At 37.7% G+C, this 72,089-nt stretch overlaps 3 protein-coding genes, 3 non-coding genes and 1 pseudogene across 6 annotated transcripts; 3 read left to right on the forward strand and 4 right to left on the reverse strand.

Annotated features, from left to right (window-relative positions):
• Positions 1 to 2,127: 2,127 nt before the first annotated feature.
• LOC127545642 (E3 ubiquitin-protein ligase TRIM39-like) lies at positions 2,128 to 3,542 on the reverse strand. Its single transcript, XM_051973055.1, has 2 exons — positions 3,245 to 3,542; positions 2,128 to 2,675 (listed from the first exon to the last, which is right to left on the reverse strand). Exons 1-2 carry the CDS (start codon positions 3,540 to 3,542, stop codon positions 2,128 to 2,130), a joined length of 846 nt encoding a protein of 281 aa, XP_051829015.1.
• An 11,644-nt stretch (positions 3,543 to 15,186) lies between these two features.
• On the reverse strand, positions 15,187 to 18,161 carry LOC127559688 (E3 ubiquitin-protein ligase TRIM39-like). The gene is given in 3 exon segments (XM_051993682.1): positions 15,187 to 15,219; positions 15,222 to 15,775; positions 17,861 to 18,161. Coding segments are annotated over 3 exon segments (888 nt in total).
• Positions 18,162 to 20,358: 2,197 nt separating this feature from the next.
• TRNAA-AGC (transfer RNA alanine (anticodon AGC)) lies at positions 20,359 to 20,431 on the forward strand. The gene has a single exon. It is a non-coding gene; the product is annotated as a tRNA-Ala (tRNA).
• A 6,672-nt stretch (positions 20,432 to 27,103) lies between these two features.
• TRNAF-GAA (transfer RNA phenylalanine (anticodon GAA)) lies at positions 27,104 to 27,176 on the forward strand. The gene has a single exon. It is a non-coding gene; the product is annotated as a tRNA-Phe (tRNA).
• A 13,619-nt stretch (positions 27,177 to 40,795) lies between these two features.
• LOC127545647 (E3 ubiquitin-protein ligase TRIM39-like) lies at positions 40,796 to 44,679 on the reverse strand. The gene is made up of 2 exons (XM_051973068.1): positions 44,379 to 44,679; positions 40,796 to 41,397 (listed from the first exon to the last, which is right to left on the reverse strand). Exons 1-2 carry the CDS (start codon positions 44,677 to 44,679, stop codon positions 40,796 to 40,798), a joined length of 903 nt encoding a protein of 300 aa, XP_051829028.1.
• An 18,938-nt stretch (positions 44,680 to 63,617) lies between these two features.
• On the forward strand, positions 63,618 to 63,690 carry TRNAF-GAA (transfer RNA phenylalanine (anticodon GAA)). Its single transcript has one exon. It is a non-coding gene; the product is annotated as a tRNA-Phe (tRNA).
• Positions 63,691 to 64,132: 442 nt separating this feature from the next.
• The window catches only part of LOC127545654 (40S ribosomal protein S14-like), a 13,892-nt pseudogene continuing 5,935 nt past the window's right edge, over positions 64,133 to 72,089 (reverse strand).

Consider the following 72,089-nt stretch of genomic DNA (forward strand, 5'->3'; position numbering starts at 1 on the left):
ATGGCTTCCAGGCTGATTGGTCATGTCTGGGCACTGGATTTCTAGGCACTCTCTGGGTGCACCATTGGCTGCCATCATGTCCCAAGTGTTTTTTGCCTGGGGCCCTGGAGCTGGGCCCCTCATCCCATTTCCCTGAATTAGTCTACATTCTGAGGCCCAATGGAAGCCTCTGTTGCATTTTGGACATGGGTATTGGGTTTTGTTCTCCCACCCCGTTTTCTCATTCTGTCTCTATGCCAACATTGACCTTTCAGATGCCCTACTTTACCACACTGAAAACATTGACGAGTCTCAAGGGACCTTGTCTTCCTATGTTGGGATCTTGGGAAGTCTGAATCATAGCCTGGCTATAAAAGGCACCTGTGCCCACTGTGGCACAGCGCTTTATGAGCTCCTCTAAAGGAGCATCCTTGCATAGGCCTAGTATAGTTCTTCTACAAACTTCATTAGCATTTTCTTTAGCAAGTTGCCTTATCAAAATGTCTGTTACTGTATTTTCACCATTAGTTCATATGATAGCTGTCTGCAAATGTCCCACAAAATCAGAAAAGGGTTCATTTGGCCCTTGTGTTATTTTTGTGAAGGCTTCACCCTTGTCATTTTTATTGTGGAGGGAAGCCCAAGCTTTGATAGCAGCAGCAGCAACAATTGCTCATATGCTGCTAAAGGGTAATTAATCTGTATTGAGATGTCTGCATAAGAACCTGCACTTGTTAGTTGGTCACAGGTGATTGAAGTATTAACTCCACTATGACTATTTTATTGGGCTTGTATCCTACAGAGCTCACTATATTCAAAAAGCCACAAGTTTTGTCCAGGATCTAAGCATACCCTTGCTATAGCTTTCCAGTCACTAGGGGTTAAAATTTCATAAGCCAAATTCTGTAATAACATTTTAACTTAAGCTGATGTAAGGAGCGTATCTTCTACTTTCTTGACCTGAAGAGTTAAACTGTTGAATCACCAGATACATACCCAGTTTCAGATCACCTATCCCTCCCTTCCTCAGTGGCCTTAAGTACTGCCTTTTGCAATCGACTGCAAAAGGAGAGGGTGGTTGCTGGGGGGGAAGTGCTGGTGGCATCACTGCCCCTCCCACTACTCCTCCTCCCTCCATCCTGGAAGATGGAATTGATGGGGGAGAGTCAATTATCTGCTTTCATCTGCAGTGTCTCTACTGGGTCTCAATACCAAAGCGATTATAAAAAGGGGAAAAGAAGCCCACCTGTTTAAAAATGTTTGTAGTAGCCCTTTTTGTGGTGGCAAGGAACTGGAAATGTAGTAGATGCCCATCAGTTGGGGAATGGCTGGATAAATTATGGTATATGAATGGTATGGAATATTATTGAGTATTTAGGAAATTCAGGATTATTGGAAATTCAGCAGGATGATTTCAGGAAGGTTTGGACAGACTTATATGAACTAATGTTATGTGAAGGGAGTAGAACCAGGAGAAAATTGTACACAGCAATAAGATTATGTAATGAGCAACTCTGATGAACTTGGCTCTTTTCACCAATGAGGTGATTCAGTCCAGTTGCAATAGACTTCTGAGGGAGGGTCATCTGCATCTAGAGAGAGGACTATGGTGCCTGAATGTGTATTACAACATAGTATTTGCACCTTTCTTATTGTTATTGTTATTTGGTTGCTTGTTTTTTTCTCTTATTTTTTTCCCTTTTTCATCTGATTTTTTCTTGTATAGTATGATAAATGTGGAAATATGTTTGAAAGAACTGCACATGTTTAACCTATATTGGATTAATGCAGTCTAGAGGAGGGTGAAGGTGGGGAGAGAGGGAAAGAGGGTTTTGCAAGGATGAATGATGAAAACTAGCTGTGCATGTATTTTGAAAAATAAAAAGCCATTATTAAAAAATCAATATCCTCATTTTGTTCACCAAAATACAATTTGATCATATAATTTATTAAATCAACATTGGACCATTAACATTTCTTTTGCTGACTTCCTCCTCATGTGCAGTACATTGGCTGAATATCTCAAAATAAGTCAAATTTCTCCCTGCTCCCAAAGTGAGATAAAAGTACCAAAAAATGATCTTACATTTGAATCAGGGAGTGAGTTTCTTTCTAAAAGAAATCTCCAAACAAGTGTTATGGTCATAGTTATGTATGTTCTGGGGTTTCTGCAGCTTCATCTGGTACTGGGTCTATGGTCAGAACATTTTCATTCTTGAAGTTGAGGCCGATGGAAAATATAGGGAAGAGAGGCTCTGAAAATGAGCTGGTGAATGTATAGATGAGGCATTTACTGTCTACATCATAAAACATTATGTCTCCTGCCTCATAATCCAAAAAGATCCCCACTTTATAGAGCTTCCTTGGTATGGGAATGCTCATCCTAGGCATGGTACAGACAAGATATGTTTCTTGTCTTAGGCTCAAAAGCCAATGTCCAGTAGAAGGAGATGGTGAAACTTTTCCCTTTCTTTTTGTAGACTGCTTACAAAGACCAACATCCCAAGCAGAACTGTTTCCCACTGTCACCTCCCAATAATGTCTCCCAGACATGAAGCTCTGAGTTGCTAGAATAGCACCACATAGATTAGATTTCTTCCAAAACAACTTCTTCCATTTATCTTTTCTTATTGTTTTCATATCTCTGGACACAACGATTCCAGGATAGGCAGTTTCAGGATCCAGAAAGATTTCCTCTAGAGAAACAGAGAAGTATCAGCAGTTATAAGGAGTTGGTGTATCAAATCCCAAACTAGAACAACCCAGTTCAATAAAAAAAGGAGTGATTGAGAATTTTATAGATATTGAATAAAGCATTGAATAAAGTAAAAGAAACCCAACACTTCATATCAATTTAAGAACTCAGGGAGCCATCGTCTATGCACAGCATTGTTTAGGAAGGTCACTGTAAAGCTGAGATATTCTGAAGGTTCAGAAGTCCATCAAATAGATGGAAATAGTCCACATTCTACCAAAAGATTTTAGATTCCATGGAGTTTGGAATTTTATCTAATGTTTTAGTGCATTCAGGCTTCCTTTCTATAAAGGGCTCTTTCTGTTGGCTGAAGATGGCTTCCTTGATATTACGCACCATAATAATGCTTTAAGGTGCAAATTTCATTTACTTTTGATAGCACTGTGTAGATTCTAGAAACCAAGAAATTTGAGCTGCGGAGGGGAGGAAGTACCAAGTGATTGTATTTCTAGATGACCAGATATAAACTTATTCTCCAAGTATCAGTGTCACACAGGTCACTACACTTACCAAAGAATTTTCTCCTGATCACATCTCTCAGCTTCCACTTCCTATTCATATGAAATGTGAGCAATTTGAAGGATTGTGCTATTGTCCCCAGTTGTCGATTAGGCCGGGCATTCTTCATACACTTCTTGTGACATTTAGGACATCGAAATCTGGACTTCAAAGTCTTGATCATGAGTGCATGGATACATGCTGCACAAAAATTGTGACCGCATTCTATAGATGTGGCACATGTGAAGAAATCTAGGCAGATGGGGCACTTCAGCTCTTCCCAAAGGTTTGAAATAAGATATGAGGCCATGACTTTACAAAAAGAAAAAAAAAAAAAAGGAAAATAATCAGTCATTTCATAATATTAATACAATAATCATACTGTCTAGGGAAATCCATTCTATGAGTATAAGTGAGGATTACAAGTCCAAGATTTTTCTCAGCAAACCTGAGTATAATCTTTTAGAAGGAAAATAGAAATTTAATGAAATAGAGGACTTCCAAGCATTCTTGGTGAAAAGGCCAGAGCTGAATAGCATAGCTTCTAAATTACTGAAGGAAAAGGAAGAAAGGAAAAGTAATTATAAGTTTAACTCCTAAACTGGGGAAACTGATGACAAATAGAAAATAGAAAGCTTAGGGCTGAAGGAAAGAGTGAGCATGGGAAAAGATTGGCCCTAAAGTAGTTTCTCTCTCTCTCTCTCTCTTTCTCTCTCCCTTTCTGTCTCTCTAACTTTGTTTCTGTTTCTCTCTTCCCTTCTTTCCCATAAAAAAAGATCTCATTCACTCTGTTATGTTGTCTCATACATTCTCACATCTGTTGCTCTCTTATTTCTATTTCCTTTTGCTGTAAACAAATGAGTTTATGCAGTGCTTCCTATACTTGTTTATTATGTCTCTGGTATTTGGTGGGAAAGGCAATAATCCTTAGATATACTGTTTGGGGCATTCTTTCCTTAAGGGATAGTAATTAGAAACTTAGTTTGAATCTAGAAATTATTTCCACCAGACTAACGATATATGATGGTACAGAAGCATAATTCTATTTTGGTAACTTTTCTTCATAAAGAGCAGAATGTCCAGTCTTTGGCATTAACCTTCTACCTCTTCTACTAGTAAGAATCATATATCTCTAGGAAAAGATTGAGCAAAGAGAGTTTGCAATATTTATTTACATCTTCTTCAAAGCCACATTTAGAGAGATCCCTGTTGGCACATATCTTTGTGGGTAACACACAGACAGTCCATACGACCTCTTCTTGTTATGTAGAGGAGGGTCAAGGATGCCTTTTAGGGCCCTATTTATATTTTCTTATAGAAGACACCTACAGGCAAACTCACTAATAAGAAAATCTATTCAGACATACTCATGAAGACCTCATTGAGCCTTTTCTAGAGAAGAAAAATATGAGCAACACTCACCATTTGGAAGAACAAAAAACCTGGACTTTGTCCTCTGGACTTCACCCTCAATAGGGTCAATAGGAAGGTTACTTTTGTTTTAGATTTCCTTGTGAATTGTTTTTTTTTTCCTCAATAGTATTTTGTCACTCCAAATATATGTAAAGACAGCCTTCTATTCACCTTTGTGAAACTCCGTGTTCCAATTTTTTCTCCCTGACTTCCTTACCCTACACCCAAGACATCAATGAGGACATATTCACAGAATATGAACTGATTGGACATTGAGGTTCGAGATATTGATGAGATTAGAGGTTATGGAGGTTGTACTGATTCTTAGACCTTAGTACAATGTCTGATATTTATAGTATTTGATAAATACTTATTGGTTAATTGGTTCACTTTGAATCCTAAATTTACTTACACAGTAAGTTCCAGGGGTTTCCCAATATCCCTTTGTGGGTTATTTCCCACCCAGAACCACATGGTTCTAAAGAAAAAGATCTTCTTTTTTCAATTTCCCTATCCTGTAATCCATTTCTTTCTCACTTCTTAAAATGACATTTTTAGTCAGCTACTCCAGAGAATAATTTGAAACTACATTCAAAGGGCTATAAAACTGTATATACCCTTGAACCAGCAATACCACTACTAGGTCTGTATCTCAAAGGGAGCAAAGAGAAGAGAAAAAGACCTATATGTACAAAAATATTTATAGCAGTTTTTTTTTTTTTTTGGTGTGGTGGCAAAAAACTGGAAATTGAGGGGATGCCCATCAATTGGGGAATGGCTAAACAAGTTGTGGTATATGATTATGATAGAATACTATCATGCTTTAAGAAATGACAAAGGGGATGGTTTCACAAAAAGCTGGGAAGCCTTACATGAGCTGATGCAAAATGAAGGGAGAAGAACCAGAAAAACATTGTACAACATACTGTAATAATGATCAACTATGACAGTTAGCTAATGTGATGAAGAAAATGATCCAAAAACATTCCAAAGCACCCATGATAAAAATGCTATTCATCTCCAGAGAGATATCTGATGAACTTTGAGTAGAGATTAAAGCATATTTTTCCTTCTTTTTTTCAAGAATAATATATTTTGGAAAACTTCAAGAGTATAATGGGTACATACTGCTTGCCTTCTTAAGGAGGAACAAGTGGGAAAGAATTTGAAGCTTAGTTTTAAAAAAAAAATGAATGTTAAAAATAAAGTTGTATTATTTGTTTATCATTATATTATGATATATATCTTTGTTTTCAAAACTCTTCTAAAAGACCAATCTCTTCATGATGGTTTTGCTGATTTTCACCAACTGTCACTTCCTATTCACCTCTAGTGAATCACCTTTAGTAGCTCCTTAATCCTTTCAAGATAAACTAGGAAATTCTTTATTAACCATACTAAGCCCTTCAAAATCCCCCTCCCCATCCCCCCCCCCACATGCTCTTTGATTCAATGGCACCCTCTTCCTCACACTAGACACTACATCTTCTGATTCCAAAAGACTGTCCTCTAAACCTGTAAGGATCTCCCACCCTGTCATCTCGTAGGTTTCCTAACTTCCTTCCTGTACCAGCTAAATATCTTCTGTAGGAAGCCTTTTCCTATCTCATTTAATGCTAATGCCTTGCGTCAAGACTTCCATTATATGTAATTGTTAAATTGGGAGGACCTTGAGAGCAGGAACCCTTTTTCCTTTCTTTGTAATGCTAGTTCTTCCCATGGTACTTAGTCGTAGCTACTTAGTAAACACTAGGTAACTGACCACCTGTTCAGACAAAATTATCTTGTATTTGTTTTTCTTCTTTTTGATTTAGACCTAAATACTATAATATTCTTAATAATAACCATTAAATGGGTTAATTTTTTTTTGTTTTCTTTTTATCTCCTAAGGTATATTTTTAACAAGAATATGATTCAAAGTTTTCCAACTGTTACTTTTCTAATGTGTGTCAGCTTGCAGTAGTAGACCTTGTGTTTATTTTTTATCGATATTTTATATACTTAAATGTGAAAGCATTGATTCCCCTAAAAAAGAGTAAGTTTCTTGAGAACAGGGACTGTTTTATTTGTCTTTGTATTATCATTGCCTAGCCTAATTTATCATATATTTGCCACTTATTGTTTTTGAAAGATTGATGATTGTTGGACTCACCTGCTGGAGGAGAGGAGGGAAAGATAGAGGAAAGGGTCAAGCAAAGGTGTTGTGCTTGGTGAGCAGATCCCCAACTTCAGAGACTTGAGTGAAAGATAATGAGGGATGTCAAGAAGCTTTAAGATGTAAAATAAGAGAGAAGATGAAGCTCATATAAGGGCCTATGTTTCATGAGTAAAATATGAATTAAGGTTCTCTGAAGAGAGAGAGTGAACGAAAGCTTGTATAGACAAGAGATGTTTAGGAACAGTCTAGGTGGAAAATGAAAAGAAAGATTGCCTTGTTGCTCCCAGGGGATAGTAGTTTTAATCAAACTTGTGATTTCATCAAAATAGGGAGATCTTGGTAAAGGACTTCTACAAATGAATCTTTTCAATAATTTAATCTGATTGCTGATTAAAGGAAAGGGAGGTTAAGGGTTTTGCCCTGGATCAAACAGTCAGTACAAGGAAGAGTTAGGATTTTATCAGAGAGTTCTATAGTCAAAGGAGAACCCCTCTATCCTCTCATTCACACTAGTTCCATATTTTCTCATATTATCCCAATTGTTTTCTTTGGGTTATAATCTCAGATTATAAATTCTTTGAAGACAAGGTTAAAATGGTAAGCCAGTTCTGTCTGCTATCTCATGGATCTTTTCATGAGAAGGTAACAGATTTGTAGTGGGCTCAGGCAACAGGGTTGCACAGCTTCCTCCAGAAGCAAATATATGGGTTGGAACAGAGGGAAGTAGGTAGGAGAAGTAGTCTGGGATTGGAGTCTGTCAGGGCACTTTTTTAGAGGGAAAGTCCCTTTCAGGATTTAGCCTGCTAACTAAATGCATGCCCCAAACTAGGAGGGGTGCTCCCTTTCTTCTGGGTAATCCTGAGTTCCACTGGGGAACTTGTCTTTCAGATGCTCTCTTAACTCTATTCCATGTTTACTATTTCTGGTGTCTTATGTATCCTTTCATTTTGTCTGTAACCTATTCCCCTAAATACCTTTCAAAGAGAATGACCATTGGGAATTTTTTCACCTGACTGAACCCTACATTTTGGTGCCTCATCTGGTGTCTACATCACTCATATCACAGTGATCCAAGACAATTGGATGGACTTGGGATAGAAAATACCATCCCCACCCAGAGAGAAAACTATGCAAGGTGAATACAGATGGAAGCACAGTATTTTCATCTTTTGTTCTTTGTTTTGTTTTTTTTTTTCCTGTGGTTTTACCCTTTTGGTTTTAATTTTCCTGCACAACATGTACATATTGGGAAAGGGAATGGCAAGGGAGGGAGAGAGAAAAAACTTGGAACTCAAAAGCTTACAAAAATAAATGTTGAAAACTATCTTTACATATATTTGCAAAAATAAAATACCATCATATGAATGTTATGGAATATTATTGTTCTGTAAGAAATGACCAGCAGGATGAATACAGAGAGGACTGGTGAGACTTACATGAACTGATGCTAAGTGAAATGAGCAGAACCAGGAGATCATTATACACTTCGACAACGATATTGTATGAGGATGTATTCTGATGGAAGTGGATTTCTTTGACAAAGAGACCTAACTGAGTTTCAACTGATAAATGATGGACAGAAGCAGCTACACCCAAAGAAAGAACACTGGGAAACGAATGTGAACTATCTGCATTTTTGTTTTTCTTCCCGGGTTATTTTTACCTTCTGAATCCAATTCTCCCTGTGCAACAAGAGAACTGTTCGGTTCTGCAAACATATATTGTATCTAGGACATACTGCAACATATCTAACATATATAGGACTGCTTGTCATCTAGGGGAGGGGGTGGAGGGAGGGAGGGGAAAAATTGGAACAGAAACGAGTGCAAGGGATAATGTTGTAAAAAAAATTACCCTGGCATGGATTCTGTCAATATAAAGTTATTATAAAATAAAATAAAATAAAATACCATTGAGAAAGAAAAGAAATGGCACTGATAACTTGCTCCACCCAGGATTGCCGTAAACCTTTAGTTTTTAAAAAAAACCAAACAAAGAAAAAACAATGCACAATATCTATGAAGCACAATAAAGAGAGGTAATAAAATGAGGTTTGCCTGCATAGTATAGTGGAGACAGTGCTAGACTTAGAGTCAGGAAGGCTACTTATCCATTTTAAGTCTGTCTCCTTACTTATGAAATGAGGGTGTTGGATTTGGTGACTTTTACTATCCTTTCCAGCTATAAATCTAGGATCCATGAACTAGCCTGGTGACTGACTGGGCTGGAAGTCCCCAGCAGGGAAAGACTGGGGCTTGAGCAAACATTTTTTTGTTCTTAATTAAAAGGAATCTTTTCTCATTATTGAAGATGCCCTCATAATCTTTTTTTACCCCCATATTGTCACAAAATATCTCCTTGGATTCCCAAGGCCCTACCTGACAGAAGTGACATGACAATAATAATGCTTCCATGTAGCACCTTCAGAATCACAAAATAATCTAGGTATTTTGATCCACTAAGAAGCCAACATTTCTAGAAGTAACACTTACCTTCTGCTCTCTCTGGCCTTCTTCCTCTGGAGTTGCAGCTCAGTTTCTAAGAAGACAGATTCTGCCCTGGTTTTTATCCAAGGTCTTGAGTAGCTCCACCCTGCTCAGTTAACCCTGTCTTAACTAGGAGTTAACACTCAAAAGAATAGATTGCCCCTTTTCTTCCTTCTTGATTACATCCCTAACACTGTAGGTAGTGGCCCTTGACTCTGGCAAACTGGGGAAGTCCCATTAGGCAGTTTCCTTTGAGACTTTGAGACAATAAAACCTATTTCATACAAGAATGGTACTTGGCACTGAGAATACTGGAGAGAAAAACTATAGTGTCTGTCCTCGGGGAGCTTATATTCCCCTGGAGCTCTATAACATGAACACCTTTGTTGTTGTTGTTGACACTTCTAGCCTAAAAATTCCAAGACTTTAAAATCCTTTCCTGTCCCCCTCTATACTAGGTCATTCCTCTATGAGTATGGATCTCAACTTTAATGTCCCTGAAAACACAGACTAGTTCACATTGTTCCCCCTTGCACTTAGCGAAGTGCTTACCAGTCAGTAAGCACTTCATAAATGTTTGTCAGTCATTCAATAAAAAGGTGTCAGGAATTCACACCTGAAGTGGAAGTTGAAGAAAGTTGTTGTTCCTCCTTCATTTTTGAAGACCAATGCCATGCTGGTCTGAGATCTTGACATCCATGGGAACTGGATTTAAGTGAGGCAAAGTTGCATAAAATCATCAGTCTTATTCTTTTTTCCAGAATCATTGAAGTCCAGGAGAAAGTCAAAAATCAGGACTACTGATGGTCCTTATGTAGTGGACAATCTCAGTGTTTTCAGTGTTTGACCAAGCTGTTAGCACCAGCTTCCACTGCCTTTACAATCATTGAAACAAATTGTTTTTATCTTCCCATTCTGCCAGGATGTTTGGGGTAGACATCCCCCTAATTCACCCACAGCTTTGAGATGTTCTGATTGTCCTCATCCTAGTTTAATCTGTGTGATGAGATCGTTTTACCAGAGTGTAGCTACCGCATTGCTACAGCTTCTTGGGGCCACGTGTGAGCTGAAGGAAGCTAGACATTTAACAAATGGGCATTTGTTATGGACAATTTAAATGAATGGACAAATAAGGTCAAGGAAGGATTCAGTGTATGTGAGGATTAGTTGAAAGGGAGGGGGGAGATACCACTGTAACCTCCCTTAATCAGAAATGACTGAGGAAAGATCAATTCTGAATATATTAAGAAATGCATGCCAATTGTCTCAAAAATAAGGACCAAAACTTCTTAAATATGTCTCAAAACCTTATATGGGATCATGTAACTGAAAATGGGGGTTAAGAAAAATTTGACAACAATAAAAGTTATTAAATAGTCTGCCAAGATTTAATTCTTTGTGTAAAAACAAACATATACATCTTATTAATATGCAAATTTGCTTTCGTCTTTAACAAATGGTAAAAGCATATGTATACCAAAGAATTGTCCTAAAACAAATTTCTTTATGATTTATTATCACAAGTGAACAAAAATTACATATACAAAGGGTGAGGGATTGTACCCCAGGAACTAGTTGGAACCAGGGTGGTGAATTCTTGGTATAGGAAGGGGCATCTGAGAAGACCCAAGAAAGTCTGAGGAAACAGGTCCACTGGGAGTCATGAGTGGCAGAGACATGCCATCTGGAGGTGATAATGGCAAGGGAGAGGTAATTGAGGAGCCAAATCAGTTATCAGTTATCTATGGGGCCAGCAAGAAGGACTGGAGATGCAAAGCTCAAAATGGAACCAGAGAAAAAAACTGCCTAATCCCTCTGTTGCAGTGGGTCCAAAACTTCCCCTCTGCCTAGTCAATCAGTCTACTTGGCAGCTTGATGGTGAAGGTTTTATACTGTCTTTAACAGATACAACCCTTCATCTGCCTAGGGATTCAATCCTCTGCTCATTTGCAGACATAAACTGGGGATGTGAAGTGATTAGGGGATAGTAAATCTGGAAGAGGAGGCTGAAGAAGCCATCACAAAGTTCTTCATTTCCCTTTTGACTTTGTCTGGGGCCTGCTAGGCTGGAACCTCCTTAGCTTCTTTAAGGGCTACTCTCTGAGACAAATTTGTCTTGAAGCCCTTTGACTTGAGCTTGTGCTCCATAGCTTCCCTCTTATTGGGAAGTGTCAATCAGAGTTTCCATTCTTAAGAACCCAAATGATTCTTTTTAAGAATGGATCCTTGTGACAGCAATAGTTTGAAGAGACATTCTCTTCTATGGCCATGGCTCTTTTGAGGATGAAGCCACCCTACCACCCCCAGGCTTGCTCCAAGATCTATGTTGACAATCCATGCTAATGGTCTTTGTACTTCAGTCACTGAGGAAAGAAATCGCCATTCTCCCAGAAGCCCCCAAACGGTTAGAGCTACTCTAAGAGCCAGGAGTTCCTCCACTGACATCTGAGTCAATTTCTAAGAAGAAAGATTCTTGCCTGGTTTTCATTTAAGATCTTATGTAACTCCACCTACTCAATTAATCTCATCTTAACTACCTGCTAACACACTGGCAAAAAGAAGTTCTTGAAGTTCTCTCTCAAGAAGGGAGATGTTGGGGAGCTTATAAGATGCCTGATATTGTTAGGCAAGCATTTTGTCTGAGCATAAAAAAACACTTCCCTTAATTTAGTTTAAGCAACATTTTCCTATAAGCCTGAGGCCCCTTGACCCAGGGATGAGCGAGCCAGTCTTTTGTCCATTTCAGAAGGAAGAAAGGATGGAACAAAGAAAGGAAGAAAGGAAGAAAGAAAAAAAGAAAGAAAGAAAAAGAAAAAAGAGAAAGGAAGGAAGGAAGTATAAGAGCAAGGGGAAAAGGGAAGAAAAGAGGGGAGGGAGAGAGAGAGAAAAAGAGAGTGCTACCAACTCATGAGAAACTTCCACTTCACCTATCCATTTTCGACCCCTGGCCCAACTGTCAGTTCATCCCTCTAACCCTGAGTCTGCTACCACTCCACCTTCCAATCCAAAATTTCAGATACCATAGCCAGGAGTATATAAGCCATTTATCTGAGCTGAGCATTCCTTGGGATCAAGTACCCTCTTCTCTCCTCTCTCCCTTTTCCTCACTTTTAGCTTAGGGAAGTGTAATTTCACCAATATTGTTTTGAGAAGAAACCCTTCACATTGGACATCTCAAGTCAAGCCTTCTTTCCTGGCTTGGTCTTGTAATGCCGGAGAAACTGAGGCAGGAGAGAGATTAGAGAGTTTTTAATATTTTATTAATGGGAGAGTAAGATTGACTGGACAGGACTCTCGTCTCAAATTATTCAGTGCTGATTGGGAGAATCTCTAACCTTTATATACCTTTTGGAGACAAAGAAGAGGGAAAGAGTGGGAAAGAGCGGGAAAGCCCAGCTGGAAAAGGCTATAAATCAAAAAAAAAAAAAACAACAACAACAACAACAAAAAAAAAAAAACCAGAGACAGGATGTCTGAATACCCAGAGATAAAGATGTCAGTGAAATATCTTGGAATATTTTAGAGGGATATTCTCAAGGACAGAAGATAATCAGGAGGTCTACTCTCTTGTTTATCTTGCTTGGGCTAACAATTTATAACCTAGACTAATTGGTCCTCAGCCTTCATGGACCAGAGGGAGATTTACAGCTTAGGGGAGTAATTAGGAAGACTGAGACAAGGGAAACTTGTACAAGGAAACTGAGTCAGGACAGTTAAAGAGAACTGTGGCATAACAGTCTCTCTTCATATCAGTTCTTGTACTTTCACTTCCAAAGTTTTTTCTTTTTAGGGTTTGTTTGTTTGTTTGTTTTTCCCTTGGTGGGGTGAGGACAGAGAAGATAAGAGAGCACAGTACTGTATACTAAATTTTTACATAGGTGTTTTTTTGAACTGAGGATTTCCTTCAGAATTATTTATATAAAGCAAATTTGCATAAGCAAATTGTCCGTCCTCAATGGGGAAATTGCCAGCTGTTTGTGTGATGCTTTGAAATAAAATTTAGCAATGTACACTTTGGATAATATGTGTTTTATCACTAAAAATCTAAATTAAAGAAGAAAATAAACCCATCTCTGTTAGTCCTGATGGCTGCCATAGTTTTGTTTGTTTTACTTGAAAAGTAAGGATTTTAAAAGTTTTATTCTTATTTAATTTTCACATTACATTTAACTTATTTCTATTTATAACAAGAGTCATACAGTGAAGTAAAATTAATACAGTGATGTTATATGAAAGGGGAATCAATATTTCTCAACATTCTTATATCACTAATTTTTTTTAATCTTGTCAGACAACTTTACTCAATTTTAAGAATTAGGAAAAAAACATTACTTATTTATTTTTTTAATGCCTTTTTATTTACAAGTTATATGCATGGGTAATTTTACAGCATTGACAATTGCCAAATCTTTTGTTCCAATTTTTTCCTTCCTTCCTCCCATCCTCTCCCCTAGATGGCAGGCTGACCAATACATGTTAAATATGTTAAAGTATAAATTAAATACAAAATAATTATACATGTCCAGACCGTTATTTTGCTGTACAAAAAGAATCAGACTCTGAAATATTGTACAATTAGCCTGTGAAGGCAATCAAAAATGCAAGCAGACAAAAATAAAGGGATTGGGAATTCTATGTAATGGTTCTTAGTCATCTCTCAGAGTTCTTTTGCTGGGTATAGCAGGTTCAGTTCAATACTGTTCCATTGGAACTGATTTTGTTCATCTCATTGCTGAAGATGGCCAGGTTCATCAGAATTGATCATCATATAGTATTGTTGTTGAAGTATAATGATCTCCTGGTCCTGCTCATTTCACTCAGCATCAGTTTCTGAAGTCTCTCCAGGCCTTTCCGAAATCATCCTGTTGGTCATTTCTTACTGAACAATGATATTCCATAATATTCATATTATCACTATTTTAAAAAATTAAGACAAATCAGTTTTCTCACTCTTATCCTCACTGCATTGGAGAAAATTTTTATTGTAACAAATATGCATAATAAATTACTACTACATGCAATGGTTGAATTTTTTAAAAGTATGTCTCATTCAATATTCTGAGCTTTTCATACATGGATGACATGTTTTACCACCAGTCCTTTAGGATCCCAGATAGTCACTTTATTGATCAGAGTTCATTTGGCTTTCAAAGTTGCTATCACTGCACCTCACCCCCCACCTCCAATGTTTTATTGTATAAATTCTTTCCCTAGTTACAATAATTTCATTTTAAATCACTTTACAAGAAGCTTCAAAATTGTTTATTTATATAATGTTGATGAAAAGGAATAAACTTTTTTTTTGATTCTGCTTATTTCTCTCTACATTAATTTAAGACACACTTTCCTCTTAAACAATAACAATTTTTATTAATTCTTTGTTTCTTACATGACCATAGTCTCCCATGTATGATATCCCCACCTCCCAACTCTCCTCCAGTCATTCCATAAAACAAATAGTGGTTTGTTTGACTTTTAGAGAGGGGGGAAATCAGCATAATTGATCAATAGATTGAGAAAGTCCCAAAACATGTGCAGCATAACACATCTGTGGATCTCCCACAACTGCCCCCAAGTTGTAGATTGGAAATGTCTTCTGGAATGTCTTCACTTGAGTCTTGCTTGATCTTTATAATTTTGTTATGTTTACTTTTGATTCTTTGATGGGTCCTTTCCATCTCTCTTTTGGAAATAAACTTCCTCATTCTTGAATTTTCTAAACTCACATAGTTTATGGAGCAAATTCTGTCTCTCATGTATGGACCTTCAATCTCTCTTATGCTGATTTCCCTCTTGTATGCAGTTCATTGCAGGAATATTACAAAATAAGAAAAGTTCTCCCTGCTCCCAAAATGAAGTTCATCACAATACAGGGGGGGCAAAGTCATGCATGGTGGTCACAGGCTGGGTTCCTTTCTGAAGGAAGTTTCCAGGCATCCTCTAGAGTTTCTTTAGCCTCATCTGATACTGGGTCTATAGACAAAATATTTTCCTTCTCGGAGTTGACGCCGATAGAAAATATAGGGATGAGAGGCTCTAAAAAGGAGCTGGTGAATGTATAGATATGACATCTCCTGTCTACATCATAAAACACTATATCTCCCATCTCATAATCCAGAAAGATCCCCACTTTATAGAGTTTCCCTGTTAAGGGAATTTTGGTCCTAGGTATGGTACAGACTAGATAACAACTTTCTATCAGACTCAAAAGCCAGTATCCAGTAGAAGAACATGGTATAACTCCTCCCTTTCTTTTTACAGAGTTTTCACAAAGACCAATATACCAAGCAGAACTGTTTCCCACCGTCACCTCCCAATAATGTCTCCCAGACTTGAAGCTCTGAGTTGCTAGAACAGGACAATATCGATCATATTCTTCCCCATCACAATGCAACTTCTTCCATGCACCGTTTCCTCTCATTGTTTTCCTATCTGTGGATAAGATGATTCCAGGATGGGCAGTTTTAGGATCCAGAGTGATTTCCTCTAAAGAAATAGAAATATCAACAGTTTTAAGGAATTATGACATAAAAGTCCTCAAGCAGGGGTCATTAAAAAGAGAATGACACAGATCTTGATGGATACTAAGAAGGCAATTAAAAGAAGAAACCCAACATCTCAGATGGCTTTAGGGACTCAGGGGCTCATTGTCCATTCACAGCAATATTTAGGAGAGTCACTACAAGCCCCAAGTGTCCGTGAAAAGTTGCAGAGCTCCACCAAGTAGATGAAGGTAGGTCCATATTCTACCACAATAATTCAATTAAATGCCATAGAATTTAGAATTTATCTAATGTTATAGGGCAATCAGGCTTCATCTCCCTGAAGGTTTCTTTCTGTTGGCTAAAGATGTCCCAGTGAGATTAGACATGATAATGTTGAGATGTAAATTTCATGTGTTTCATTAGGTCAGTAAATGTTCTCAGAATCCAAACAGCCACTGCTTGCACTTTTGATAGCATTGTCTGGATTCCAAAAACCAAAGAATTGGAAGGGAGTGGGGGAAGAGTCTGGCACTATACTAAAAGAGATATCCCACTCACCCCTCACCTCACTGGAGAGAGTGATAAAGAAATCAAATTTATATCTCTAAATCACATGTCACTTTGAGCAATCTGAAAACTTCAGCCACCTTCTTCTGGCCTTTTGCCCAGATGCTTCTGTTCTTACACACTATGGAACTAAAGATTCACTGGCCTATTCCAACCAAGATACCTTTAATCATACTATATCGAGTCTTACCTTCACTTTTGTGGAATTGAAAATTAATATCCCGCTCTATTTTGTATTATATTTCATGATTAATTATAGATTGAGAATTGTTTCTAATCAAAATCAACATTTCTGAATCAAATTCAAACTAGATTGTGTAGGTTCTATTAGTCAAATCTAGAAGAGTTTAATTTTCCTTTTCTTATGGACTAAAATTCAGCCACAAAAATTCTAATCTGTGAGCCTTTGCTGACCCAGAGAGAATATGACTCAATCTGGTGGTAGGATGTTTGTCTACCATAGGACTTTTGAAAGGAGGTTAGGATTCCACCTGACATAAGCAGCACTAGTCAATCAGAAGTTAAATAGTTCTCTATAGTCACTGGGTAAATAGTATATATGAGTTGTTCTGTCAAATTCCTCCTTAATTACTGAAGAGTATTGGATCCACTTTAATGGTATTTGTTAATTGCACTAATACATTAATCATGGTAAGAATTTTGTGCCTTAGTTTCCCTTTGACATAACACTCTACCTTATGATAAGCTCCACCTGAGTGTTCCCCTCCCCACCAAGGAACTCTGATCTTTCAGTATAAACAAAACACCATTATTTTATAAGAAAAAAGATCCCACTCCATTCTATGTTCTCCAGCAGATTTCCCCCCTCTATCATTCTCATTCTCCCAATAATCTTCAATTTCTCTCAGTCTATTGACTGATTACCTACATCCTACAATCATGCCTTCCTCATCCACAAAGAATCCCTTGGTCTTCCATCCTTGGTAGATTGCAGTCTATATTTCTCTTCCCTTTTATGGCTAAACTTCTTTTGAAGTCTAATTACAATCAGTACTTTCACTTCCTTTCCTCTCATTCTCTTCTCAATTCTTTGCAGTATAGTTTCTGACTTCATTATTCAACAGGAACTGATTTCTCCAAAGTTACCAATGATTTTTTAATTGTCAAATCAAAAGATTTCTCCCCCACCCCCCACCCCATTTTCATCTTCCCTGACTTTCTTAGACACCAGTGCTTCACACAGTCAGATCCATAAAAGGTGCTTTTTGCAAACGATTTTCTACTTGATTTGACTTGCATAGGGAAGCTCAAAACTTTAAAAAGAAGATAATTCACCTGCATAAAAGAAGTCTCAAAGCAGAAGCAGAAAAAAAAAAATGCCTGAAGGGGTTTTGAGGCAGTACCTGAAAATTCCATTTCATTGGAATAATTTATATTAATTTATAATAATTTATAACTTGGGCTGCGTGGGGGGAAAGGGGCAGTTAATGGATTATATTTCCAAATAACCAGACAGAAAACCCACTCATTCACCAAGTTATCAGATCAGTACACTTACCATAGAATTTTGTCTTCCTCAGTTTTCTCTGATTCAGGCTTCTTCTCAAGGGACTTTGGAGCAATTTGAAGGACTGTACCACTTTGCACAGTTGTTGATTAGGCCAGAGATCTTTCAACACAGAAACTGTCCTACACTCAGGACATGGAAAGCTATAGCCACCAGATAATTGAATGTGCTTGAGGATACAGTCTTTGCAGAAATTGTGACCACAGGCTATTGACATGGAATTTGTGAGCAACTCTAGACAGATAGAGCACTTGAGCTCTTCTGAAATACTTGAAATAAGACATGAGGCCATAATTCTTAAAAAAGAAAGAGAAGAGAACAGTCGGTTATTTCACAACAATAAGTTAAGTCTTTACTGAGCAAGACAAATTCATTCCATTGATACAAGGGAGAGCAACAAACTCAAGACTTTTCTGAGAGCAATTGAAAATTCAAGGAAAGAAGTTACCCCTGAGTTTGTATCATAGGCAGTTGAAGAGCCGCACAAAATGATTTATTTAATAGAGTATTAGACATATAGTCAAAAATATCTGGATCAAATTCTATCTCAGATACTTATTAGTTATGTGTGCCTGGAAAAGTCACTAAAATTTTCTCATCTGTTAAATAAAAAGGGGGGGGGGGGCTATTACTATTATATGCCCATTCCACTAGGCTATTGTGAAGATAAAATTAGGTTATGTATGTAAAGACCTTTGTATACTTTTTTAAATTGAATACAGAACTTTCATTTTTGGCACAGAATTCATTAAAAACATACAATAATAGTAGTAAAATAACACATAATCAAGCAGCTACTACTCAACTGTACTGCTGTCCCTCGAAGTCTCTCTCAATTACTAGATATCCCCAAGGAATACATAAACAGCTAAGTAGTGCAAGGGATAAGGTACTGCACCTAGGTAACCTTTATTTTATTTTATGACTTTATTTGTTATTATTTATTTACATGTTATTATTTTAATTATTTTATTTTATAGTTATTCAAATCTGGCCTCAGATACTTTATTTTCCCCCATATTTTTAATCACATGTAAAGGCAAATCTTGACCTTCAATTAAAAAAAAATTTTTTTTTTGCGTTCCAAATTTCCCCTTTTCCTTACCTTCCTTTTCCGTCCCCTTCCAAAAGTCAATAATTATATATATATATACATATATATGTATATAATATGCACAATCATGTAAAACATATTTACATTAATCATATTGTGAAAGAAAATGCAAAAATGAGCCGGAAAAAGGAAATGGCAAACTTTTTCTTTGTCAAGAAAACCCCAAATGGGCTCATGAAGAGTCAGATTTGAATGAAATGATTCAAAAACAACAACCCCATGATATCATTGATTATCTCTTCGGAATCCCCAAATCATTGCTTGACAAAAGTGATACGACAATGATAATACTTTCCTATAGCACATTAAAGTTTGCAAAATACATTAAATAATCTAGTTATTTTGATTTACTAAATAGTTAACATTTTCAGAAATAGTACTAACCTTTCTGATGTCTCTGATTTCAGTCTTTCCTTATGTCTGGAGCTCCTCCTCAGTTTCCCAATTTCCAAGACTAAAGAGTTTAAGATGATTCTTATTTAAGATCTTATGTAGCTCCACCCTACTCAATTAGCCCCACCTTAATAGTTGCTAACTTATTCTTAAAGACTTTCTTGATTACATCTCTAAACTGTGGGAGGTGTCTCTTCCCTGATTCTAGCAAACTTGAAGTTCACAGGGCAGTTTTCTTTGAATTTTTAATGATACTTATTTCATACAAGATGTAGCTCCACCCTACTCAATTAGCCCCACCTTAATAGTTGCTAACTTATTCTTAAAGACTTGATTACATCTCTAAACTGTGGGAGGTGTCTCTTCCCTGATTCTAGCAAACTTGAAGTTCACAGGGCAGTTTTTTTTTTTGAATTTTTAATGATACTTATTTCAAACGTATTTATTTCATACAAGATGCTTAGCACTCAGTATGCTGAAGAGAAAAACCAAAGTCCCTGCCCTCAGAATTTATATTCTCCTGGAGACAAATAGGATATCTGTAAGCGAACACAAATTTATGCCCACACAGAGAGAGCAATCAAGCACTACCAACTCATAATGATAAGCTTCCTCTTCCACTGGTCATTTTCCACCTCCTAGCCCAGCTGTCAGTGCACTCTCTGTCCCACAGCTTACTGCCAGTCCACTTTCCAATGCAGTTCTAACCCAAATCTAAATACCATGCTAAGGAGCTGAGCTCATCTAAACTTAACGTTCCTGGGATCAGGAAGCCTTCTCTTCACTCTCTACCAAGTACTCTCTCCTCTCCTCTCAGTTTGGTAGCTTTGTTTCATTCCCTCCCTCCAGCTCTACTACTTAACGATTTCTAGTTTTTCTTTCTTGCTGCATTTTCCTTCAAATTTCAATTTCACTATAGACTCTAACGCCATTTAACCAATAATGTCATAAGAGGAATAAGAAGCAGCAGGTTTTTGGTCTTGGGGGATTAGCTCAAATGGTAGAGCGCTCGCTTAGCATGCGAGAGGTAGCGGGATCGATACCCGCATCCTCCACGCCGGTTTCGTCCTCTGGCCTGAGCCTTTGCGGGACTTAAGCAAGGAATACCTCCAAATGTCCCTGGGACAAAATAAGGCAGATCTTTATGTCGCCTAATGTACCTGAAGTTCACAGATTGACCCCTGGTTGTTAATGAGACCAAGAGTTCCTGATTTTCTTTACCAGCCAGTGTCAGATGAAGATGGGCATAATTCACCTACAAGTGTCCAAGATCGGACTTTAGGAGACCCGGAATCGCTGATACAGTCCAACAAGACAAGGCTAAAGGACACTAAGACCGTGCAGCTAATTCGTGGCTTGGAAACTTTTTCTAGGGGTCCAGCGATCCGGAAGCCAGATACAGTCAGAGAAATCCGTCTTCTCCCATCATCCTCCGCTTGGATTGTGCAGTGATCATGGAAGGGCCTCGGGCGGCCGGCTACACAGCACTCCTTCTCCACTTCTTTACTCAGAAAAACACAAGTTCTCTCCCCAGCAAAATAGCTCCCGTACGAAATAGCGGAAACGCTGACCGCGACCGAATGTGAGTCTTTCCTGCTACCCAGAGTTGTGTGCTCCTGCAAGGGAGGGAGCATTTTGCCCTTGTGCCAGTGGAAGGAGATTTCTCGTGGGAGACCCACACAAAAGCACCTTGTCTGTCCTCTGACCCAGAACAGGCCTCCCTCTCAGAAGAGGGTTCCAGAACAGGACTTCTCCTAAGTATTCCAGTGTAAGAGCCCCATGGGAGAGGAGGGTCATGGCGGGTATGGGGAGAAGGTGGAAACCTTTGCTGAGTGCAGGGAGAAAGGAAGTTCAGCTGTGGGAGCCACTGTAGTTTCGCTCATAGCTGTCCTTCTAGGGAGTAAGAAGGGAAGGCTTTCACGTAGAAAAGATAGGCTGAGATCACACTGAGACTAAAGAGTAAGATAATAGGTCTAATGTATAGGGAAAAGAGAGAGCCCAATGAGGAATACTCCTTTATTATTTTTATTATTATTGAAGGCACATATTTTAGGGGCAATTCAACAAGCATTTAACGAGAATACTCCATTGGCAAGGCTGGGGATAATATTAATAATGAAGACCTAGCCTTGGATATGATGGGGAAATCAAACAGAGAAAAGTACTCCTGGAGTACTTGGGGAGGAATAGGATAATCTCCCCTCCTCTCTTCCGGGAAGGAAAAACCGGACTACTGGAACCTGAGCTAAGCTTTTCAGAGAAAAGCTAAGCTTTTCAGGAGTCTGAAAGCAGAGGTGTATATGAACATTTGTATGAGTGCCCTTAGGAGACTCTTCCTAGATATCTGCAACAGGGAGTCATATTTGGAAAAAGGTGAGTGGGAAGGGAGAGGCTTCTCACCTAAACTATCTCTTTGTGGGGCGGGGTAGTCCAAACCTTTGCTCTTCATCTACCCTTTGCCTTCCTATACGACTGTCCACAAAAGATTGGGAAGTAGTCTGCAAAAAGTTATCAAATTCTCTGGTCTCCATGTGTAGGTTGCTTCAATTGTTGGTCCTCTTAGCAGAAGATCCTAGACTCATCATTGCAGGACAAAGTCTGCCTTTCTTGTTCCATCTCTTCTTCTACTATAGGATCCCAGGATACTAACAGCCAAACTTGAGGGCCCTCTCTATTCAGTGTACATGTACTTAATATTTACTACTTAGTATAGTTCTACAAGCTTGACACCTATTCTACAAGATTGACACCTATGATGGTGTACTTACAATAGAGTATATAAGAGCCAACAAGGACTGGAAGAGATTCATTCTATCTCCTACCACTGTGATGGTTGGCCTGTCCTCCTTCACTTCTCCACTGAGACAAGAGACATTCCATATTTGATCAGATTTGATCAGACAGAAGGAGAAGTGGTTCTCCTTCATCTCTCCACTGAAATTAAGTCCTCTCTGAAGGCCCTCCAAAAATCTAGCCAGGCCCCAACTAAAGGAGACAGACTGTGAAGGAGATAATAAAGAATTTGATCTTTATCTCTGGCTATTCTCATGGTAATTACTCAACTGAAAGAAAGGCTGGTCCAAAGACCTCAAGAAAGCTAACCAGAACACTACAAAGAATGACAGAACATCCATTAAGTAGCAGATTGGGAGCATGAGATACATTGTTCAGTTGGCTTCTTTATCCTTTTATACTCAATATAATCCCATTTCCATTTTGCTCCAATAATTCCTTGATAATAGGACATGGGTGACAAGGTAGGGAGGGACACCACATCAACGCATTCTGCAGTTACATTTTGGATTCTGCAGAAACCAGGGCCTGAAATTCTATACCTAAAGAAGTAAGCTTTTGAGAGGAAGGGCTATTTTTACTCTTTTTTGGCTTCCTATTCCTTAGCACAGTATCCAACACATCAGAAATCCTTAACTAAATAGTTGTTAACTTGGGGAGAAAAAGAAAGAAATACTGACCCTGCTACTTACCTCCTGTTTGATCTTGAACAAGATCCTTTCATTCTCTGGGTCTCAGATTCCTTATCCATGAAATGAAATAATCTCCCATCTTTAAATCTAAAATTGATATGTTACTTATAGTCCTATTGATCACATATTAACTATAAAATATTCTATATTACATAATAAATACTTGAAGGGAGGGGCAAAACAAAGTGTAGTGTGACATCTCAGCAAATTGGAGGGATCAAGGCTGTCTTCCTAGAGAAGGTGGCAACTTTAGAATTGTGTTGTAAGGGTCAGAGAGAAATCCAACTAGCCAATAGTGAAAAAGAAGATATTATAAACATAGAGAAAACCATGTGAGAAACTACCAACCCCAAATTGCCTACCGTTCCTCTCTTCCTTTCTGCTTCATTTCTCCGGCTCTTTCCTCCTGACTCTTCCTTTTCTACTCCATCTCTCCTACATAATCCTACAACAATTTTCAAAACCTTTCTCTAATTGTGGTATATGAATGTTATGGAATATTATTGTTCTGTAAGAAATGACCAGCAGGATGAATACAGAGAGGCTTGGAGAGGCTTACATGAACTGATGCTAAGTGAAATGAGCAGAACCAGGAGATCATTATATACTTCAACAATGATACTGTATGAGGATGTATTCTGACAGAAGTGGATTTCTTCGACAAAGAGAAGATCTAACTCAGTTTCAATTGATCAATGATAAACAGAAGCAGCTATACCCAAAGAAAGAACACTGGGAAATGAATGTAAACTGTTTGCATTTTTGTTTTTCTTCCCGGGTTATTTCTATCTTCTGTATCTAGGATATACTGTGACATGTTTAACATGTATAGGACTGCTTGCCATCTGGGGGAGAGGGTGGAGGGAGGAAGGGGAAAAAATCAGAACAGAAGAGAGTGCAAGGGATAATGTTGTAAAAAATTACCCTGGCATGGGTAATAAAAAGTTATTAAAAAAAAAAAAAACCTTTCTCAGGGTCATTCTTTGCGGAATTAAAATATTAGAAAAGTCCACTTTTCAAAGTGTCCATTTTCCATTTTTAGAAAATGTTTTGTTGTTGCAGTCTTTTCCCACCCCATTCCATCATTGTCACTTTTCAAAGATTTCTCACAAACACATAGAACCCTCCCTTGTAATAAAATGAATCAAGCAAAACACATCAATTCACTGGCCATGTCTGAAAACTTGTGCTTCCTTATATTCATTTTCTCTGCTGAAAGATACAGTAGATGTGCCTCACCTTCAAGTTATTCATTCATTGTTACTTTTTTTCACTGCATTGGTCAGAGTTCTGAATTGTTGCAATGTTGTTTTTTATTACATTGTCAATAGTGACAGATAAATTGAATTTCTTCCTTCTCCATTAGTTCATACGCATTTTCCTGAAGTTTGCCTCAATTCTTCATAATTGCTTCCTGTGGCTCATTAATAATCTATTATCATTATATCAAAATGTGTTCTCCACTTCCTAACTCATAGACCCAGAATTTTCTTTCGGTTCTTCCTTTCCTATAGCATAGTAAAATTACTAAACATCAATTTTATTTCTGGTTCTTTACTATCATAAAACCTGTTGCTATACATAAGTTGGGTTGATATGAAGCTTTTCTTTTTGTCGATGACCTCCTTTCTCTTTCCTTTTTTTGAAGAATTGGAGAGTTGTATATATTAGAAGATTATATATCAGACTTGATTGACATGTTAAACAGCTTCCTCCTCTTCAACCTACTCCCACCAAACATACTTTGTTTTTTTATTCTTCCTTATGAAAATGGAAAGGTTAATTCTCCAGTTGATAAATGGTCAAAGGATATGAACAGACCATTTTCAGATGAAGTTAAAAGTATTTCTAATCATATGAAAAGGTGCTCTAAATTACTATGGATCAGAGAAATGCAAATTAAGACAACTCTGTGATACTACTATACTCCTGTCAAATTGTATAAGAGGAGAAGAAGAGACAAGGATGGATGTTTGAGGGGATGCATGAAAATTGGGACATTAATACATTTTTAGTGGAATTGTGAATGTATCCAGCCATTCTGGGGAGCAATTTGGAACTATGTTCAAAAAGTTATCATACTCCTTTGACCCAAAAGTGTTTTTCTTGGGCCTATATCCCAAAGAGATCTTAAAGGAAGGAAAGGGACCCACATGTGCCAAAATGTTTGTGGCAGCCCTTTCCCTTGTGGCAAGAAACTGGAAACTGAGTCGATGCCCATCAGTTGGAGAATGGCTGAATAAGTTATGGTATATGAATATTATAGAATATTATTGTTCTATAAGAAATGATCAGCAAAGATGGACAGAAACAGCTACACCCAGAGAAAGAACCCTGGGAGATGAATATAAACTGCTTGCATTTTTGTTTTTCTTCCCGGGTTATTTCTACCTTCTGAATTCAATTCTCCCTGTGCAACAAGAAAACTGTTTGGTTCTGCACACATATATTGTATCTAGGATATACTGTAACCCATTCAACATGTAAAGGACTGCTTGCCATCTGGGGGAAGGGGTGGAGGGAGGGAGGGGAAAAATCGGAACAGAAGTGAATGCAAGGGAAAATGCTGTAAAAAATTACCCTGGCATGCGTTCTATCAATAAAAAGTTATTAAAAAAAAAAAGAAAGAAAGAAAGAAATGATCAGGAGGATGATTTTAGAGAAGCCTGGAGAAGCTTACATGAACTAATGCTGAGGGAAATGAGCAGAACCAGAGATCATTGTATGTGGCAACATCAATATTATAGATGATCAATTCTGATGAATGTGACTGCTTCCAACAATAAGATGATTGATACTAGTTCCAACGATCATGAGAGGAAGAGCGCCCTCTATACCCAGAGAGAGGACTGTGGCAACTTAATGTGGATCACAACAACATTCTCACTCTTTTTGTTGTTGTTTGCTTACATTTTGTTTTCTTACTCACTTACTTTTTTTTAATCTGATTTTTTTGAGCAGTAAGAGAATTGTATAAATATGTTTATACATATTGGATTTAACATATATTTTAACATGTTTAACATATATTGGATTGCTTGCCATCTAGGAGAGTTGGTGGAGGGAAGGAGAAAATCTGAAGCACAAGGCTATACAAGGGTCAATGCTGTCGAATTATACATGCATATGTTTTGAAAATAAAAAGCTTCACAAAAAAAGAAAGAAAAAAGGAAAATGGAAAGGCTATATTGGAAAAATGATGGTAATGTGAAAATAAAGCATATCAATAAAAAGTTTTTTAAAGTTCCTCTATAAACATGTTGGAAAACAAAATTTTTATTTTTTTAATTTGACTTCTTTGATGTATGGCTAGCACTGGTTGCAATGGTATCATTTCAAAATTGACTCAATTGGCAATCACTAAAAACGCAGACTGTCTTATGCTTCAACTTCTCGTTCTTTCTCCTTCTACCTTATTCTATAGTTGTGCAGATTTTTTTTCTTTACCCCTAATGTAGGAGTTTAAATTCAAATTATGGAAGTTTGTCTTATTAGACCCACAAATCAGCTGCTGGAAATATTTGGAGATCCGAATCAATATTGCCAATTCAGTATTCTTGCCAGAACCCTCTCGTTGTAATTTTTACAAATATGTCGTCTATGGTTTCTTTCAATTAATGGGGGAGGGAGGGAGGGAGGAGGAAGGAGGAGGGATGTTTATCCAGACAAAGCCAAGAAGAATCCATTAAGTATTTCACACCTAGGTGATTTTGTTCAAGAAATTCATATTCTTTAGAATTTAGTATCTGAGCCAGTCCCGAAATCACCAGTACTGAGTTCCAACACTTTGCTCCACCTAGCTCAGGTAAGAATTGGTCAGAGAGAGAAGACATGATTACTCTGGCACTACAACCTTCCCAAATTGAGAAAATGCACTTTTCTCCCTCTTTGCAGAGGTGTGGGACTGAATCTCTTCTCCCAAGTCTTTTTTTTTTTTTCTTGTTTCAAAGAAAAGTTCTGTGGACATGATTAGTTTAGCCGTATTCGAAAATGAAACGAGTTTAAAAAAAGAAAAAGGATAGCATTTTCCTCTCCAAAGATTGTATGTCAGATGCCTATGTTTCCTGTTCACGATAAATCGCCTTTTGAAAAAAGTTATGCATTTTCCTAGATGAATAATATTATTTGAGCCTTTACAACAAACCGAATCCCAGAGTTCCCTTAACCCAGAAAATAACCCGTTTCATTCAGTTCTTCACATATCGCATAAAGAAGACGTGATTGGAAAAACCTTATGTAGGTGCCGAAATAGCTCAGTTGGGAGAGCGTTAGACTGAAGATCTAAAGGTCCCTGGTTCGATCCCGGGTTTCGGCATCTTTGTTGGTATTATGTGCTTTTTCTGTTTCCATCTCCGTCGTCTCTTTGGCATTGCAAGTGTTTCGGAGAGGCTGGCGTGCCCTTGCTCCCAAGGTGTGTGTGTGTGTGTGTGTGTGTTTGTGTGTATGTGGGTGGGTGGGTAGGTAGAGTGGGCTTTTTGGGACAGGCGCACTAATAGAAACCAAAGTGCCACTTTCACCTTAGATAGGTAGAACAGGAACTCAGTTTCTTATCTTTTCGAGATCACGTGGTTGTATTTGAGCCCAAGAGTACTTGTGTCCTGAGCTTGCCTTTCTTGAACGCCATTACACCAGCCAACACCATCTTTCTCCTTTTTCCATATATGCTCCGAAACTGCTGGAAAATTGAGAATTGATATATGCCTCCCTCCGAACTTTCGCATAATTATACACTTACTAATGTATGTTTGTCATACATCAATGTCAAGCACTGTACTAAGCGCTAAGAATACAAAAAGAAGCAAAAGACAGTCAAGGAACTTATAGTCTAACGAAAGAGATAATATGAGAATTAGTATATACAAGCAAGCTATGTTCAGGATAAATAGAAATAATGAAAAGAGGAAGTTACTGGAATTAAGAAGGGCTGGGGAAAACTTCCTTTAGGGTTAAAATTGGGATTCAAAGGTCAACAATAGAAGGAGAGGAGAGGAAAGAACGTTTGAGGAATTGTAGACGGTCAGGAAGAATGCCTGGAGTAGATAGAGTGCCTTGTTCATGGAACAGCCAGGAGGTCAATGTTACTTGATCGAAATTCATGTTGAAGAGTAAGACAGAAGAAGCCTGGAAAGTTGACTCATCAGTACCCAAGGAAATCATAAGGGAGGGAAAAGGACCCACATGTGTAAAATGTTTGTAGCAGCTCTTTTTGTGGTAGCAAAGAATTGGAAAATGAGTAGATGCCCATCAATTGGGGAATGGCTGAACAAGTTGTAGTATATGAAGATAAAAAAATATTATTGTTCTATTAAGAAAGGATGAACAAGCTGATTTTAGAAAGGCCTGCAATGATTTACATGAACTGATATTGAGTGAAATAAGCAGGATCAGGAATACATTGTACACAGTAACAGCAAGAATGTGCATGACCAATTATGAAAAATTTAGTTCTTCTCAATGGTTCAGTGATCCAAGGAGAAACCAATAAACTTTTTTTTTAAAATAACTTTTTATTGATAGAACTCATGCCAGGGTAATTTTTTAGAGATTATCCCTTGCATTCACTTCTGTTCCGATTTTTCCCCTCCCTCCCTCCACCCCCTCCCCCAGATGGCAAGCAGTCCTTTACATGTTGAATAGAGTACAGTATATCCTGGATACAATATACATGTGCAGAGCCGAACAGTTTTCTTGTTGCACAGGGAGAGTTGAATTCAGAAGGTATAAATAATCCGGGAAGAAAAACAAAGATGCAAGCAGTTTATATTTATCTCCCAGTGTTCTTTCTTTGGGTGTAGCTGCTTCTGCCCATCTTTAATCAATTGAAACTGAATTAGCTCTCTTTATCGAAGAGATCCACTTCCATCAGAATACATTCTCAAACAGTGTCATTGTTGAGGTATATAATGATCTCCTGGTTCTGCTCATTTCACTTAGCATCAGTTCATGTAAGTCTCTTCAGGACTCTCTGAAATCATCCTGCTGGTCATTCCTTACAGAACAATAATAACCAATAAACTTTGGATAGAAAATATCTTCTGCATCCAGAAAAAGAACTCTGGAGATTGAATGTAATTCAACACATGCTATGTTGACTTTTTTCTCTGGTATTTTTTTCTTTCTCTCTCTCCTGTGGTTTTTCCCGTTTGTTCTGATTTTTCTCTCCCAACATGACTCATAAAGCAATGTGTATCAAAAAAAAATTAATTTTTTTAAAAAGAAGAAGCCTGGAAAGATAGGACAGAGCTAAGTAATGTAGAGCTTTGACTGCTACAGTATTTTGTATTTGATCCAGAAAGCAACAGAAAGTTACTGGAATTTATGAGATGGGTTGTATGTGGGGAGGAAATATGTGACATAATCCCATTTGAGCTTCAAAAAGATCAAGTTGGAAGATGGATTGGAATGAAGAGAGATGTAAGGCAGGCAGACTCATCAGAAAGTTACTGCAGTAATCGGAGATAAAGTAAAGACAAATGCATTCATATGAAAGGAGAGAAAGGGGCAAAAATGAGAGGTTGTGTAGAGGTAAAATCCACAGACCTTGGCAGCAGACAGCAGATGAGGAATGACTGAGAAGGGTAATGAGGGTCTGTCAGCTGTATAACAGGGAAACTTTATATCTGAGAGATGTCTTGAAGATTAAAGACAAGAAGACTTAGCAACTGATTGAATATATGGGATGAGTGAGAAGCTGAGGAAGAAGCAAATGTTGCAAACCTGAGTGACTGGAAGGATAGTGGAATCCTTTGAAGCTTTCAGCTAAAGAAAACATGAAATTCTGGGATTGCTTCAGGTAATTTTCCTCCCAGTTTCTCTGGAGTCCTGAAGGTAGAGACAGCAGCTTTCCTTTTTATTCTTGGCCTCTAGCCCAGCTTGAGTTTATTAAGAGTTTCATAGTCCAGAAAGCCTTCATGCCCAACCTCACCCATCCATGGATCCTTCCAAATACTGAGGGCTATTCTGACTGGTGATACCCTTATTCAGAGACTATATAGTCACTAGGAAGCCAGAGGACTAAGTCCAAAAAGCCAGTGTGCCTCAGGTTAAAGCCTATATTTCCAACCTTCAGTCTGGAAGTCCCATCTCTTATTGTATTTTCTCTGCCCAGATAACAAGAAAATCTGAGATCCCTAAATTATATTGAATTTAGAGAAATGAAATGAAATGAAAATCACTTTGAGTTTACACCTCATACTCATTAGATTGATTGGCAAAGACAATAAAACCAGAAAATGACAGTTGTTAGAGGACTTCAGGGAAGCAGAAACATTAATGTACTGTTGGAATTGTAAATTGGTTCATCCATTCTGGAAATCAACTTGGAACCATGCACTTCAAATTATAAAACGATGTATATTCATTTTCAGTCCAGATACTAGGTCTATACTCCCAAAGAAATAAAACAATGAGGAAAATTATTAATATGTACCAAAATGTTAAGAACAACTCTTTTTTTGTGTGTGGTTGCAAAGAACTGGAAATTTAAAAGGTATCCCTCTACTATGGAATGATTAAGCAAATAAAGATGTGTAGAAAAATACTGGAGGGAGTCATCATTTCCTTTTCTGGCTCATTTTACACATAAGGAAACTGAGGCAAGCAAGGTTGAGTGACTTGCCCAGGATCTTACAGTTTGTAAGTGTGTGAAGCCAGATTTCAATTCAGGATCTCTTGATTCCAACTAAATGCTCTATAAATGTTTACATGAATATTAAACAATCAATTCTCTCTAGGCTATTTGAGCCAGCTCTGGCTCAAATGAAAAATCACAGAGAGAAACTTGGAAAACTTCTAAGTTGAATCAGAAAAACAGTTTATAAAATAATAACAACCTTATAAAGAAAAGCAACTTTAAAGTGTTTAAGAACTCTAATCAATATATTAAACTAACCACTGATTCTAGGACCAGTGAGGAAGCTAACCACATACATTTTTGGACACAATGTTGGAATTAATTTGGCTTGATTATACATATTTGTTACAAGTATTTGGTTTTTTTTTTTTTTCAACTGGGAAGAGAGAAAGGAAATGTTTATTAATTGTAAAAATAAAATAAGAGTTCAAATGAAATTAAAAATTTAAAAATTCTCACAGGCAACATGGAAATTTGTTCTGCTTAATTATGTGTATTTGTTACAAGAACTTTTTATTTGGGGAGGATATGGGAAGACAATATGGGAAGGGATATATAGCAAGGAAAATAAAAATAAGAGAAAAAAAGGAAAGAAAAATGGATCATTGAAACATCATTTTTTAATTGAGAGGAAAGAACAAGTAACTGTGATTGGGCAGGGGGGGAGAGGGTGGGGCAGGGAGCCCAGACAATCAGAACAGCTTTGGAAACTACAGGTTAATTAAAGACTTCAAAAGGAAAGTAAGGTATATGTAATAGTATTTTTTTTTTATGTATAATCTTTTTTGTTCTAAAACATGTAAATGCTCATTCTATGTGGTTTTTAGTTCAGAATGATTTTGTTTTTAATAAAAAACTCTTTTTTTTCCTATTCTCTAACAGACAAAAAATAATTTGTGAGAGTTGGAGAAAAGAACTTAGATATTTAGATTAGTCATTCATGGGAGAGTCCACACAGGAGAGCAGAAAGGAGGGCAGCCTTAAAGTCAGAATAGATCAGGATTAAAATCCAACTCTGATAAAAACTGACTGTGACTATGTAGAAGTTTCTAGATAAGCTCTGCTAAGTTCTCTCATTAATAGATATTAATACAGATCCTGCAGTGACCTACTCTTTGAAGTAATGAATCTTTTGATCTTTGAAACTCATAAATCAGTAAGGAAATTGATCAAGGGAATCCTGCTCAATTGAATACCACTTGATGAAATTATAGGATGTAAATAGGTAGGCTAATATATGTTTTTATCATTTAAGTTAAAGACAAAGTAATTCCCCCCCCCCTCCACTGCCCATCATGATGGCTGCCATAGTTTTGTTTATTTTATTTGAAAAGTTCAGAGGATTTTTAAAGTTTTCTTCTTATTTAATTTTCACATTACATTTAAATTATTTCTATTTATAACAAGAGTAAAACAGTGAAGTAAAATTAATACAATGATGTTACATGAAAGGGGAATCAATATTTCTCAATATTCTCTCATCACTATTTTTAAAAATTAAGAGAACTCAGTTTTCTCACTCTTATCCTCACTGCATTGGAGGAAAATTTTATTGTAACAAATATGCATAATAAATTACTACTATATGCAATGGTTGAATTTTTTTCAAAGTATGTCTCATTCTATATTCTGAGTTTTTCATAGATGGATGGCATGTTTTACCACCAATCCTTTATTTTATTGATCAGAGTTCATTTGACTTTCAAAGTTGCTTTCCCCCTAGTATTTTATTGTATAAAATTTCCCCCAAGTTCCAGTCATTTCATTTTAAATCACTTTATAAGAATCTTCAAAATTGTTTATTTATATAATGTTGATGAAAGGGAATAAACTTTTTTTTTTCTGATTCTGCTTATTTCTCTCTATATTAATTTAAGAAACGCTTTCATTTTAAACAATAACAATTTTTATTGATTACATGACCATAGTCTCCCATGTATGGTATCCCCACCTCCCAACTCTCTTCCAGAGTCATTCCATAAAACAAATAGTGGTTTGTTTGGCTTTTATAGAGGGGAGAAATCAGCATAATTGATCAATAGATTGAGAAAGCCCCCAAACATGTACAGCATGAAACATCTGTGGATCTCCCATTGCCACCAAGTTGTAAATTGGAAATGTTTTCTCCTATGTCTTCACTTGAATCTTGCTTGATCTTTATAATTTTGTTATGTTTACTTTTTTTTTTTTTTTTGATAAGGCAATTAGGTTAAGTAACTTGCCCAGGGTTAAACAGATAGGAGGTGTTAAGTATCTGAGGTCAAATTTGAACTCAGGTCCTCCTGAATTCAGGGCTGGTGCTGAAGGGTTCTTTCTGTTGGCTAAAGATGTCTCGCTGTCATTAGACACCATAATATCTTGAGATGCAAATTTCATGTGTTTCACTACAGTCAGTAAATGTTCTCAGAATCCAAACAGCCACTGCTTGCACTTTTGGTAGCACTGTCTGGATTCCAAAAACCAAAGAATTGGAAGAGAGTGGGGAAAATGTCTGGGACAACACTAAAAGAGACACCCCACTTACTCCTCACCTCACTGGAGAGAGAGATAAAGAAATCAAATTCACATCTCTAAATTTCAGGCTACTCATCACAAGTCATGAGCAATCTGAAAACTTCTGGCCTTTTGCCCAGATGCTTTTGTTCTTAGACACTCCAAGGCACTAAAGATCCACTGGCCTGTTCCAACCAAGATACCTTTAATCATACTATATCTAGTCTTACCTTCACTTTTGTGGAATTGAAAATAGATATTCCACTCTATTTTGTATTATTTTCAATTTATTATATATTAATAATCAATTTACTATGTATTAGTTGGTTCCCTCATTATGTGATCAAAGCTCCTCTTAGCCTTAACTTTGGTTGTCTCTTATGAAATTTGAAAATGGATATTTCATGATTAATTATAGATTGAGAATTGTTTCTAATCAGAATCAACATTTCTGAATCAAATTCAAACTAAATTGTATCAGTTCTATTAGTCAAATCTGAAAGAGTTTAATTTTCCTCTTCTTATGGACTAAAATCCAGCCACAAAAATTCTAACCTGTGAGTCTTTGCTGACCCAGAGGGGATTGGACTCAATCTGGTGATAGGATGTTTTTCTACCACAAGACCCAGAACTGACCAATTTGAATCTGCGAAAATACTGTTTAAAAATTTTTTTTAGCAGATTCTGAGTTTTTTTTAGAATAAGTTTTAAGTTACTTGGTCCAATCAGTTAAATTGAGTTCATCTATTTGCTTTTAAGTGGGCTTAATTTACATGATTAAAAGCCTTCTGAGGGAAACTGCTGAAAGAAAAAAAAACTGCTCCCTCCCTGCATCTTTCCAAACTTTTCAGGTCTGTGGAATCTTATCCTGGCTGACCTGAATTCTGGGTTTTGCACTGGTGCCCCAACATCTTTTACAAGGGCCTCCTACCCAGCATTTCTGGCATAGAGAGTGAGATAGCCACTGAGCCACAGACCTGTAATTGGACACCTGGGTCCAAATTTCTCGGACCCTCTTTCCCCAGGGTCTTAGAGTCTGTCCATTTCTTAAAGCCCTGTGATTGCATTTGAAAGGGCAGTTTTCTGCTATCTTAAGTTTTGGGGTTGTGTGTGTTTACATTGGAATTCTGATTCTGTAATTGTAGGAGATAATTACTATTGACTTGTGCATGCTAAAATTTTGAACTATATTTTGGTATAAGAATTTAGAAATGTGTTCATTACACTGGGAAATGAATGTAAACTATTTGCATTTTTGTTTTTCTTCCCGGGTTATTTTTACCTTCTGAATCCAATTCTCCCTGTGCAACAAGAGAACTGTTCGGTTCTGCAAACATATATTGTATCTAGGATATACTGCAACATTTTTGACATATGTTGACTGCTTGCCATCTAGGGGAAGGGGTGGAGGGAGGGAGGGGAAAAATCGGAATAGAAGTGAGTACAAGGGATAATGTTGTAAAAAAAATTACCCTGGCATGGGTTCTGTCAATAAAAAGTTATAAAATAAAATAAAATAGAAATGTGTTCATTAATATTGAAGTATTATTACTAGAAATTTATATCTGTATTTGATTTGATTTCAAGTTAAAAATTTTGGTTCTCTGGTAGTTTGTTTATCTAAAGAGATCACATATTTGTATCTCCTAATTAGCTGAAATATATTTAAGCTACTATGTTGCTTGCTAAATTGTATATTGGGGAATTTGTAAAAACTGTATAAACTCTGCTTTAACATTTTGTCAATCAAGCTGGATATGTGGCATAAATTTTGTAAATTTAATCCAAGTCTATTTAGAATATTAATCTTAAAGTTTCTCTTGCTTCCTCCCTTTAACAAAGAAGTAAAAGCAAGAAAATTCGGCATATAGGGATATGTGTAATTGTAAAACAAATTGTATCTGAAAGGTGTGTAACATATTTAAAAATAAATAAGAAGTATTGAGGAGGTGTTCCCCAAAGAGAGAGGGAGTCTGGCTCCAGATTATTTAGGTTAGGTTTTAATGAAATGACACCAGTGGAGAAAATGAGATATAGGGGGATGGGTGGAAGCTTTTCCCTAAGCCCTGCTGCTTAGAGGGGTTAGTGGAATAACATTAGAACAAATTATACCTACGTATGGATTGGTAGAGATAATTGATTCTGATAAAGGAACATATTTTACTTTTAAGGCTTTATAAGAAAGAATGGGGAAGGATTGCAAATTAAGTGACAATTTCATACACCTGGGCATCTGCCCTCATCAGGGAAAGTGATGAATGAACGAGTTAGATTCTTATGAAACTGGTTACTAAATCAATGTTAGAGACTAAATTGCCTTGGACCAAATGTTTACTTACTGCTTTGTTAAAGAACTAGACCTCTCCCCAGAAGTGATCTGGGAATTTCCTCATATGAGATGGGTTTATTTTATTTAGGAGGAGAAAGAGAAAGGCCACCTTTTGAAACAAAGGATAAGTTTTTAAGGAATTATATACTGGCAATGTCCTCATCCCTTTTTAACCTTTAGGAAACAAGGATTGCTGACCCAGACAACACCTTTGGAGTTTGCAGTTTGCAGGAGAGTGGGCACATACTAAGTCCTGGAAGAAGCAGATTGGGAAGGACTTTACCACAGATTACAGATGATTGAAACTGATGTCTGGAAGCTGAGAACAACAGGTTTATAGGACCTGTAGAGGAACTTCAAGAATGAATGGTTTATTAAGGATAATTTATAATTTTAAAAATTGATTTTGCAATTAGGAATGTTTTGGTGGGAGATGGGAATGTTTGTGCTTAGCAAATATTTGTGTTGCATCTGTTATTTATATTTTTTAAAAAGTTTAAAGGGACTCCTCAACTGAAGGAAGTTGAATTAACATTTTTTAGAATGAAGAAATCATTAATGTTAATTCTAATAAGATTCTTTTATGTGAAATTTGGATATTGTATATTCTATATGAGTTTCAATTGGTTGTATTGAATCATCTTAAAGTTATACCCATTATTTAAAGGGACTCTTTTCAATATATAATAGTTTTTGCCTTTGTCTCTTTGAACATGTTTCTGTTATGAATAATATGCAATTTAGAATTTTTCTATGTATTGAGCATTTTAAAAGCAAAATGATTTGTGTAATGTTGAATTCAAAACATCTACTTAGATATGAAAGATAAGCTGTGAACCTTCTAAGATGAATCTCCTTCTGTTATCAATGTAAGGTCATAGTCACTACCTATTTAAGATATGTGATTCATGAGAGCTAGATTCATCTGAAGTTTTGATTAATGAGATTTGCTATTGGAGATAAAATCTCTTGGAATTGTAGCTGACATTATTTGGAATTTTAAATTCAGGTATGGTTGTCCAATAGATCATCAAGCTAGTGATCTACCATCTGAAAGGAATATGTCACAAGCTATTCAGAAGAATGTGATCTTGAATTGTTACAGATGGAAGTTAGTATCTGGGCAAGAATTAGGAGGATGAACTTGGCCTCAAATAAGTGGAATCCTTCTGACTCAGTTTCCCAATGGTCTTCTTTTGAATAAAAACCCACCTGATTACTTCCAAGTCTGGCTTAAGGTGGAATTGTTACTACATGATTAATTGAAAACTGGGATAGCTACCTGAAGTAAAACTGAATTAAGGATGCTTTATCTTGTATTATGTATGTGCTCTCAGGTCAAAGCCTGAAGGAACTGTTTTGATGCTATCATATCCTTGCTTTTGCTCTCTTATGACAAATTTTTATAATCAGAGCAAATGATCAGCAGAAACCATGAATACAATTCAAAAAAAAAATTGTGGTCTTTATAGGTAAAGTCCAGACTAACTCTCTGGAGGACTTCAGGATCAGACCGAATCCTTGGTCTTAGTGGAAGAGTGAAGGAGGCAGGTGGGCCATGTGGCTGGTCAGAGATGGAGTCTGGCATTTCCTCTTGTGTCTGTGGCTGAGAGCTGTATCTGAGAGAGAGTTTTGAGTCTGAAACTCCCTTTAAGTATTCCAGTAGGATTACATCACTACTTCATACTGAGCATGAGCACCCACACCAAACATGCACAACTATAGAACATTGCATCACCATATTACCCTAAGTATATGCCAACTAGATTGATTACATCATTATATTACATTAAGTATGTGCTTAGAGAATCATTATCTCACATTGAGTAGGTACTTCGCTATAAATACTCTGCTGTACTAGATTTAAGTATACCTTTTCAGAGTTCTTGCCCTACAATTATATCCTAAAGTAGGCAAGTAGTGGCCTAATCATCTATGTTGTTAGCTACATATATTGTCTATTTATTTTAACTTCTCAGTTGTTGCTGAATCTTGTGGTAGACATCTGTATTTATGAAAGGTTACCTACTCCAATTATAGGGGACATAACTGGTTGGGCTGATATGTGGCATTTCTACCTGACCCAAGAGGAAAACTCCAATCAATAAGGTCATAGCACTTGGTGGGATCCTCCTATTCCCAATCTGATTTATCCAATATGATTAGAATGAAGGGCAAGGAAGGAAGGAAACTGTCTGGCAATTTCATACTTAATATCCCCATAAGAAAAAAAGAGTATGTTTCCAGGAGAAAATATTGACTACTGCCTTGGTAAAAGATATAACCAAAGACATCAGAAAATTAGCAAATGTTCTAATTCAAACTTGGACCTCACCTTTTAACACCTCTTGAGGTCTTGGTTTGGAGGAGCCTGTTGGAGACAGGTTTTATGGTTCCTCCTGATAGCCCTCAATGGAGTTATGTCCCCTCTGTAAGATTCAACTTATTACCAATGAGGTTCAGAAAACTCCGTGCAAAATCATTACCATAGAAGGTGCAGACGTGGGATTAGCACAATTGATGGTGCTCAAGAGCTGAGGATGGGAACTTGAGCCTGGGAGAATAAGTCAGATCCCAAAAATGAAGTCAATCAGGAAGTTGAAGAAATATATAAACTTTGGTGTGAGAAGCTTTCAATTGATGAAAGAGAAGAGGGGAATTGAATGAAGTGAACTGATAAAGCTGTCTCACAAGATGGAGACAGTATTGTAAAAATTGAGTGGGAAGGTTAGCTATGTCCCAGGGCTAGATTTCTTTCTCGAGAAATCATTTGGTTTACAAGGAGTGGGACCTTTTCTTTGTGAGACTAAATTGGGGCCACCTTAGCATTAAAACTCACATATAAGATAATATAGTAACCCAAAGATGTGATTGGGTTAGAACTTTTTTTCATTTATGACTAAGAATGTGAGGTAATTTGTCTTCACTAATCAGGGCAAGATCTAATCTTTAGAGTTTTATTCCAGGTCCCTTAAAATTCTTGTCTTTTAACTGGAACTCTCCTCTCCTTGCCTAACTGCTTGTGGGGTGAGAGATGCCTTTTCTCCTAAGATTATATTAAAATTCCTTTCTGCTTTTACCTTGAGAAATCTCCTTAATTTATTTGAGCAGGTCGTCTTTGTCCCATATAACCCAAAGAATTCTCATTTTATTTTTTATACATTTTATACATTCTTTATACACAAAACAACATGTATTGATGTAGGTAGTAGCACAGTTGGGTTGATTTAAAATTGGTTGAAGGACCATACATAAAGGGTATCAATGTAAGTCAACACCAGTTATGAGGGAGTTCTTTAGTGGTGAGGTGCAGGGATCTGAACTTGATCCTGTGCTGGTTATAATTTTTGCTAATAATTTAAATTAAGATGGCATTTTGCCAGCATTCTTTGCATTTTCCACTCTTCCACTAAACATGGTAACAAAAGTCCAAAAAATGGATGCTTTCCCCCCATTCTCTGGTCTGTAATTATAACTGAAGAATGATGGAGGACTGAAAATAGAAAATTGAAAGTTTTTAATTTTGGGGGCATGGATGCTATTAATTGGAGACTGATGACAAATTATGCCTCCCAAAATGAATTCTCACCCAGGAATACAAGGGGAAGGAGGGCAGGGAAGGAGAAGGAAAAGAATAAGCCTTTCTCAAGGACCTTCTATATGATAGGCCTGAACAGCGCTAAGCACTTTACAAAAATAATCTCATTTGTTTCTCAGTCCTCAAGGTTGGTGCTATTATTTACCCCATTTTAGCATCCAAGAACCTGAAATCAAAAGTGATTTACCAAGATCTGAGATCAAATTTGACCTCAGGTGAAGAAAACCCCAAGGGGGGCAGGAAGGGTTGTCTTTACTGAGGGGGAAAAAAAAACATTGAACAGCTGTTTCTGACTTTAGGTCGACCATTGTACCCATTCTCCACCTAGATATCTCTGGTCCCAGAGGCCAGAAGGAAAAAGAAACAAAGGGATGATGTGGATTAAATCTCCCTGGTACCTTAACTTAATGTCCAGGAAGAGAAATTCGATCTTTATTTCAATGTCCTAGTTAGCTCTTGTCTCACACATACATAGGTGTTGTGCTTGTTTTATTCATGAAAAACAATTATATCACAGATTTCGAGTAGTTTTATATCAGGAGTACATGGATACTTGCTGCATTTGTCTGTACACGTTTGGCTTACAAAGAAACCTATTTCTCCAGTGAAATCCTTTTGCCCAATGATCCTGTCCACAAAGTGGAGTCCTAGACCCTGAAGAAGACTGTTAACTAAAAATGGCTAAGTTTTACAAGGGGAAGCTTCAGCTTGGAGAACGGACAGCCCACAATGATGCAGGTTGAGAGAAGTATCTTTGGAGGGAACTTTCCCCAAAACTGATTGCGGATGGGAGATTTTTCCAGGGTGCAAGTGGCAGGGTAGAAATCCTGTAGGCATCCTTCTTTTCCGATGAGCTCAGTTAGTATTTTACCATTCGGCCTGTGGATATACCTACTTTCCCTTTGTTTCGGTAGTTTTGTTTCATTCCCTCCCTCCAGCTCTACTACTTAACGATGCTTAGTTTTTCTTTCTTATTGCATTTTCCTTCGAATTTCAATTTCACCATGGACTCCAACACCACTTAACCAAAAAGAAGAACAAGGAGCAAGAACTTTTTGACCTCGGGGGATTAGCTTAAATGGTGGAGCGCTGGCTTAGCATGCCAGAAGTAGCGGGGTCCATGCTGGCATCCTCCACGGTTGTTTTGTCCTCTGGTCTGCAGCCTATGCAGGACTTAAATGGGAATATCTCTAAATGTGTCTGGGAAAAAGTAAGTCCGGTCTTCATATCACCTTCAGTATCTGAAGTTCACAGATTGGCCCCTAGCTTTCTGATTCTGCTTATTTTTCTCTACATTAATTTAAGAAACTCTTTCCTTTTAAACAATAATAATTTTTATTGATTCTTTCTTTTCTTACATGACCATAGTCTTCCATGTATGGTATCCCACCTCCCAACTCTCCTCCAGAGTCATTCCATAAAACAAATAATGGTTTATTTGGCTTTTAGAGAGCCAAATCTCTCTATAAATCTAAATTAGAGAGGGGAAATCAGCATAATTGATCAATAGATTGAGAAGCCCCAAAACAAGTGCAGCATAAAACATCTGTGGATCTCCCACTGCCACTAAGTTGTCTTCTCGTATGTTTTCATTTGAGTCTTGCTTGATTTTATAATTTTGTTATGTTTACTTTTGATTCTTTAGTGGGTCATGGTTCTTTCCATCTCTCTTTTGGAAATAAACTTCCTCATTCTTGAATTTTCTAAACTCACATACTTTAGGGAGCAAATTCTGTCTCTCTAGTATTGACCTTCAATCTATCTTATACTGATCTCCCTCTTCTATGCAGTTCATTGCAGGAATATTACAAAATAACAAAACTCCCTACTCCCAAAATGAAGTTCATCACAATATAGAAGGGGAAAAGTCATGTATAGTGGTCACAGGCTGGGTTCCTCTCTGAAGAAAGTTTCCAGGCAAATGTCATAATCATCCTCTAGGGTTTCTTCAGCCTCATCTGATACTGGGTCTAGCGACAAAATATTTTCATTCTTGGAGTCAAAGCCGATAGAAAATATAGGGATGAGAGGCTCTAAAAAGGAGCTGGTGAATGTATAGATATGACATCTCCTGTCTACATCATAAAACACTACATCTCCCATCTCATAATCCAGAAAGATCCCTACTTTGTAGAGTTTCCCTTTTAAGGGAATTTTGATCCTAGGTATGGTACAGATTAGATAATAACTTTGTCTCAAACTCAAAAGCCAGTATCCAGTAGAACAACATGGTGGAATTATTCCCTTTCTTTTTACAGAGTTCTCACAAAGACCAACATCCCAAGCAGAACTGTTTCCCACTGTCACCTCCCAATAATGTCTCCCAGACTTGAAGCTCTGAGTTGCTAGAACAGGACTACATTGATCAGATTGTTCCACATCACAATACAACTTCTTCCATGCATCGTTTATTCTCATTGTTTTCCTATCTGCTGATAAGATGATTCCAGGATGGGCAGTTTTAGGATCCAGAGTGATTTCCTCTAAAGAAACAGAAATATCAACAGTTTTAAAGAATTATTACATAAAAGTAATGGATATTAAGAAAGCAATTAATAGAAGAAATCCAACATCTCAGATGGCTTTAGGGACTCAGGGGCTCATTATCCATTCACAGCAATATTTAGGAGAGTCACTACAAGCCCCAAGTGTCCCCGAAAAGTTGCAGAAGTCCACCAAGTAGATGAAGGTAGGTCCATATTCTACCACAAGAACTTAATTAAATTCCATGGAATTTGGAGTTTATCTAATGTTTCAGGGCAATCAGGCTTCATCTCCATGAAGGGTTCTTTCTATTGGCTAAAGATGTTTCACTGAAATTAGACACCATAATGTCTTGAAATTGAAATTTCATGTGTTTCACTACAGTCAGTAAATGTTCTCAGAATCCAAACAGCCACTGTTTGCACTTTTGGTAGCATGTCTGGATTCCAAAAACCAAAGAATTGGAAGGGAGTGGGGGAAAGAGTCTGGGACAACACTAAAAGAGATAGCCCACTCACCCCTCACCTCACTGGAGAGAGTGATAAAGAAATCAAATTTACATCTCTAAATTTCAGGCTACTTATCACAAGTCACTGAGCAATCTGAAAACTTCTGGCCTTTTGCCCAGATGCTTTTGTTCTTAGACACTCCAAGGCACTAAAGATCCACTGGCCTGTTCCAACCAAGATACCTTTAATCATACTATATTTAGTCTTACCTTCACTTTTGTGGAATTGAAAATAGATATTCCACTCTATTTTGTATTATTTTCAATTTACTATGTATTAGTTGGTTCCCTCATTATGTGATCAAAGCTCCTCTTAGCCTTTAACTTTGGTTGCCTCTTATGAAATTTGAAAATGGATATTTCATGATTAATTATAGATTGAAAATTGTTTCTAATCAGAATCAACATTTCTGAATCAAATTCAAACTTGATTGTATAGGTTCTATTAGTCAAATCTGGAAGAGTTTAATTTTCCTCTTCTTATGAACTAAAATCCAGCCATAGAAATTCTAACCTGTGAGCCTTTGCTGACCCAGAGGGGAAAGGACTCAATCTGGTGGTAAGATGTTTGTCTACCACAGGACTTTTGAAAGGATGTTGGGGGTCCATCTGACAAAAGCAGCACCAGTCAATCAGAAGTTAAATACAGCTCTATAGTCACTGGGTAAATAATATGAAAGAGTTGTTATGTCAGATTCCTCCTTAAGTACTAAAGAGTGTTGGATCCAACTTAATGGTATTTGTAAATCATACTAATAAATTTATCATGGTCAGAATTTTGTGCCTTAGTTTCCCTTTGTCCCAATACTCTTCCTTATGATAAGCTCCACCTGAGTGTTCTCCTCCTCACCAAGGAACTCTGATCTTTCAGTATAAACAAAACACCATTATTTTATAAGAAAAAAGATCCCATTCCATTCTATTTTCTCCAGCAGATTTCTCCCCTCTGTCATTCTCACTCTCATGGTAATCTTCAGTTTCTCTCAGTCTATGGACTGATTTCTTGATTCCTACAACCTTGGCCTCCTCATCCACAAAATCCCTTGGTCTTCCATTCTTGCTAGTTTGCATTCTATATTTCTTTTTCCTTTGATAGCTAAACTTCTTTTGAAGTCTAACTACAATCAGTACCTTCACTTCCTTTCCTTTCATTCTCTTTGCAGTTCTTTGCAGTATAGTTTCTGACTTCATTATTCAACAGGAACTGAGTTCTCCAAAGTTACCAATGATTTTTTAATTGCCAAATTAAAAGATTCTCCCTCCCCCATTTTCATCTTCCCTGACTTTCTTAGACATTGGTATCTACCCTCCTTTTCTAGATATTCTTTAATCTCCAGGTTTTTGTAACATTTTCATTCCCTTCCTACCTGCCTAACCACTCTCTCCATCTTTCCCAGGGCCTCTTCTATCCTTCCTTACAGTTATCTGCATTGTTTCACCCAAAAGATGGGGAGTTCCATGAGACTAAGTACTGTTGTTGTTGCTGCCTTTATATCACCAATACTTCATACAATCAGTTCCATAAAAGGTTGTTTTTTTTTAACAAATGGTTTTCTGCTTGACTTACATAAGGAAGCTCAGAACTTCAAAAAGAAGATCCTGTCTCCTGCATAAAAGGAGTCTCAATACAGAAGCAGAAAAAAAAATGCTGATAGGGATTGAGGCAGTATCTGAAAATTCCATTTCATTGGAATAGCTTGGGCTGCCTGAGGGAAAAGTGTGGTGTTTTTCTTCTTTAAAATATAATAGTTCTCTCTGGGAGCGAGTTGGTTTCTTGGGGAGGTTTTCTGGAGGCAGCCTTAGTTGTAGTTGAAAGTAATAAATGTAGTTGAAAGTAATAATCACCTCAAAACTCAGCCAGGTGATAAAATACAAACGTTTATTTTCTCCTTCAAAAATAGCCCAGTTACTTTTTCTTAGTGGCCTATCTTTCTGCTTGGTTCCAAGAGCTCCCTCCGAATGTCTCCAAATCCAAAGGTTTGTCCTTTAGCCTCCAGCCAGTACCAAGGTGGAAGTTGTAATGAATCTTTCTTGCCTCTGAGAGAGGGCTTCTGGCTGAATTCACTCTCAATCTAAATTCAGCTGAACTCCCTCGAAGTAACTAACTAATCCGAAGCTAAGAGCCTGTTTATATTTGATTTCCCAAAGGTTGACGCTTCCTTCTGGAGGCACACCTAAGGAAGGTGTGAATTCACAAAGTTACAAAGTTTACTTTGTGAATCTCCCATACTTGTGAACTCCAATGAGTAAAGGTGTGAACACAAGCATTGTTTCAATTGGTTCTACTTAGTACCTTGTTTCAGGTTCTGGCCCAAAACATCTTCTTGTAAGATTAGATCAATAATCTATCAACTCTAATGAGTTAGCAGTTTGTAAAGATTCCAACAGAAAGGGGCAATTAATGGATTATATTTCCAAATAACCAGACAGAAAACCCACTCATTCACCAAGTTATCAAATCAATACACTTACCATGGAATTTTGTCTTCATCACTTTTCTCTGATTCAGGCTTCTTCTCAAAGCGGGGTGAACCAATTTGAAGGACTGTACTACTTTGCACAGTTGTTGATTAGGCCAGAGATTCTTCAAGTCAGAAACTGTCCGGCACACAGGACATGGAAAGCTATAGCTACCAGACGATTGCATGTGCTTGAGGATACAGTCTTCGCAGAAATTGTGACCACAGGCTATTGACATGGAATTTGTGAGCAACTCTAGGCAGATAGAGCACTTGAGCTCTTCTGAAATACTTGAAATAAGACATGAGGCCATGATTCTTGAAAAAGAAAGAGAAGAGAACAGTCGGTTATTTCACAACAATAAGTTGTCTTTACTGAGCAAGACAAACTCATTCCATTGATACAAGGGAGAGCAACAAACTCAAGAGTTTTCTCAGAGCAATTGAAAATTCAAGGAAGGAAGTTATCCTTGAATTTGTATCATAGGCAGCAGCCGAACCAGACAAAATGATTTATTTAATAGAGTATTAGACATATAGACAAAAAGATCTGGATCAAATTCTGCTTCAGATACTTATTAGCTATGTGTCTGGAAAAGTCATAATCTCTCTAAGAGTAAAATTCCTTCATCTGTTTAAAAAAAAAGCGGAGTGTGTGTGTGGGGGGTGCTATTACTGCTGTATGCCTATTTCTCCAGGCTGTTGTGAAGATAAAATTAGATGATATTTTAATGAATTTTGCATACTTTTAAAAAAATGGATACATAACATTCATTTTTGGCACAGAATTGGTTTAAAATATACAATAATAGTAAAATAACACATAATGAAGCAGCTACTACTCAATTCTATTGCTCTACCTCAAAGTCTCTTTCAGTCACTAGATATCACTAGATATCCCCAAGGAATACATAAACAACTAAATAGTGCAATGGGTAAGGTACTGCACCTAGGTAATCTTTTTTATTTTATGACTTTGTCATTATTTATTAATATATTATTATTTTAATTATTTTATTTTTTAGTTATTCAAATCTGGTCTCAGATACTTTATTTTCCCCCATATTTTTAATCACATGTAAAGACAAATTTTGACCTTCAATTAAAAATTTTTTTTGCATTCCCAATTTCCCCCTTCCAAAACTCAGTAATAATTTGATATATTATATATCTAATATAATATGTATAAAAGAATGTTATATATTAAATATATATTTGATATATGATATATAATATATGTACAATCATGTAAAACATATTTCCATTAGTCTTATTGTAAAAGAAAATGCAAAAATGAGCTGAAAAAAGGTAATGGCAAACCTTTTCAGTATCTTTGTCAAGAAAACCCCAAAAAAGGCTCATGAAGAGTCAGACTTGAATGAAACACAACAACCCCACGATATCATAGAACATCTCTTCAGAATGCCTAAATCCTTGCCTGACAAAAATGATATGTCAATAATAACACTTTCCTATAGCACATTAAAGTTTACAAAATGCATAAAATAATCTAGTTATTTTGATTTACTAAAAAGTCAACATTTTCATAAATAGCACTAATCTTTCTGATATCTCTGATTTCAGTCTTTCCCCACATCTGGAGCTCCTTCTCAATTTCCCAATTTCCAAGACTAAAGAGTCTATGATGATTCTTATTTTAAGATCTTATGTAGCTCCACCCTACTCAATTAGCCCCACAGAATTTCTTGATTACATCTCTAAACTGTGGGAGGTGTCTCTTCATTGATTCCAGGAAAGAAGTCCACAAGGCAGTTTTCTTTGAATTTTTAATGCTACTTATTTCATACAATGTGCTTAGCACTGAGTATGCTGAGGAGAAAAAACAAAGTCCTTGCCCTCAGAAATTATATTCTCCTGGAGACAAATAGGATAACTGTAAATAAACACAAATTTATGCGCGCGCGCGCGCACACACACACACACACACACACACACACAGAGAGAGAGAGAAAGAGAGAGAGAGAGAGAGAGAGAGAGAGAGAGAGAGAGAGAAATGAAGTACTACCAACTCATAATGATAAGCTTCCTCTTCAACTGGTCATTTTCCATCTCCTAGCCCAGCTCTCAGTGCACTTCTCTGGTCCACAGCTTGCTGCCACTCCACTTTCCAATCCAGTTCCAACTCAAGTCTAAATACCAGATCTAAGGAGCTGAGCTCATCTAAACTTAGCATTCTTGGGCATCAAGAAACCTCCTCTTCACTCTATACCAAGTACCCTCTCTTCTCTCAGTTTTCCACTGCTGGAGGAGAGAAGGGTCATTTCATCAAGAGCTATATTGCCACTAGAAAGGGTTTGTCAGTGAGTGAACTCACTGATATTCCAAGTCAGGGCTTCTTAAACTTTTTCTACTCCCGACTCCTTTTTACCAGAGAAATTTTGCTCCGCCTGATCTCAAATCTGAGCACAGGTGCTTCTGATAACATTCAGTGAAGCCTATATAACATTCCACTTTCATAGAACCTCCTCTTTTCTTTTTTTTTCTTTCTCCCCTTCCTCAATGATATTTAAACTTTGCAAATACAAAGAGAGTTTTCAACATTCACCTTTGTAAGTTTTAATCTCCCTCTTCCCTTCCTTCCTCCTTCCCCAAGAAAGCAAGCAGGTTAAACATGTGTGATCATTTTAAACATATTTCCATATTTGCCATGTTATGCAAGAAAAATCAGACCAAAAGGGAAAAAAGCAAAAGCAAACAAAGAAACAAAAAAGGTGAAAATATAGTGGTCTGATCCACATTCAGCCTCCATGGCTGCCGATGGCACCTTCCATCCCTAGTTTATTGGAATTGTTCTGAGCAGTCATTACACTGCTGAGAAGAGATTATCCCTCACAGCCTACCATCACACCATTCTGCTGATTCTGTGTATAATGTTCTCTTGAGAACTCCAACTTTTCAAAGAAAGGAAAGAGATGTACCCATTTCCTTTTCATAAAGTATCACTAAACTATAGCTGAATGTTACAGCTATAGGGTATCTCAATTTCAACATAACATCCAAATAATTCTCATTTTATTCTTGTAAACATGTATTGATGTAGGTGGCAGTAGAGTTGGGTTAATTTAAAACTGATTGAAGCATCATACCTAAAGGGTACCCATGTAAATCAACACCAGCCATGAGGGAGTTCTTTAGTGGTGAGGTGCAGGGACCTGAACTTGATCCTGTATTGATTAGAATTTTTGCTAATAATTTAGATATAGATGGCATTTGGCCAGCATTCTTTAAATTTTCCACTTTTCCACTAAACTTCCTAAGCAAAGTCCAAAAAAAGAATGCTTTTCTCTCATTTTCTAGTCTGTGATTGTATCTGAAGAATGATGGAGGAGGGAAAATACTTTTATGGCATGGATGCTATTAATTAGAGATTAATAACAATTTATGCCTCTGGTTAAGGTTCATGAATTTGCTCCTATAGAATGGCTCACTCCCACATCTGGTGGGACCTAAGATACATGAAAATATTTAATAACAATGAATAATGATAATTATAAAAAAGGAAAACAAGAATTTACAGTGCAGTTCTTACAACAAAAGCACTTAATGCAACCTATGATTATACAAAGAGATATATAGACTAGAAGGAGAGAAGAAAGAATACATCGGCAATTGGGAAAGCAGCAACATTGCAGACCTCTGGCTGGGGAATCCCCGATTCAGGATCACAGCCCTGCAAGACCGGATCAGGAGAGTTCCAGGCAGAGCATCCTCTCCATAGGTGAAATTCCAATTTGGGTATTGATCTATGAAGACTTAAATAACACAGGGAACAAAGGTGGCTAAATGGAAGCAATACTGACTTCACTTTCTTGAGAGAATCTAGAAGGGGGGCCAGTCCTGCCAGTCTGTCAAGAATTAAGCTTTACTCCTGGAGTGGCTAGTTCCAGTATATAGATAATGGTGCATTTGGCCAGAATCCACCCAGAAAGTTGTTCTTTTAATTATATTTGTTCCCAGGGTTATTCAGCAGCTGCAAAATAGAGGTGAACACTGTACTGCAATTATCCCATGGACATGGAGGGAAACTGAGGGCCAAGGACTACAGAATCTTTTCTTTATACCTATATCTTTCAGCATCACTGCAGAGATTCTCACCCAGGAATACAAGGGGAAGGAGGGCAGGGAGATAGAAGGAAAAGAATAAGCCTTTCTCAAAGACTAACCACATGAGAGGCCTGAACAGCACTAGGCACTACAAAAATAATTTCATTTGTTTTCCAGCCCTCAAGATTGGTGCTATTATTTACCCCATTTTAGAATCCAAGAACCTGAAATCGAAAGTGATTTACCAAGATCTAAGATCAAATTTGAACTCGGGTAAAGAAAACCCAAAGCGGGCAGGAAAGGTTGGTCTTGACTGAAAAAAAAAAAAACCCTGAACAGCTGTTTCTGACTTTAGGTCAAGCATTTTACCCATTCTCCACTTAGATATCTCTGGCACCAGGGGCCAAAAGCAAAAAGGTACAAAGATGATGTGGATTAAATCTCCCTGGTACCTTAACATGATATCCAGGAAGAGATTGTCTTACATATACAAAGGGAAAGACTGGGGCTTGAGCAAAAATCTTCTTGTTCTTAATTAAAAGGAATCTTTTCTCATTATTGAAGATGCCCTCATAATCTTTTCTTACCCCCATATTGACACAGAATATCTCCTTGGATTCCTAAGTCCCTACCTGACAGAAGTGACATGACAATAATAATGCTTCCATGTAGCACCTTAAGAATCCAAAAATAATCTAAGTATTTTGATCCATTAAGAAGCCAACATTTCTAGAAGTAACACTTACCTTCTGCTCTCTCTGGCCTCCTTCCTCTGGAGATCCAGCTCAGTTTCTAAGAAGACAGATTCTGCCCTGGTTTTTATCCAAAGTCTTGAGTAGCTCCACCCTCCTCAGTTAATTGTCTTAACTAGGTGTTAACACTCTCAAAAGAATAGATTGCCCTTTTTCATCCTTCTTGATTACATCCCTAACACTGTAGGTAGTGGCCCTTGACTCTGGCAAACTGGGGAAGTCCGGTTAAGCCATTTCCTTTGAGATTTTGAGACAATAAAACCTATTTCATACAAGAATGGTACTTGGCACTGAGAATACTGGAGAGAAAAACCATAGTGTCTGTCTTCGGGGAGCTTATATTCCCCTGGAGCTCTATAGTATGAACACCTTTGTTGTTGTTGACACTTCTAGCCTAAAATTTCCCAGATTTTAAAGCCCTTTCCTTGCCACCTCTGTACTAGATCATTCCTCTACGAGTATGGATCTCAACTTTAGATTCCTGAAAACACAGACTATTTCACATTGTTCCCCCTTTCACTTAGCACAGTGCTTACCAGTCAGTAAGCACTTAATAAATATTAGTCAATCATTCAATAAAAAGGTCTCAGGTAGGAATTCACACCTGAATGGAAGTTGAAGAAAGCTGTTGTTGTTCCTCCTTCATTTTTGAAGAAGACCAACTGTATTGCTTTCCCTCAAAGTCTCTCTTAATCACTAGATATCCCCAAAGAATACATAAACAGTTAAGTAGTGCAATGGATAAGGTACTGCACTAGGTAATCTTTTTTATTTTATGACTTTATTTGTTATTTTTATTTATATGTTATTATTTTAATTATTTTATTTTTTAGTTATTCAAATCTGGCCTCAGATACTTTATTTCTCCCCCCATATTTTTAATCATATGTTGCAGTTTTCAAAGATCATCTCCTTCTAATTTCCATTCCATTGAATTTAGATTGGATCTGTAATATTCACCCAGTTTTTCTCCTATTAATTTCCATCCGTCTAAATCTAAATTCCTTTTCTATAGAGAACCAAGGACATATGTACTTAACAATTTCTAAAAGTTCAGTGATCTGCTCCAAAATTATAATTAAACCTTAGCTTTCCATAATTTTGACAATACTCTCTAAACATTTTCCTTGAACAGAAACAGGCTGTTTTCTAAATATCTGTCCCATCTCAGCTGAAATTCTACTTTAACTCTAACAAAATTTCTTTGTTGCACTCACCTTAATTTCTGGGTTGAAGAGTCTTTTCCACTGGATCAGGATCAGAGGCTTTTCCACTGGATCAGGATCTGAATCAGTCCCACGTTCAGGGCGCCAAAATGTTGTGATCTTCTTCTTTTAAAATAAGTAGAATAGTTCTCTCTGGGGGAGAGAGCAGGTTTCTCGGGGGAGGTTTTCTTGGAGGCAGCTTTAGTATTAGTTCAGATCAATAATTACCCCAAAACGCAGCCAGGTGATAAAAGTTCAGATGTTTTATTGTCTCCAAAATAGCCTGGTTAGCTTAGAGCCCTCCGAAAGTCTCCAGATCCAAAGGTTTTGTGCTTCAGCCTCTGCCTCTGCTTTCTTCAGCCTCCAGCCAGCACAGAGATGGAATGAATCTCTTGTCTCCTTCACTTGGGGCTCGGCTAGCTTTCTGGTGAGTCTTTCAGACCAGCTTGGTCTCAGTGGGGGGAGTGCAGGAGCCCAGACACCAACCACAGTGGTGTGAGATGAAGATGAATCTGGTTGTCTGCTAAATTCTCGACAGGTAGCTTCTTCCTCTGAAAAGTCTTCTTCCGCCACCAGCCAGCCAAGTGGAAAATATTCCCCTGAATCTCTCTTGCCTCGGAGAGAGGGCTTCTGGCGTAATTCAGCGGAAATCTGACCAAGAGCCTTTGTCTGTTTCTTTTATAGAAGAGGGAGGAATTGTGGGATACGAGAGAGAGGGATTATGGGTTTTCTCCCATAGTGCTCTCTGACCCTAAGAGCTTCAAGGGAGGTGTGAATTCACAAAGTTACAAAGTTTACTTTGTGAAACTCCCATACTTGTGAACCCCAATGAGTAAAAGTGTGAATACAAGCCTTGTATTAATTAGTTCTACTTAGTACCTTGTTTTAGATTCTGGCCCAAAACATCTTCTTGTAAGATCAGATCAATAATCTATCAACTCTAATGAGTTAGCAGTTTGTAAAGATTCCAACAATATGTAAAAACAAATTTTGAACTTCAATTAAAATTTTTTTTCCTTTCCCAATTTCCTGCCTCCTTTCTCTCCTCTCCTCTCCTCTCCCCTCCCCTCCCCTTCCAAAAGTCAGTAATTTGATATATTATTATATATCATATATATATGTACAATCATGTACAACATATTTCCATTAGCAAAAATGAGCTGGAAAAGAAAATGGCAAACTTTTCAGTATCTTTGTCAAAAAAAACCCCAGATGGGCTCATGAAGAGTCAGACTTAAATGAAATGACTCAAAAACAACAGCCCCATGATATCATAGAGTATCTCTTTGAAATCCCTAAATCCTTGCCAGACGAAAGTGATATGACAATGATAACATTTCCTATAATATTTTGAAGAGTTCAATGATCTGCATCCAAGTTACAATCAAACCTTGGTTTTTTATGAGTTTAAGTCTATTGCCACTAGAAAAGGCTTGTCAGGGAGTGAACTGCTCAGTTGTTTTACTCTGATATTCCAAATCAGGGCTTCTTAAGATTTTTCCACTCCAGGTCCCTTTTTAGCAGAGAAATTTTTGCTCTACCTGATCTCAAATCTGGGCAGAGGTGCTTCTGGAAGCATTTAGTGAAGCATATATAGCATTCTACTCTTTTTTTTTTCTTTTTTCTTCCTTCCCTTCCTCAATGGTATTTTAACTTTGCAAATACAAAGACATTTCACCTTTGTAAGATTTCATCTCCCTATTCCCTTCCTTCCTCCCTCCCCAAGAAAGAAAGCAGGTTAAACATATGTGATCATTTTAAACATATTTCCATATTTGCCATGTTATGCAAGAAAAATCAGACCAAAAGGGAAAAAGCAAAAGCAAACAAAAAAACAAAAAAGGTGAAAATATAGTGGTCTGATCCACATTCAGCCTCCCTGGATACCATTAGCACCTTCAATCCCTAGTTTATTGGAATTGTCCTAAATCACTGCACTGCTGAGAAGAGATAATCTCTCACAGCCCACATCACACCATTCTGGCTATAATGTTCTCTTGAGAATTCCAACTTTTCAAAGAAAGGAAAGAAATGTATCTATTTCCTTTTCAAAAAGTAACACTAGACTGTAGATGAATTTACAAACATAGGGTTTCACTTTCTTGAGTGAATCCAGAAGGGGGGCCAGTCCTGCCAGTCTGTCAAGAGCTAAGCTTTACTCTTGGAGTGGCTAGTTCCAATGTATAAATAATAGTGGATTTGGCCAGAATCCACCCAGAAAGGCCTGAACAGCACTAAGCACTTAACAAAAATAATCTCATTTGTTTCTCAGTCCTCGAGATTGGTGTGAATATTTACCCCATTTTAGAATGCAAGAACCTAAAATCAAAAGTGATTTACCAAGATCTAAGATCAAATTTGAACTCAGGTGAAGAAAACCCCAAGGGGAACAGGAAGGGTTGGTCTTGACTGAGGGGGAAAAAGAAACACTTAACAGCTGTTTCTAACTTTAGGTCAAGCATGTTACCCATTCTCCACCTAAATATCTCTGGTCCCAGGGGCCAGAAGGAAAAAGATACAAAGGGATGATGTGGATTAAATCTCCCTGGTACCTTAACTTAATGTCCAGGAAGAGAAATGCGATCTTTATTTCAACGTCCTAGTTAGCTCTTGTCTCACATATACATAGGTGTTGTGCTTGTTTTATTCATGAAAAACAATTATATCACAGATTTCGAATAGTTTTATATCAGGAGTACATGGATACTTGGTGCGTTTGTCAGTACTCGTTTGGCTTACAAAGAAACCCATTTCTCCAGTGAAAGCCTTTTGCCCAATGATCCTGTCCACAAGGTGGAGTTCTAGACCCCGAAGAAGAAGACTGTTAACTAAAAATGGCTAAGTTTTAAGCTGATAACCTTCAGCTTGAAGAACCGACAGCCCACAATGATGCAGGTTGAGAGAACTATCTGTGGAGGGAACTTTCCCCCAAAATGATTGCGGATGGGAGATTTTTCCAGGGTGCAAGGGGCAGGGTAGAAATCCTGTAGGCATCCTTCTTTTCCGACGAGCTCAGTTGGTATTTTACCATTCGTCCTGTGGTCATACCTATCTTCCCTTTGTTTCGGTAGCTTTGTTTCATTCCCTCCCTCCAGCTCTACTACTTAACGATGCTTAGTTTTTCTTTCTTGTTGCATTTTCCTTCAAATTTCAATTTCACCATAGACTTCAACGCTATTTAACCAAAAATGTCGTAAGAGGAACAAGAAGCAAGAACTTTTCGACTTCGGGGTATAAGCTCAAATGGTAGAGCGCTCTATTAGCGTGGGAAAGGTAGCGGGATCCATGCCCGCATCTTCCACGGCAGTTTTGCCCTCTGGCCTGCAGCCTCCGCGGGACTTAAATGGGAATATCTCTAAATGTGTCTGGGAAAAAATAATTCAGATCTTCATATCACCTTCAGTACCTGAAGTTCACAGATTGGCCTCTGGATGTTAATGAGACCAAACCAGTGTCAGATGAAGATGTGCATTATTCACCCTAGAAGTGTCTTGGATATAATTCAGCAAGACAAGGCCAAAGAACACTAAGACCGTGCAGCTAATTCGTGGCTTGGAAACTTTTTCTAGGTGTCCAGCGATCCGAACGCCAGGTACAGTCAGAGAAATCCGTCTTCTCCCATCATCCTCCATTTGGACTGTGCAGTGATTGTGGAAGGGCCTCGGGCGGCCGCCTACACAGCACTTCCTCTCCACTTCTTCACTTAGAAAAACACAAGTTCTCTCCTCAGCAAAATAGCTCCCGTACGAAATAGCGGAAACGCTGACCGCGACCGAATGTGAGTCTTTCCCACTACCCAGAGTTGGGTGTTCCTGGGAGGGCGCACTTTGCCCTTGTGCCAGTGGAAGGAGATTTCGCGTGGGAGACTCACACAAAAGCACCTCGTCCTCTGGCCCAGAACACACCTCCCTCTCAGAAGGAGGGTTCCAGAACAAGACTTCTCTTAAGTACTCCAGTGTAAGAGCCTCAGGGGAAAGGAGGGGCATGGCGGGTACGGGGTGAAGGTGGAAACCTTTGCTGAATGCAGTGAGAAAGGAAGTTCAGCTGTGGGAGCCACTGGAGTTTCGCTCATAGCTGTCCTTCTAGGGAGTAAGAAGGGAAGGCTCAGGCAGAAAAGATAGGCTGAGATCACCTGAGACTGAATAGTAAGATAATAGGTCTATTCTATAGGGAAAAGAGAGAGCACAACGAGGAAAACGCCTTTATTATTTTTATTATTATTCAAGGCACATATTTTAGGGGCAGTTCAACAAGCATTTAACGAGAATTCTCCATTGGCAAGGCTGGGGATAATATTAATAATGAAGACCTTGCCTTGGATGTGATGGGGAAATGAAATAGATAAAAATGCTCCGGGAGTATTTGGGAAGGAATAGGATAATCTCCCCTCCTATCTTCGCGGAGGGAACAACGGAGCTACTGGAACCTGAGCTAAGCTTTCTGACAAAAGCTGTAGGCGCCTGAAAGCAGAGGTGTATATGGACATTTGTAAGAAGGCCCTGTGGAGACTCTTCCCAGATACCTGCAACAGGTATTTGGAGAAAGGTGAGTGGAAAGGAAGAGGCTTCTTACCTAAACTATCTCTTTCTGGGGTGGGGTAGGTAGCCCAAGCCTTTGCTCTTTATCTACCCCTTGCCATCTTATAAGATTGTCCAGAGAGGACTGGGAGACAGTCTACAAAAGGCTATCAAAGATACTGGTCTCCATGTGTCCCCCTTCCTTATTATATGCACGATGAATTATGGGTCAGTGGAGGGCCTGTCTTAGGCTATGCGACGTGCATGTGGACCTGCGGCCTATATAATTCATTTGGCAGGACTCCTGTCTTAGGCTATGCGAGCTGACACTACCCCTACTAGGGGCGGGCTCACAATAATCCCGTCATAGGATAATCCTGCAGCATAAAGCCAGCATATAGCAGATCGCAGAGTCGCAATAATCCCGTCATGGGCCCTTCCACAGCTTTAGCCCACCTAACTATCTCGATAGCATCTACGATACCAGGGGGTGTTGAGTTCGGCCTCTAAATTGGCAAACTGCAGAGGCTCAAAAAATGGATTTTGCATTTGTTCCAACGACTCAGAAGTATGGAGCCTTGCAGCATCCACCTGGGACTTAACAAAACCAGTTAACTTAGCAAACAGCCAAGGTCCAAAAGAAATAAGAAGGAGAATAGCCACGAATGGTCCCAGAAGAGTAGGAAGAAGGGTTGTCAGCCAGGGGGAGGTTGAGAACCAGTTTTGATATCAGGATTAATAATCCCAAAACTGAGTCTGCCAGGGAAATTTTAACAAAATAAAGGATTCTAAAACTAAAGCATCCAAATTCAATCTGAACTAGTGAGATAGGGGGTGGGGCAGAAATGCTTAAGGCAAAATAGGTGCTAGGGGTTCCCATTCTTTTTGGTATTTTGAAAAAATATATACCAGTTTCCCCAATGTTTTATCTCCTATCTCTACCTCCCCTCCCCTTTTTTTTCCTCACAGAAAGGAATTATCAAATGACCATTCCCCATATAAATTCCGAGAGTGAATCAAAATCCCTATACATAACAGACTAATACAGTAGCATTTCCTAAAAAGGCCTAAAAAGCCCTCAAACATAACAGCAATAATTACACAATTTTAACAAATCCCATATCAAATCTTAAACACACAGTAATAGATGATCCAGGCAAGGTTTAACAGTCAGTCATCAACCATTCCCAAAGTCCCTCATATCAGTCCAAAGTACAGTCGATGCAGGGTCCAGTCCATGGTCTCATGTACAAACTGCTGCTTCAGGCTGTGAAGTGATAGGAGGCTCTCATTCCTTGCAGAGTGGGTGTGTGCTGCGCTGACAATCAAAGCTGATCAAAGCTGATCCAGGTTCCAGAAGCAAGCCAATATCTGTAATTTGACCAAAATCTAGAACAAAAACACAAATCTAGCAAATAAAGATTAGATCAGTCTCAGATAGACTCAGTTCACCAAACTGTTGCAAAATACGAGGAGGCCAAAATGGATTGGCCAGCAGTTTCCTGTGTGAAGAGACGAGTTTGCTTTACAGGACAAGCAAATGGCTGCAGTCTTACAGACCCCTGTTAATTGTCCACTTATCATGTAGAACTTTAAAGGAACAGAACACAAATATCCAGTAACAGACAGATGACCAGAAGAAATATTTAGTTGCCCAAGCATTTTGGATACATGATTACATATGACCAGACTGAAAATAGCAAGGCATGACATAACTGAATTGTATTAACAATTCTATTGGCCATTGCTCTGATCAGAGAGAGATCAGTTACAGAAGGAAAAATGCAAGAACATAACTATAATATAACATAAGCAGTTGAGTTTTAACTGTTTATCAATTGTCCTAGTAATTGTCAGAGGGTGGAGCTTTAAAACTCCCAAATAGCATTAACTAATTAACTCTAAGCCCAAAAACCTTTACCTCCAATAACAGATATCATTAATCAAATTTCTGATAAATCTTAAAGAGTTACCGTAACCTTACAGTAATAACAGAAAGAAATTGTCTCAGTAAGTTCACAACTTAGAACAATTATCATATCTAGGTAGATGTTACATGAGTGAACATTATACATACAAATCATTTTGCTTTTAAAATACCCAATACATAGAAAAACATCCCAAACTGCATATTGTCCATAACAGAAACATTCTCAAAGGACAAAGAAAAAACTATTATGTTCAGAAGCCCTTTCAATAACCTCAGGATGACCCAATACAATCAATTTAAACTTATACAAAAGACCCAATTCCACATAAAAGAATTCAAGAAGGTTTCTAACATAGCAATTAAAACTTTTAGAAATACTCAGACCAAAGTATGGATCACATTTATGACCATATTCCTCAACCAAGAAAACTTTTATCTATCAAAAAAAACAAATAGTCAATCATTTAACCTAAAAGTAAGCATGTCCTTAAAAATCACAGTTTGCTGCACTGCCTTAATCAGATAAGAAAAAAAGCGGCAGGAACATACTTAAGAGGGGTGAGGGGAGGAGAGGATTCCACATGGCCACCCTTCCCCCACTCTTGACCCCCTAGAAAAAAACTTCCCTCAGATTCCCCACTCGATTTCCTACATGGGGATCCTTTTCAAGATTTAGCCCATCAGTTTCCCAACATCAGGTTTCTTCCCAAATCCACCCATTTCCAACTTTCTCTTTCTCCCTGACTACACACTTGAACAATCTCCTTAAAGAACTTTCCTTCCCAGATGCTCCTTTGGTAAAGTAGCAGAAGGCAGTGGGGGTGGGTGGCTCCCTCCCCCACCTCTTCACCTACTCCCAAAAGTCTTTCACCTTCCTAAAACCATGCAAACCTCTAATTTCCCCTACAAATCAGTCCTTCCTAAATCACCTGTATTCCTCTTTCCTTTTCCCTTCAAAAACCTGTAAGATTCACACTATAGTGAATAACCCAAACCTCCACAAAACCCACACATGTCCAGCAGAGCTGGATTTAAAGTATAACTTATGTTAACAAATAACTCAATATATTTCAGAAGGTAACAAACTGAATCAAACTAATACAGCTGTCTTTAAAAGTTTTTTTTTCTTCTTTTTTTTTCTTTTCTCTCCCTTTTCTCCCTTTTTCTCACAGGCTGCTGCAGTCAGCCAGAGACAGAGAGAGAGAAAGATTTTTCAAACTTCTTGATATTTTCTAAGCCTGCAACACAGAGGCTGAATTCTTAACCCTTACTCCCCTTTCCCTGAGTGAATCCTTAAGATCTTTAACAAAGATCTGTTCCTTAGAAAGCTTATGGCCATAACTGAAATGAGGTGGACGAAACTACTCACCAGAATTAGGGGTCCGGACAACTTCAGGGGTCCACCTGGTCGAGAGTCCGTTCCTCGAGGCCCATTTAGTGTTTTTCTCTGCCTTCACAGAGAATGCCTAGATATTCCATTCAAACTTCTTTCTTTTAAATATTCCTTAATCATTGTTCTTAAAACTTAGCAAAGCTCTTAAATCAGCAAACAGACTAGGGGCTGTTTCCAAGACCTCAACCCCCCGAGAGAGGTTTGTTTCACCTTGAATTCCCTTTTCCCATTCCAGAATCCAAAGGGGCTTCTGTGAACTTCCAAGCCCATTTAGTGCTTTTCTCTGCCTTCACAGAGAATGCCTAGATATTCCATTCAAACTTCTTTCCTTTAAATGTTAGCACACTGCTCTTCTATATATATTTTAACTTTCTGAACTTTCAAATCCCTTTCAATCTTTTTTTTTTTAATTTCCTTTTCTTTCTTCCTTTCCCTTTGTGTTCTGTTCTTTTAAAGTTCTACATGATAAGTGGACAATTAACAGGGGTCTGTAAGACTGCAGCCATTTGCTTGTCCTGTAAAGCAAACTCGTCTCTTCACACAGGAAACTGCTGGCCAATCCATTTTGGCCTCCTCGTATTTTGCAACAGTTTGGTGAACTGAGTCTATCTGAGACTGATCTAATCTTTATTTGCTAGATTTGTGTTTTTGTTCTAGATTTTGGTCAAATTACAGATATTGGCTTGCTTCTGGAACCTGGATCAGCTTTGATCAGCTTTGATTGTCAGCGCGGCACACACCCACTCTGCAAGGAATGAGAGCCTCCTATCACTTCACAGCCTGAAGCAGCAGTTTGTACATGAGACCATGGACTGGACCCTGCATCGACTGTACTTTGGACTGATATGAGGGACTTTGGGAATGGTTGATGACTGACTGTTAAACCTTGCCTGGATCATCTATTACTGTGTGTTTAAGATTTGATATGGGATTTGTTAAAATTGTGTAATTATTATTATGTTTGAGGGCTTTTTAGGCCTTTTTAGGAAATGCTACTGTATTAGTCTGTTATATATAGGGATTTTGATTCACTCTTGGAATTTATATGGGGAATGGTCATTTGATAATTCCTTTCTGTGAGGAAAAAAAAGGGGAGGGGAGGCAGAGATAGGAGATAAAACATTGGGAAAACTGGTATATTTTTTTTCAAAATACCAAAAAGAATGGGAACCCCTAGCACCTATTTTGCCTTAAGCATTTCTGCCCCACCCCCTATCTCACTAGTTCAGATTGAATTTGGATGCTTTAGTTTTAGAATCCCTTATTTTGTTAAAATTTCCCTGGCAGACTCAGTTTTGGGATTATTAATCCTGATATCAAAACTGGTTCTCAACCTCCCCCTGGCTGACAACCCTTCTTCCTACTCTTCTGGGACCATTCGTGGCTATTCTCCTTCTTATTTCTTTTGGACCTTGGCTGTTTGCTAAGTTAACTGGTTTTGTTAAGTCCCAGGTGGATGCTGCCGTTCAGAAGAGTACTCATGTGTTCTATCAAAGGCTCCATACTTCTGAGTCATTGGAACAAATGCAAAATCCACTTTTTGAGCCTCTGCAGTTTGCCAATTTAGAGGCCGAACTCAATACCCCCTGGTAGATGCTGTCGAGATAGTTAAGTGGGCCTAAAGCTAAAGTTAAGTGGGTTAAAGAGGAGCCCATGACGGGATTATTGCGACTCTGTGATGTGCTATATGCTGGCCTTATGCTGCAGGATTATCCTATGACGGGATTATTGTGAGCCTGCCCCTAGTAGGGGTGGTGTCAGCTCGCATAGCCTAAGACAGGAGTCCTGCCAAATGAATTATGTAGGCCGCAGGTCCAGATGCACGTCGCATAGCCTAAGACAGGCCCTCCACCGACCCATAATTCATCATGTATATAATAAGGAAGGGGGAGATGTTGGAGACAGGAAACAAAGAGCCAAGAAGAACATGATGACCTGTGCGTAAACTCTGATACGGTTAGCTAAAACATTGTGAACAAACAGTACGTCCTAAATTCCTGAGACAAGATAATGAGTGTGCCCCAAAAAGTCGGCCATATCCGCCCTGGAACTAGATAACGAGTATGCCCCAGGATGTCAACCACACCTGTGTTCTGACATTCTTCTCTTTACATTGCAACCCCCCACCCAGAAAACGCAGGCAGTCAAACCATATATAACTAAGCTCCTTTTTTCAATAAATGAGACTTTTTTCCACCGCAATGTAGTCTCCCTCCTCCTTCTCGCCCGTTTCTCTTGCAGGTCTTAGTCGTTTCCTCGACACCCCACGAATTACGAGGTCCTGTGTAGGTTGCTTCAATTGTTGGTCCTCTTAGCAGAAGATCCTAGACTCATCATTGCAGGAAAAAGTCTGCCTTTCTTGTTCCATCTCTTCTTCTACTACAGGATCCTATGATACTAACAGGCAAACTTGAGCACCCTCTCTATTCAGTGGCTATAGATCAATCCTCCTGATCCCAGATTATATATAAATTGATTGGGAGAATTGATTAGAATGGGATGGGGGAGACCTAAAATATTTATTTTTGATTGTTCTGGGAATTAAGAATGACACAACATCCATTAACTAGCAGATTGGGAGCATGAGATACATTGTTCAGTTGGCTTCTTTATCGTTTTATACTCAATTCAATCCCATTTCCATATTGCTCCAATAATTCCTTAATAGGACATGAGGGATAAGGTGAGGAGGGACACCAATAAACACATCTCTGTGCTTAGATTCTGGTTTGGGAAGAAACCAGGGACTGAAATGCTATCTGTAAAGAAGTAAGCCTTTGAGTGACCCGTCCAGCAGGTCATCAAAGTGTGGGTCCTGAGGTGGACATTTGTCTGTAAGGCTAAGCCTGAAAAGGGATGGGGTTAGAAATGAGGAGGGAGACGAGCTGAGGTGGAGCAAAGTCTCTGTTTATTGAATGAAGAGGGTCTAGTTTTATATGATTTCTGGGTGGGGGGTTGCAATGTAAAGAATGTCAGACCATAGGTGTGGTTGACATCCTGGGGCATACTCATTATCTAGTTCCTGGGCGCGTAGGGCCAATTTCCTGGGACACACATAATCTTGTCTCAGGAATTTAGGATGTATTGTTTGTTCATGATAAGGTCTTAGCTCAGAGTTGACGCGCAGGTAATCACATTAGCTCTTTGTTTCCAAGGACATGGTTTCTGGCATTTGAGGGGAAGGGCTGTCTGTGACCCCTCTTTGTCTCTTTATTCCTTAGCACAGTAACCAACACATCAGAAACCCTTAACTGTTATGGGCTAGAACTTGAAACAAGGTGCTAACTCACTGGAATTGATAGAAACAATGTTTATGTACTTGGTTCACACCTTTGGATTTCACACTTCTGGGAGAGTTCACATCTTAGCTTGAACATTAGAGTTCATACCTCTCACACCTTTACAATTCACACCTTTAAGAGATCATATGTAAGAAGCTTTCATAACCCAACTAGAGACTTCGGGAGATTTACAAGTCTAACCCACAATTCCACTTTCAGAAGAGGAGTCAAGATTTATTCCAATTTCTACCTTTCTTCTGGCTGGAGACTTTGGATTCAGAGAGAGCTGGAGGCTGAAGTGGCAGAGGCAAAGGACAAACTGCAAGAACTCTTGGAACCAAGGAGAGAGATAGGCTTCTAAGAAAACTAACCGGGCTATTTTGAAGGAAACAATAAAGGATCTGAATTTTAACTCCTGGCTGCATTTGGGGTGATTATTGATTTGAACTGAACCTAAGGCTGCCTCCAGAAGCCCCCCAAGAAACCTGCTACCAGAGAACGATCATATTTGAGAAAAGAGAACATTACATTAACTAAATACTTAGTGACTTGGGGAGGAAAAGAAAGAAATACTGACCCTGCTACTTACCTCCTGCTTGACCTTGAACAAGGTCCTTTAATTCTCTGGGCCTCAGATTCCTTATCCATGAAATGAAATAATCTCCCATCTTTAATGATTACTTATAGTTCTATTGATTACAGATTAACTATAAAATATCCTATATTACATGATAAATATTTGAAGGCAGGGGGCAAACAATGTGCTGTGTGAGGTCTCAGCAAATTGGATCCATCAAGGCTGGATTTCGGGAAAAGGTGGCAACTTTAGAGTTGAATTGTAAAGGCTAGAGAGAAATTCAAGTCGACAATAGTGAAACTGAAGATATTATAAACAGAGAGAAAACCATGTGAGAAGCTAACAATCCCACATTTTCTACCTTACCTCTCTTCCTGGAAGCAAGAGCTTCATTTCTCCTGACATCTTCCTTTTTTGCTCCACCCCTCCTGAATAACCCTACAACAGTTTGCAAAACCTTTCTCAGAGCCATTCTTTATGGAATTAATTATTAGAGAAGTACAGAAGTGTCCATTTTCAATTTTTAGAAAATATTTTGTTGTGGCACTCTTTTTCCCACCCCACCCCATAATTGTCACTTCTCAAAGATTTCTCACACACACATAGAACCTTCCCTTGTAATAAAATGAATCAAGGAAAACACATCAATTCTCTGGCCATGTCTAGAAATCTGTGCGTCCTTATATTCATTTTTTCTGCTGAAAGATACAGTAGATGTGTTTCACCTTCAAGTTATTCATTCATTGTTACTTTTTTTTCACTGCATTGGTCAGAGTTCAGAATTGTTGCAATGTTGTTTTTTATTACATTGTCAATAGTGACAGATAAATTATCCTGATGAATTTCTTCCTTCTCCATTAGTCCATACAAGTTTCTTTCAATTAATTGGAGGGAAGGGAAGAGGAGGGGAGGTTTTCATCAAGACAAGGCCAAGAAGAATTCATTAAGTATTTCACACCTAGGTGATTTTGTTCAAGAAATTCACACTCTAGAATTGAGTACTTGAGCCATTTCCAAAATCGTCTGTACTTCCGTGCAATCCTTTGCTCCACCTTGCTCAGGATGTGATTTGGGCAAAGAGAAACAAGACATATGTTATGATTACTCTGCTACTATAACTTTCCAAAGTTGATAAAATGCACTTTCCTCCCTCCTTTGCAGAGATGTGGGACTGAATTTCTTTTCCCAGTCTTTCTTTTTTTTCTTGTTCCAAAAGAAGGTTCGGTGCATGTGCTTAGTGTATCCGTATTCGAAAATGAAACGAGTAAAAAGATAAAAATAAAAATAAAAAGCATACCATTTTCCTCCCCAAAGATTGTATACCAGATGCCTGTTTCCTGTTCGAGATAAATCGCCTTATTAAAAAAGTTATGCATTTTCCTAGATGAATAATTATTTGGTCATTCACAGCAAACTGAACCCCAGTGTTCCCTTAACCCAGAAAATTCACCCTTTCAATTAGGAATTCTTCAAATCTAGAATAGATTTTAGAAGTGCTTGGAGAATATGTGCTTTAAAAACTGCTCAAGCCTGCCGAAATAGCTCAGTTGGGAGAGCGTTAGACTGAAGATCTAAAGGTCCCTGGTTCGATCCCGGGTTTCGGCATTCCTGCTGGTGTTCAGTTGCTTTTCCTGTTTTCATCTCCGCTTATCTTCGGGTTTTAAGTCCCTCGGTATTGCAAATGTTTCTGAGAAGCTAAAGAGCTCCTTGCTCTCATGGATTGTACGTACAGAAATTAAGGTCTCTATGTGGAGTGGGCTTCGGGGCAGGCGCACTAATGGAAACCAAACCCGTAGAAGAGGAATTCTGGGCCTTATCTTTTCGAGGTCACGTGGTTGTATTTGAGCCCAAGAGCACTTGTTTCCTGAGCTTCTATCTCTCGTCCTTCATTACTACAGCCAACATCATCTTTCTCTTTTCTTCAGAAACGCCCCGGAGCTGCCGAAAAGAGTTGCTGGAAGACTGGGTATTGACATCTGCCTCCTTCCTAGCTTTCTAATCAATTAAACAACATTTCTCAGCCGCCTAGTAAATGTCAAGCATTGTACTAAGCGCTAAGAACACAAAAAGAAGCAAAAAAAGTCAAGGAACTTATAGTCTAATGGGGAAGATAACATGAGAATTAGTATATAACAAGCAAGCTATGTACAGGATAAATAGAAATAATGAAAAGAGGAAGTCACTGGAATTAAGGATTGGGGAAAACTTCCTGTAAGGTTAAAATTGGGATTCAAAGGTCAACAATAGGAGGAGAGGAGAGGAAAGAACATTTGGGGGATTGTAGACGTTCAGTAAGAATGCCTGGAGTAGATAGCTATAGTGCCTTGTTCGTGGAACAGCCAGGAGGCCAGTGTTATTTGATCGAAGTTCGTGTTGAAGAGTAAGGCAGAAGAAGCCTGGAAAGTTGACTCAGCAGTACCCAAGGAAATCATAAAGGAGGGAAAAGGACCCACATGTGCAAAATGTTTGTAGCAGCTCTTTTTGTGGCAGCAAAGAATTGGAAAATGAGTAGATGCCCATCAATTGGGGAATGGCTGAACAAGTTGTAGTATATGAAGATAAAAGAATATTATTGTTCTATTAAAAAAGGATGAACAAGCTAATTTTAGAAAGGCCTGGAATGATTTACATGAACTGATATTGAGTGAAACAAGCAGGACCAGGAATACATTGTACACAGTAACAGCAAGAATGTGCATGATCAATTATGAAAAACTTGGTTCTTCTCAATGGTTCAGTGATCCAAGGAGAACCCAATAAACTTTGGATAAAAAACACCCTCTGCATCCAGAAAAAAACTATGGAGATTGATTGAATGTTAATCAACACATGCAATGTTCACTTCTTTTTTCTGTTTTTTTTCCCCCTCTCCCGTGGTTTTCCCCTTTTGTTCTGATTTTTGTCTCCCAACATGATTCATTAAGCAATGTGTATCCAAAAAAAAATTTTTTTTTAAAAAGAAGAAGCCTGGAAAGATAGGATAGCGCTAAGTAATGAAGGGCTTTGAATGATATAGTATTTTATACTTGATCCAGGAGGCAACAGGAAGTCACTGGAATTTATGGGGATGGATTGGGGCTGGAGAGGAAATGTGTAACATAATACTACTTGAGCTTCAAGAAAATCAATTTGGAAGATGTATATTGAGGAGAGATATGAGGCAGGCAGATTCATCAGAAGATTACTGCAATAATGGAGATGAAGTAATGACAACTGTATAGATATCAAAAAAGAGAAGGGAATAGAAATGAGAGGTTTTATAGAGGTGAATTCACAGACCTTGGCAGCAGGTCAAACCTAGAAGATGTGGAATCAGGGATACCTCAGAGGGGTAATGAGGGTCTGTTAGTTGTGTCAACAGGGAAAGCTTTATATCTGAGAGATGTCTTGAAGATTAACGACAAGAAGATTTAGCAACTGATTGAATATATGGGATGAGTGAGAAGCTGAAGAAGAAGCAAATGTTGCAAACTGGAGTGACTGGAAGGATGGTGGAACCCTTTGAAGCTTTCAGCTAAGGAACACATGAAATTTTGGGATTGCTTCAGGTAATTTTCCTCCCAGTTTCTCTGAGTCCTGAAGGTAGAGACAGCAGCTTTCCTTTTTATTCTTGGCCTCTAGCCCAGCTTGAGTTCATTAAGAGTTCCATAGTCCAGAAAACTTCATGCCCAACCTCATTCATCCATAGTTCTTCCAAGTACTGAGGGATATTCTGACCCCTGATACCCCATTTCAGAGACTACAGTCACTGACTCTTCTATCCCAACCAGAAGAAGACTCCCACTTATCTATTCAATTCTCTCTTCCTTCTTCCATATCCCTAGGCTTGGCCTAGGAAGCCAGAAGACTAGGTACCAGAAACCTAGTGTATATCAGGGTAAAGCCTATATTTCCAATCTCCAGTCAGGAATGCAACCTCTTATTGCTGTTTCTCTGCCCAGATGGGAAAAAAATCTGAGATCTCTAAGTTAGATTGAATTTGGAGAAATTAAATGAAATGAAAGTCATTCTGAGCTTATACCTGACACTCATTAGATTGATTAGTAAAGACAATAAAACCAGAAAATGACAGTTAGAGGGCTTCAGGGAAATAAACATTATTTTACAGTTGATGGAGTTGTGAATTGGTTCGTCCATTCTGGAAATCAATTTGGAGCCATGCACTTCAAATTATAAAACCATGTATATTCATTTTTGGTCCAGATACTAGGTCTATACTCCCAAAGAAATAAAACAATGAGGAAAATTACTAATATGTACCAAAATATTAGTTACAACTCTTTTTTTTTGTGGTTGCAAAGAAGTGGAAATTTAAAAGATGTCTCTCTACTATTGAATGAATAAGAAAATAATGATGTATAGAAAAATACTCATTTCCTTTTTCTGGCTCATTTTACACATAAGGAAATTGAGGCAAGCAAGGTTGAGTGAGTTGCCCAGGATTTTATAGTTTGTAAATGTCGGAAGCCAGATTTCAATTCAGGATCTCTTAATTCCAACTAAATGATCTATAAAAGTTTACATGGAATATTAAGCAATCAGTTGTCTCTCTAGGGAATTTGAGCTGACTCTGGCTCAAATAAAAAAATCACAGAAAGAATAATTTCAGAGAAACTTGGAAAAATTTCTAAGAATTTATGTAAAATGAAGTGAGTTGAACCAGAAAAACCATTTATAAAATAACAACAACCTTATTTTAAAAAAAACCAACAACTTTAAAGTAGTTAAGAATTCTAATGAATATATTAAACCAACTACTGATTCTAGAACCAGGGAGAAAGCTATCCACATACATTTTTGGACACAGGCAATGTTAGAATTAATTTGGCTTGGTTATACATATTTGTTTTGTTTTTTCTTTTTCAACTGGGAAGAGAGAAAAGAAATATTTATTAATTGTAAAAATAAAATAAGAGTTAAAATGAAATTAAAAATTTTAAAAATACCACAGCCAAGATGGAAATTTGTTCTGCTTAATTATGTGTATTTGTTACAAGGACTTTTTATTTGGAGAGCATATGGAAAGAAAATAAGGGAAGGGATATATATAGCAAGAAAAAGAAAATAAGAGAAAAAAAGGAAAGAAAAATTCATCATTGAAACATCACTTTTTAATTGAGAGGAAAGAACAAAAGGAAAGTCAGGGAGAAAAATAAAAGCCCAGACAATCAGAACAGCTTTGGAAGCTATAGGTTAATTAAAGACTTCAAAAGGAAAGTAAGGTATATGTAATAGTATATACATATACATATACATATACATATACATATACATATACATATATATATATTTAATGTATAATCATCTTTATTCTAAAACATGTAAATGCTCATTCTATGTGTTTTTAGGTTTAGAATGATTTTGTTTTTAATTAAAAAAGAGAACAGGCAAAAAATATTTTGGTGAGAGTTGCAGAAAAGAACACTAAGATATTTAAATTAGTCATTCATGGAGAGTCCACACAGGAGAGCAGAAAAGAGGACAACCTTTAAGGTCAAAATAAATCAGGATTAAAATTCCAATTCTGATAAAACTGACTGTGACTATGTAGGAGTTTCTAGATAAGCTCTGCTAAGTTCTCTCACTAATATATAGTAATACAGACCTTGCAATGACCTACTATTTTAAGTAATGAATCTTTTGATCTTTGAAACTCCTCTGTAAGGAGATTGACCAAGGGAATCCTGCTCAATTGAGTAGGCTAAAGACACAATGAGGTGGCTGAAGGTTTGCCTCTTTGAAGTAGCCCTAATCTGCACCTTGTAAATGTATAAGAATTTCACAGTTTGCAAAGGAGAGCAATGAAGTGTTTATACTTATTTTTACCCTTAAGTATAAAGAAATCAAAGTTTATGAAATTATGAGATAATTAGCCACAACTCTTCTGAAAGATTAGCCATACCTCTGGTGACTTTTGAACAGCCAGTCAACTCTTCAGAGCAGTAGAGAAAAAGCACATCCCTGATAATTAAGGGAGTCTGCTTTTGATGAAGTCCTAAATAGTCCTGAGAGAAACTAAAGAATTGATCCTCAAAGCAAGGAGGAAGAAGGCACTGATAGAGATCACTTTAGCTCTATGGTCCTACTCTCTGGGGAGATCTTCCTGTCTGAAATCCAAGTTATGTCAAACTCTCCCTCTGAAGAGGAATTGAGCAGTATCACCTTGCCACACCCTGTTAGAAATCCTAGTCACATTCCTGAAATTAAAATTTTCCTATAAAATCTACTTATAGGTCATCTCATGACTGCTGCCCTCCTTTGGGTCAGTTCTTTACATCACTCTGCCTTGTGGTATCTTTCTCCTTACCCCATCCTACCCCCATGCTACATGGTATCTCCCCTAACTCCATTATACTTTCCAACCCCACTTCTCCTTCTTACAGCTAACTCTTTTAGGTTGTTAAGTCCCTTTCAGGATTTAGCCTGCCAGCTGAGGGCATGCCCCAAATTTGTCGGGTGCTCCCTTTCTACTGGATAATTGTGAAGTCTATTGAGGAACTTTCATATGCTCTCCCAACTGTATTTCATATTTATTATTCCTGTTGTCTATTTGTATCTCTTCATTTTATCTGTAACCTCTTCCCTAAATAAATCTACCCTTCTGCCAAAGAGAATGGCCATTGTGAATACTTCACATTACCAAATCCCAACTTTTGGTGCCTACCATCATCTGGTGTCTACATCACTCACATCATGTTGGTCCTCAAACCACATCACTTTGGCAGCGGAACAACTATGGAGGGATCATAGTCCCTGTGAGGAAATGGCTCTTTGCCTTTTCCTAAGAAAGCAAAAATGACTTGCAGAACAGCAGCTTACTGGGGAGGAGATGCTTCACTCAGCACAGAATAAATCTAGAGAGAGAACCCAACAGTCTCAGAATTGATACAGGGAGAAGCAGGACTAGGAAGGTCAAATAAGTGTTGTGACCTACCTTGCAGAGACTCTTTCCCTGCCTTTCCTTCCTTCCTCCCATCTACTATCTCACCCTTAATCACATAATAAAAAGAAAAGAGGAAGGAAAAGGTTTTGCAGTAATGGAGATTTGATGTGTACTCCAAGTGTGTGTTTGCCCTTTCCATTGATATCCTGTGTTTTGTGGGGAAAATACACTCCAAATGTATGGATGAATGTTTTCTTTCTACAACTCATGCTATACTACATGAATAAATCACTTTAGTTAAGAAAATTGTGTCAATTAACTAATTATTAAAGTTAAATTATTGAAACTCTGAAATTTGTGAGCTAGGATTTTGGAAGTGCAAACTCACAGAGTATCCACCCTGAAATCTTCTGTGAATTCAAATTCATGAATTTGAATTTCAGGATACTCTGGAGGAAGTGTTTTCTATGAAAAAAAAAAAACACAGCATAACCTATCAGTTATGGATTGGGAAGACCGGAGCTCAAATTCTGTCTCCAACATTTTCTAGCTGTGTGACACTGAATAAGAGTGAACCTCTTAGTGTCTGAATTTCCTCAAATATAAAATTAAAAGGTTAGATTTTCTGGTATCTAAAGTCCCTTCCAGCAGTAAATCTGTAACAAAAAAAACAAAAAAAAAAAAAAAAGAAAAATTAGATTCTGGGGTGGTAGGAAGTAGAGGGAAAAAGAGAGGATGTTAAAAAACAAAGCTTTTTTTTTTTTTTAAGGTGAATGTTGAAAATTATGCATATTTTTGAAAATAAAAAGCTTTAATAGAAAAAATAAAAGAAAAAAGAAAATTGAGACACTAAAAAAAAGCATCTACAATTATTAACTTAAATTGTGCTCTAAGTGAAATCCTTTTCTAATAGCATAGTTTAATATATTATTGGAATAACTGGATCATAATAGCAGTTACAATTTGGCTATAAATTAAAGGAAATATATTCAACAAGCATTTATTAAACACCATCCTATCAAGTACTCTTCTGGATGCTGGAAATACAGTGACAAAAGGAAATAAATAGTTCTTGCCCAGAAGGAGCTCATACACTGTTGGGCAAAAACTATGGCAAAAAACAAAAGATATAATCAAATGATAAATACATAGCAATTTGGGGAAGGGATTACTATCTAAAGAAGCAAGATATGCTTCCTGTTTGGATGAGACCTTTGAACAATGAATTTTTTTCAGTTTTTTGCAAGACAGTTTGAGTTAAGTGACTTGCCAGGTCAGGTGCTCTATCCACTGTGCCATTTAGCTACTCTCAAGGGAGTAAATGGAGATGTAAGAGAATTACAAAAGCTAGATAAAAGGATAGTTCACAGATCTTCTTTAGAGAAGCAAATAAAAGAATCAGTCTTATTCTCTGTTCCAAGATAAACATATTTTCTGAAATATTTATCATTTTGCCTTTCAGAATATATGATGAATCAAGGTATACAATCAAAACATATTGCAACAGAATAGGACAAAATCTAAGAACCTGATAAGATTTTCTGAATTAAGTAAATATCTATTTTAATCTACAAATCATCGTACAGAAAATTTTTATATTTTCCCAATTATATATCAAAACAATTTTTAACACTTGTCTTTTAAAATTGTGAGTTCTACACATCCAGCCATTCTGGAGAGCAATTTGGAACTATGCTCAAAAAGTTATCAAACTATGCATACCCTTTGATCCAGCAGTGTTTCTACTGGGCTTATACCCCAAAGAGATACTAAAGAAAGGAAAGGGACCTGTATGTGCCAAAATGTTTGTGGCAGCCCTGTTTGTAGTGGCTAGAAGCTGGAAAATGAATGGATGTCCATCAATTGGTTGAGTAAATTGTGATATATGAACGTAATGGAATATTATTGTTCTGTAAGAAATGACCAGCAGGATGAATACAGAGAGGCTTGGAGAGACTTACATGAACTGATGCTAAGTGAAATGAGCAGGACCAGGAGATCATTATATACCTCAACAACGATACTGTTTGAGGATGTATTCTGATGGAAGTGGATCTCTTCGACAAAGAGATCTAATTCAGTTTCAATTGATCAAGGATGGACAGAAGCAGCTACACCCAAAGAAAGAACACTGGGAAATGAATATAAACTGCTTGCATTTTTGTTTTTCTTCCCGGGTTATTTATACCTTCTGAATCCAATTCTCCTGGTGCAACAAGAGAACTGTTCAGTTCTGCACACATATATTGTATCTAAGACATACTGTAACCTATTTAACATGTATGGGAATGCTGCCATCTAGTGGAGGGGGTGGAGGGAGGGAGGGGAAAATCAGAACAGAAGTGAGTGCAAGGGATAATGTAAAAAATTACCCTGGCATGGGTTCTGTCAATAAAAAGTAATTTAAAAATTTAAAAAAAAATTGTGAGTTCTAAAAAATCTGCTTTCTTTCCTCCTGTTTCCCTTTCTTGCCAAGACAAGCAGTTTGATATAGATTATACATATAGTCATGCAAAACATATTTCGAGATAAGTCATGCTATACAAGAAAACACAAACCCTCCACCCTAAAAAAACCCAAGTGTAATGGGCTGAAGCTTGAGTTGATGCACTGAGGTCCCAAGCACATGAGGCTAAATAGTAATTGGACCATAGTCTATTAATATATATGCTTGGAGAAAGAATGGCCCTGCCCACTCTTTGTGCAAGTCCTGATGTGTTGTATAGGAAATGATGATTTTGTTGGGTGGAGGCAGAGGGGTGGGAGAGAGGAGCGGAAAGAGACTGCTGGCTGGCTTCTTGTGGCAGCTGCTCACATTGCTATCGGGGATCCTCCTTCACCTCTGCTGGCTGGGTCCTGAGGCAGCTGCCCATATTGCTATCACAATCCCCCTTCACCTCAAAAAGAATAAAGATTGAAGATTTTCCCTTAACCTGAATTCCTGACTCTGGCTGATTTTAAAATATGTGGTCATCACATCCAAGAAAAATAATATTAAAAAAACACACTTCAATATGCATTCTAACTATATCAATTCTTTCTCTAAAGAAGGATAGCTTTTTTCATCATGAGTCCTTTGGAATTGTTTTGAATCATTGTCTTCATCAGAGTAGCTCAGTCT

This window comes from Antechinus flavipes, chromosome 1 (genome assembly GCF_016432865.1).
Source record: "Antechinus flavipes isolate AdamAnt ecotype Samford, QLD, Australia chromosome 1, AdamAnt_v2, whole genome shotgun sequence".
Classification (NCBI taxonomy): domain Eukaryota; kingdom Metazoa; phylum Chordata; class Mammalia; order Dasyuromorphia; family Dasyuridae; genus Antechinus; species Antechinus flavipes.

What these genes read in the sequence shown, in the direction of transcription:
- LOC127545642 (XM_051973055.1), bottom strand. Translation starts at nt 3,542, where the DNA reads ATGGCCTCATATCTTATTTCAAACCTTTGGGAAGAGCTGAAGTGCCCC. An exon ending in GATCAGGAGAAAATTCTTTG is followed by an intron (nt 2,676 to 3,244) that starts GTAAGTGTAGTG and finishes CTGTTTCTCTAG; the next exon opens with AGGAAATCTTTCTGGATCCT.
- LOC127545647 (XM_051973068.1), bottom strand. Translation starts at nt 44,679, where the DNA reads ATGGCCTCATGTCTTATTTCAAGTATTTCAGAAGAGCTCAAGTGCTCT. An exon ending in GATGAAGACAAAATTCCATG is followed by an intron (nt 41,398 to 44,378) that starts GTAAGTGTATTG and finishes CTGTTTCTTTAG; the next exon opens with AGGAAATCACTCTGGATCCT.